Source organism: Henckelia pumila, chromosome 3 (genome assembly GCF_033568475.1).
Source record: "Henckelia pumila isolate YLH828 chromosome 3, ASM3356847v2, whole genome shotgun sequence".
In the NCBI taxonomy this organism is placed as follows: Eukaryota; Viridiplantae; Streptophyta; class Magnoliopsida; order Lamiales; family Gesneriaceae; genus Henckelia; species Henckelia pumila.
Genome location: NC_133122.1, coordinates 49253067 through 49325155, shown reverse-complemented (window position 1 = coordinate 49325155; position 72089 = coordinate 49253067). Strand labels below are relative to the sequence as shown.

The window sequence follows — 72089 nt, the reverse complement described above, 5'->3', positions numbered from 1 at the left end:
CTGCGCTTGGAATAGTTTCCATAAACGGAGAAGTTGACCTTGAACATCTCCACTAGAATGCGTCTCAAGAGTCAATGAGATATCATCTAATGACTCTTTACTCAGCCCATTCTTAATGAAATCAATTTTATCTTCTCTATTTGTGGAAACATATCCCAAAGATCTGCATTGTCTATTACAAGTCTATCTGGCACAATTATGACAAACATCTAACCTTTTAGCCCTTCTTTTCTTCGCATAGGTACTTTTACCTAGTCCAGACATATTTCGAACAAGTAAGAATTTTGGAACTTCACCACCTAATCGAACCTTGGCTTCAATTATAAGACGAATATCCTCCGGGATTCCTTTTTGCATAAGCATTCTCAATCTTTCACATCTGCCTTCATAAATCATTCTCAGAACTTTTTTAGAAACAGATGAAAAATATTTACCAAGTTTTTTGATAGCTTCATCCATAATATATATTTATATATATATATATATATATATATATTCAATTATTTTGGGAAATTGAAATAAAACCGACTGAAAGTAGTCACGGAGTACCGTTATCCGCCACTTAACCGGGAAGTGAACTCAATTCTGCAAAAATAAAATAAAAATATAAGTAACAATTAAGTTGGATCATATAAAGGCATAAACTCTTCATTAAGAACTTCATTTTCTATAAACGGTTTAAGTCTTTTCCCATTAACTTTAAATACATTATTATTTTTAAGATTTTCAACATCAACAGCACCATGAGGATAGACAAATTTAACAATAAATGGTCCAGACCATCGCGATCTAAGTTTTCCTGGAAACAAATGCAAGCGAGAATTATAAAGTAAAACTTTTTGTCCGATTTCAAAAGATTTTCTCATAATATTTTTATCATGAAATGCTTTTGTTTTATCTTTATAAATCTTTGCATTTTCATATGCATCATTTCTTAATTCTTCTAGTTCATTTAATTGCAATTTTCTTAATTTAGATGCATCATCTAAATTAGTATTAAACGCTTTAATTGCCCAATAAGCTTTATGTTCAATTTCAACAGGTAGATGACAATGCTTTCCAAAAACTAATCTATATGGTGACATCCCCAATGATGTTTTAAATGCAGTTCTATATGCCCATAATGCATCACTTAATCTTAAAGACCAATCTTTTCGATTTGGATTGACTGTTTTTTCCAAAATTTGTTTTATTTCTTTATTTGCAAGTTCAACCTGACCATTCGTTTGAGGGTGATATGGAGTAGAAACTTTATGCGTAATACCATATTTTCTTAACAACGAAGAAAATGATTTATTTATAAAATGACTTCCCTCATCACTTATTATAGCTCTAGGTATTCCAAATCGACTAAAAATATTTTCTTTCAAAAATTTTATCACAACTTTATGATCATTAGTTCTACATGCAGTTGCTTCAATATATTTTGAAACATAATCGACAGCCACTAAAATATAAGTGAATCCAAAATATAATGGAAATGGACCCATAAAATCTATTCTCCAACTGTCAAATATTTCAATAATCATGATTGGATTTAAAGGCATCATGTTTCGTTTTGAAATTGAACCCATTTTCTGACAATTTTCACAAGATTTGCAAAATGAATGTGTATCTTTGAATAAAGAAGGCCAATAAAATCCACATTGAAAGATTTTTGCAGCTATTTTCTTTGACAAAAAATGACCTCCACATGCCTCAGAATGACAAAATTTAATGACACTACTGTTGGAACACGGTCGTTCTCCGGATCGAAAAAGAAAGTGATACTCGGTACAGCGGAAGTTTTAAAATTTTATATGGAACGATTCCATATGGGTATCATATTCCTACGATTAAAATTGATAATATAAAATTTAAACAATATAAATTTTACCTTAAAATCTCGAAGCGAGATTTTGGACATCAACAGATTAAACGGCTCTTGTTGTATATCCCAGGAACTGATGAACGAACAATTCTTCAATCAGGTCCACGAACAGAAATTTAATCCCTCTGATAGACTGCACTAGAAAGTCTATCAGAAGTTTCTACGAAGAGAAATAACAGATTTGATATGTTAAACCAGACTGCAAATTCGAAATTCACAGGCTGGAATTTTCGAACAGAGAGAGGAGAGGGGGCGGCCACACCTAGAGAGAACAACTAGGGTTTTCGAAAATTTTGTGACCTCTGTTGTATAATTTCTGTACTGCAATAACTTATTTATAATGTGGGCTGCTAACAGCTTAGGGCCCATTAGTCATAAGTTCAAGCCTGACAAGCAAAGCCCGCATGTTCAGAAATTAATATAAAATTCATCGTGACTCAGATTGATAAACCAATTCCACCAATGTGCACAGAAACCATTTCTGCATCTTTTAAAGTCAAGATAAATTTTCTGAATCCGAATTCAGTGGTTTCCAAAAATGTCCATCACTATGTCATTTTAGGAAATCTTACTCCCTCTACTTTTAAATAAGAAGTCCCACTTCTTTATTCACTAAATTTAACTCTTTAAATTTAATTATCTCAACGGGGATTAGAAATCCATTACTTGTGTGACCCTCAATGGTTCAGGGATACAGCTAGCCGTGGGCTCACAACTCCTTGTGACTCGGAACAACAATTTCCGACTTGCCCATCGAATCATGGTAAGAGCGCCTAGCAACATCGCCCCATGATTCCCTAGGTATCACTGATAGTGCCTGCAAGAACCAATAGATTTTGGTTAGCGTACAGTACGGTCCCTTCATCCATATATCCCGATCGAATCAACAACCATTGGTAAATCGAGAGTCGTTCGAGATTCGATAACTATGCAATACATCTTGAAGATCAAATAGTGACATCGCATGTGCTACTAGGAAACCAAGTAACCTAAAACACATCATGTACTCTGGCCAGAGATTCGTCACACTAATATCTCCTCAGATTGCATAGGATATCCACACTCGCAAGTATGTGGTGAATCCTTGACAACAAAGCATCAACTCCTATATGTGTCGTAACTGTACCCAATCCCGACACCTGATGACCCCAATAGAGTCGGTAAACGAGTCAAAGTAAAGTACTAGCATATAGAGTCTCAATGATGTTTCAAGTAATAAGGACTAATGGTGTACAACCAAAACCGCGGACTTTATCCACTCGATAAGTGATAACCACTTGGAAAGTCTGGATAGGGTAGTTCAATCATTCATCATATGAATATCCATTTGCATGCTTTGAATATCTCTATGTTCCATACCAATGAAACGTGGTACTCGGCATCACAAACGCTAGTCTCAATCTCGAGCGATCCTTATCCTTATTAACGGACGGCTCAATTGACTAGGAACTGTTTAGAATATACAGTGACTTTAAGATGTGTTTCATGATAGCCATCCCCATGTGCTACCACATCTTACATACACTATAGTATATTCAAGGTCTTCATCTAAACATCTTATAGTATGTCACAACATAATAATATGATAAAAGATAAAGTAAATGCCATTATAAAAGTGTAAATTATATTAAACAAAAGATTGTTTATACATAGAGTCATAAAAGCCCTTGGCCACAAGTTGGCTCACCGGGCACCCACTCTTTCAATCTCCCACTTGCCCTAAAGCCAACTAGTCATACTACGTAGTCCCATTGCTTCACGATGTTTGTCAAATAATGGTCCTGGCAAGGGCTTAGTAAGTGGATCAGCGATATTGTCTGCAGAGGCCACTCTCTCGACAGTGATGTCTCCTCTTTCCACGATCTCCCGGATGATGTGGTATTTCCTCAGTACGTGTTTGAATCTTTGATGAGACCTTGGTTCCTTTGCCTGAGCAACGGCACCCGTGTTGTCACAGTACACCGGGACTGGACCAACAGCTTCAGGAATAACGCCCAACTCTTGGACAAAATTCCTCATCCAAATGGCCTCTTTAGCAGCAGCTGATGCCGCAATGTATTCTGCCTCAGTGGTGGAATCCGCTGTGGTGTCCTGCTTGGAACTCTTCCAAGAGACAGCACCCCCATTGAGCATGAACACAAATCCAGAGGTTGACTTCGAGTCATCCACGTCACTTTGAAAGCTAGAGTCGGTATAGCCTTCCAATTTCAGTTCTCTTCCTCCATAAACCATGAATACATTCTTAGTTCTTCTCAAGTACTTAAGAATATCCTTCACGGCTTTCCAATGCATTTGACCGGGATTGGCTTGATATCTGCTCGTGACACTTAGAGCAAATGTCACATCCGGTCTGGTAGATATCATCCCATACATGATACTCCCTATGGCTGACGCATATGGTATGTGTGTCATTTTCTCTATCTCTTCGTCAGTCTTGTGACACATAGACTTGGATAGAGAGACTCCATGACACATAGGTAGATGTCCTCTCTTGGACTCATCCATTGAAAACCTTTTCAATATAGTGTCGATGTAGGTAGCTTGAGTAAGTCCTATCATTCTCTTAGATCTATCTCTATAGATCTGTATCCCTAGAATATAGGACGCCTCACCCAAATCCTTCATCGAGAATCTACCTGATAACCATATCTTTGTTGACTGCAACATCCCTACATCATTCCCAATGAGTAAGATGTCATCAACATAAAGTACTAAGAATGTCACAGCATCCTTAACTACTTTCTTGTACATGCACGGTTCCTCCGGGTTCTTGATGAAACCAAAATCCTTTATTGTTTCATCAAATTTCTGGTTCCAACTTCTTGATGCTTGTTTGAGACCATAGATCGATCTCTGAAGCTTGCATACCTTATGCTCGCTTCCCATGGATGTGAATCCCTCGGGCTGCATCATATAGATTTCTTCCTTAATGTTTCCATTAAGAAATGCAGTCTTCACATCCATTTGCCATATCTCATAGTCATACCATGCTGCTATGGCAATAAGAATTCTTATGGACTTGAACATTGCGACTGGTGAAAAAGTTTCATCATAGTCAACTCCTTGTCTTTGAGTATAACCTTTTGCCACCAATCGTGCCTTGTAGGTCAGTACCTTTCCATCAGGCCCAAGTTTTCTCTTATAGATCCATTTACACCCTATTGGAACAATTCCATCGGGAGGATCTACTAAAGTCCAAACTTGGTTTGTATGCATCGAATCTATTTCCGACTGCATAGCTTCAAGCCATAAATTCGAATTTGCATCAGAAATTGCTTCCTTGAAGTTTCTTGGATCACATCCAATGTCGGGTTCACTTTGATCCCCTTCAAGAAGAAAACCATATCTAATAGGAGGCCTAGAAGTCCTCTCGGATCTTCTAGTAATAGGCGTGTCAACCAATGGTTCCTGAGGTGTAGGATCATTATTTTGTATCTCGGGTTCTTCTCGAATTTCTTCGAGTTCCATCATCTTGCCTTTCTTATCCAATAAGAACTCCTTCTCCAAGAAGGTGGCATTCCTTGAAACAAACACTTTTGTTTCAGTAGGATGATAGAAATAATATCCGATTGAATTCTTCGGATACCCTACAAAATAACATAAGGTGAATCGACTATCCAACTTATCTTCCACTGTCTGCTTCACGTAAGCAGGACATCCCCAAATCCTCAAGTACGAATACTTAGGAGCTTTGCCATTCCATAACTCGTATGATGTTTTGTTCACTGCTTTAGTGTGGACGTTGTTCAACAACAATACCGCCGTTTCAAGAGCATAGCCCCAAAACGAAGGTGGGAGCTCAGTGAAGCTCATCATGGATCGAACCATGTCCAACAAAGTTCGATTGCGACGCTCCGAAACACCATTAAGCTGAGGTGTCATAGGAGGAGTCCACTGAGAGAGAATCCCATTCTCTTTTAGATAGCTCAAAAACTCGGTACTCAAGTATTCTCCACCTCGATCCGATCGAAGTGCTATAATCCTCTTACCTAGTTTGTTTTCTACTTTGGCCTTGAATTCTTTGAACTTTTCAAATGATTCAGACTTATATTTCATCAAATATAAGTACCCATACCTAGAATAATCATCAGTAAAGGTAATGAAGTAGGTGTGACCAAATTTTGTACCAATACTAAATGGTCCGCAAACATCCGTATGGATCAAATCCAATAGATTTTGACTACGCTCAGGTTTTCCTTTGAAAGGAGATTTAGTCATTTTTTCTTTCAGGCAGGACTCACAAGTAGGTAGAGAGTTAATATCAGACATATCAAACATGCCCTCTCCCACTAGCTTGTTCATCCTCCTTGAGGAAATATGACCTAGCCTAGCATGCCAAAGGTTTGCCGGGTTTTGACTATCGATTTTCCTTTTGTTCGTTGTTACCGGTTTATCAACATAATTTATTGGAACATCTTTTAATTTTAAGTTATATAGATCGTTTTCAAGTTGTCCATTTCCAATCAAACATTCATTCTTGTAAATATTGCAAATCTCATTTACAAAATTGCAAAAAAAACCATCTCTATCAAGCATAGAAACAGAAATAATGTTTTTAATCAAGTTTGGAACAAATAAAACATCTACCAAAAGTAACTTAAAATCATTCTGCAAAATTAAATAAACGTCTCCCACAGCTTTGGCTTCAACTCTAGAACCATTTCCGAGCCTCAGCTGGGTCTCACCCATTCTAAGCTTGCGACTTCTTGTCATCACCTGCAAATCATTGCAAATGTGAGATCCACATCCGGTATCCAATACCCAAGAAGTAGTATTAAGTGAAACATTTATTTCAATATAAAACATACCCTTCGCAGTTCGCAACTGCTCTAGATATTCCTTGCAGTTACGTTTCCAATGACCGGGTTTCTTGCAGTGATGACAAACATCCTTGGACTTTTCCATGTTTGAAGCCTTTGTCTTGTTCTTCTTCTCGGGTCCGGTTTTCTTGGATGGGGCAGAACGTTTCTTACCCTTTGTACTTGGCCCCTTCTTAGCAGAAGAAGAGGAGCCCACCAAAAGAACCGGTTTATCCTTCTTTAAAGTGGCTTCATAAGTTACAAGCATATTGACCATCTCTTCAAGGGAGGCCTCTATCTTGTTCATATTGAAATTCACCACAAAACCGTCAAACGATGAAGGAAGATAGAGAAGTAATAAGTCCACATTGAGTTCATGCTCCAATACCAATTCAAGCATTACCAACTTCTGAATGAGCCAAATCACGCGTACCCCATGATCACGGACCGAAGTCCCTTCACGCATGCGACACGTCATTAACTCTTTTACAGTAGCAAACCTTTCAGCTCTCGATTGAGCCCCAAAAAGTTCCTTGAGTTGTACGTGAATGTCAGCAGCATTCACGGTATCCTCAAATCGCCTCTGGAGTTCATCAGACATCGAAGCTTGCATATAGCATTTGGCCTTGATATCATGGTCCCACCATTTATCAAGTTTGGCCAACTCTTCCGGACTTATATCAGCTGGTGCTTCCTTCGGAGGAGATTTTTCTAACACGTAGAACATCTTCTCCGAGGTCAAGACAATCTTCAACTTACGGAACCATTCCGTATAGTTTGCGCCAGTCAGTTTGTTTTGTTCGAGAATAGAGAATAGTGGATTGCGCGAATTCATCTTAATGAAATACTGAAAAGAAACAGACAATAATCAGTGATTGTTTAATTAATTTACTAAGACATAAAATAGGCGAAATTTATTTTATGAATCTCACTCCCACTATTTTAACGATTTTACTACCCTCTAGTGAAAACGAGAAACATTTTTTTTAGTGGGAACATGGAGTCCAATTGACAAACTATAGTCCCGAATAATATCAGCCAACCATAATTTTCAAAAGGTAGAGTCCAATTGCTTTCAAAGCAACCTCCATGTTTTTTTACCTCATGTCCAATAAGGGCCCAATAATATGACGCCGTTTATTGTGACATGTCAAGATGACCCATCAATATTAAGTTGTGATGGACGGTCGCCATGTGGATCCCCAATAATATGAGCCAATCCCATGGGAGTTCCATCCAACTTACAACATGTGTCGATCCAATGTACAGCTTTCCGACGAACGGGCCCCCCCAATAATATGAGCTGGACCGTATCCGCGGGTAGCATCTCATACATTGATCATTGATGGAAGGTAGGAACATTTAAACAATATTTAAATTTCCTTTATTTATCTTGATATCAATTTTAAATCATATTTAAAATGAGGGATTTTAATTTTGAAATTTTGTCTCATCATTTAAAATTTGTATGCTTCCGGGATTCATACAATTTAGTCTAAACATGCATACAACGATAATATCATATATTATATTTTAGGATGATCGATTCCATTACTAATCGACCCGTGGTTGCCAATCACGAGTCTAAGTCCAATCCTAGGTGATATGCAAGTATGCAATTCAATCCTATTACATTGTGCTTCCAATTTACATTTATTCAGTCTTTATCATTGCTTGCTGGTCCCACCTCCATCTTCAAAATCTCCCACTATTTCTAGTGAATTTACAATAAATTACTATGACAAATAAAAGGATACATTATAGGGGTGGGAACGGGCCATAAACCAGGCCCACTTTTATTACAAATGATAAAATCAAATTTGGGCCATAACCAGGCCCATTAATAAAATCCAACAGTCAATAATAAAACCAAATGTAAACAACCTAACATACACCTATAATATTGGTCATGGCAATCGATCATCCTTATCTAATAATATTTAATTCCAAATTAATTTAATTGGAAAACATGCAGTGGCAATAAATTTAAATAGATAAAATCATATTTCACATATAAAATCTTATTTTATATACAAAATCATATTTTATCTAGTTTATCCATAAAATCATATTTTAAATATAAAATCCAATTTTATACATAAAATCATATTTTATTATCAATTGTACCAAAATTATTAATTAAAGATTTAATTTATTGGATTAAATTTATAAATTTCCAAAATTCAAAATTTATCCAAAAATTAATTTTCTTAAAATTTTGGACTCAAACAATTTTGACCCATTGCCTCATGGACTAATCCAAACAATTTTCAATTGGTCTAAAATTTATAATTTCTAAAATTATAAAATAATTAAAAAATTTAAATTTAATTTTTGGGGCTGCCCGGGACAATCCCGGGCAGCCCGCCCTGCCCTGCTAGGCTGGGCCATAGCCCAGCCGAGCGCTGGGCTAGGGCAACAGTTGCCCTAGCCCAGCTGCTGGGCTACTGGGCCGCCACATGCGGCCCAGTTGCGCGCTGGGCTAGGGCAACATTTGCCCTAGCCCAGCTGCTGGGCCACTGGGCCGCCACCTGCGGCACAGTTGCGCGCTGGGCTAGGGCAACATTTGCCCTGGCCCAGCCTTACGCAGCCCAGCTGGATGATGGGCTAGGGCAACTGTTGCCCTAGCCCAGCGGCGCGCCGGCCGGCGGGCGGCGGTTGCCCGCTGCCCTTCCGGGTAGCTGGCAGCCACACCCCAAAAAAAAAATTTTTTTTTTTTATTTATTATTTGAAAATTGAGGCATGGTACAATTTTGATAAAATTTTAATCGTATGATCCGAGAGCAACCTGTCTCTGATACCACTGTTGGAACACGGTCGTTCTCCGAATCGAAAAAGAAAGTGATACCCGGTGCAGCGAAAGTTTTAAAATTTTATATGGAACGATTCCATATGGGTATCATATTCCTACGATTAAAATTGATAATATAAAATTTAAACAATATAAATTTTACTTTAAAATCTCGAAGCGAGATTATGGACACCAACAGATTAAACTGCTCTTGTTGTATATCCCAGGAACTGATGAACGAACAATTCTTCAATCAGGTCCACGAACAGAAATTTAATCCCTCTGATAGAATGCACTAGAAAGTCTATCAGAAGTTTCTACGAAGAGAAATAACAGATTTGATCTGTTAAACCAGACTGCAAATTCGAAATTCACAGGCTGGAATTTTCGAATAGAGAGAGGAGAGGGGGCGGCCACACCTAGAGAGAACAACTAGGGTTTTCAAAAATTTTGTGACCTCTTTTGTATAATTTCTGTACTGCAATAACTTATTTATAATTTGGGCTGCTAACAGTTTAGGGCCCATTAGTCATAAGTTCAAGCCTGACAAGCAAAGCTCGCATGTTCAGAAATTAATATAAAATTCATCGTGACTCAGATTGATAAACCAATTCCACCAATGTGCACAGAAACCATTTCTGCATCTTTTAAAGTCAAGATAAATTTTCTGAATCCGAATTCAGTGGTTTCCAAAAATGTCCATCACTATGTCATTTTAGGAAATCTTACTCCCTCTACTTTTAAATAAGAAGTCCCACTTTTTTATTCACTAAATTTAACTCTTTAAATTTAATTATCTCAACGGGGATTAGAAATCCATTACTTGTGTGACCCTCAATGGTTCAGGGATACAGCTAGTCGTGGGCTCACAACTCCTTGTGACTCGGAACAACAATTTCCGACTTGCCCATCGAATCATGGTAAGAGCGCCTATCAACATCGCCCCATGATTCCCTAGGTATCACTGATAGTGCCTGCAAGAACCAATAGATTTTGGTTAGCGTACAGTACGGTCCCTTCATCCATATATCCCGATCGAATCAACAACCATTGGTAAATCGAGAGTCGTTCGAGATTCGATAACTATGCAATACATCTTGAAGATCAAATAGTGACATCGCATGTGCTACTAGGAAACCAAGTAACCTAAAACACATCATGTACTCTGGCCAGAGATTCGTCACACTAATATCTCCTCAGATTGCATAGGATATCCACACTCGCAAGTATGTGGTGAATCCTTGACAACAAAGCATCGACTCCTATATGTGTCGTAACTGTACCCAATCCCAACACGTGATGACCCCAATAGAGTCGGTAAATGAGTCAAAGTAAAGTACTAGCATATAGAGTCTCAATGATATTTCAAGTAGTAAGGACTAATGGTGTACAACCAAAACCGCGGACTTTATCCACTCGATAAGTGATAACCACTTGGAAAGTCCGGATAGGGTAGTTCAATCATTCATCATATGAATATCCATTTGCATGCTTTGAACATCTCTATGTTTCATACCAATGAAACGTGGTACTCGGCATCGCAAACGCTAGTCTCAATCTCGAGCGATCCTTATCCTTATTAACGGACGACTCAATTGACTAGGAACTGTTTAGAATATACAGTGACTTTAAGATGTGTTTCATGATAGCCATCCCCATGTGCTACCACATCTTACATACACTATAGTATATTCAAGGTCTTCATCTAAACATCTTATAGTATGTCACAACATAATAATATGATAAAAGATAAAGTAAATGCCATTATAAAAGTGTAAATTATATTAAACAAAAGATTGTTTATACATAGAGTCATAAAAGCACTTAGCCACAAGTTGGCTCACAAGGCACCCACTCTTTCAACTACTTACCTCATTGTTGGGTATGCATCGTCGAAAAATTTGATCAGGACAATACTTAAACAAATAAGGATCATCCCAATAAAATTTTTTGACCTCTTTCAAGAATTTATTTTTATCTTGTGAACTCCAATGAGAAGGCATTTTATTTGTTACAAGAAAATTTACAATATTAGCAAACCAAGGCATAGTAGTAGCATAAAATAGTTGATCATCCGGAAAATTTTCATTTATTGGTATTTCATTTTGAGATGATTCAGAAATTATTCTTGATAAATGATCGGCTACTACATTTTCTTTTCCTTTTTTATCTTTTATTACAAGATCAAATTCTTGTAACAACAAAATCCATCTTATTAATCTCGGCTTAGCATCTTGTTTATTTGATAAATATTTTATGGCAGAATGATCAGTGTAAACAATAGTAGTAGAACCAATTAAATAGGATCGAAATTTATCTAATGCAAACACTACTGAAAGTAATTCTTTTTCAGTTGTTGAATAATTGATTTGAGCACTATTTAAGGTTCTACTTGCATAATAGATCACATAAGGTTTACCTTCTTTTCTTTGTCCTAACACGGCTCCTACAGCATAATCACTTGCATCACACATTAATTCAAATGGTAAAGACCAATCAGGAGGTTGTAAAATAGGTGATGTAGTTAAAAGATTAATTATCTTTTTAAAAGCAGTTTCACATTCTTGAGTCCATTCAAATTGTGCATATTTTGTTAAAAGATTTGAAGTTGGTTTCGATATTATGCTAAAATTTTTTATAAATCTTCTATAAAATCCCGCATGACCCAAAAATGATCGAATTTCTTTGATCGTGTTTGGTGATGGTAAATTAGCAATAACATCAACCTTAGCTTTATCAACTTCAATTTCTTTTTCAGATATGACATGCCCTAACACAATTTCGGATTTAACCATGTAGTGACATTTTTCCCAATTTAAAACAAGATTTTTTTCTTCACATCTTTTTAAAACTTCTTCCAAATTTTTAAGACAGTTTTCAAATGAGTTTCCAAAAACAGTTATATCATCCATAAAAACTTCCACAAATTCTTCAATCATGTCACTAAAAATACTTAGCATGCATCTTTGAAAAGTAGCCGGGGCATTACATAAACCAAATGGCATTTTTTTAAAAGCAAAAGTTCCGAACGGACAAGTGAAAGTAGTTTTTTCTTGATCTTCTAATGATATTGGTATTTGATAATACCCCGAATACCCATCAAGAAAACAATAATAAGGATTACCACTTTCTCTAAAATTTGATCTAAAAATGGTAACGGAAAGTGATCTTTTCTAGTTGCATCATTTAATTTTCTATAATCAATGCACATACGCCAACTAGATGGAATCCTAGCTTGTAATAATTCTCCCTTTTCATTTTTTATAACAGTGATGCCTGATTTTTTTGGTTCTACTTGTGTTGGACTTACCCATTTACTAACCGAGATTGGATAAATAATTCCGGCATCTAATAGTTTTAAAACTTCATTTTTAACAACTTCTTTCATGTGTGGATTTAATCTTCTTTGTGGTTGTTGATATGTTTTAGCATTTTCTTCCAAGTGAATTCTATGTGTGTAGATTAAAGGATTTATACCTTTTATATCTTGCAAAGTCCATCCAATTGCATTTTTGTGTTTTTTAAGTAGTGTTATTAAATCTTCTTCTTGTTTTGGTAAGAGGGTAGAAGATATTACAATAGGATATGTTTGATTTTTACCAAGGAAAGCATATTTTAGTTCTATTGGTAAGGGTTTTAATTCAAGTTTTGGATGATCATTTTCTTTTACTTCTTCAAGTTCATTAATTTTTTCAAATAAATTTGATTTAAAAACATTTTTTGAATCAAAAATTTCCACTAAACAAACTTCAGATTGTTGATTTAAGTTTTCTTGGTGTATATTTTCTTCCACGATTGTTTCTATTGCATTATCATCTTCATCTTCATTAATACTTGGTTGTTTACATAAATTGAACACATTAAGTTCTAAAGTCATATTTCCAAAAGACAATTTCATTATTTCATTTCGACAATTAATTAAAGCATTTGAAGTTGCTAGAAATGGACGTCCCAATATTACTGGAATTTCGTTATGTACTTCTATTGGTTGTGTATCCAAGACAATAAAATCCACGGGATATATGAATTTATCAACTTGAACTAATACATCTTCTACAATACCTCTAGGTATTTTGATTGACCTATCGGCTAGTAAAAGAGTAACAGATGTAGGTTTTAAATCTCCCAACTTAAGCTTTTCATAAACTGAATAAGGAATTAAATTCACACTTGCTCCCAAATCTAACAAGCTTTTTTAATTTTATTTTTTCCAATAATACATGAAATTGTTGGACAACCGGGATCTTTATATTTCAAGGTAGAATTATTTTGAATAATAGAGCTTACTTGCTCCGTTAAGAATGTTTTTTTCTTTACATGCAATTGTCTTTTCACAGTACATAAATTTTTTAAAAACTTTGCATAAGAAGGCACTTGTTTAATAGCATCTAATAATGGAATATTTATTTTTACTTGTTTAAAAACTTCATAAATATCAGAATCATTTTTTTGTTTTTTATTATTAACTAATGCATGAGGGAAAGGAACATGTTTATTTGACTCACATATTATTTCAGATAATTTATCATCAACTTTCTTAATCTTAGGACTCAAAGTATCATCTTTCTCGAAAGTATCAAGATTTTCATCCTTACTCTTTGAGTTTGACTGATCTTTGTTTTCATCACTATATGGATCATTAACTATTTTACCACTTCTAAGAGTAATAACAGATTTTACTTGATCAAATTTTTCTTGATTTTGATTTTTAGGATTAGGTTGTGGTTGAGATGGAAATTTTCTTTTTTCATGAATATTAAGTGCAGATGCAAATTTTGCAAGAGTTTCTTTCAAATCATTCATAGATTGAATGTTTTGAATATTGATAGACTCTTGCTTTTGAATGTATGCATGAATTTCATCTTCAAAATATTTTCTTGGAGGTGGGATATAAGGAGCATAACCTTGATGACTTTGGTTATTGTGAAAAGGTTGTTGTGAAGGTTGTGCATTATTATCGTTCCTTCAACTAAAATTAGGATGATTTCTTCAACCAGGATTATATGTTTGTGAAAAAGGATCTAATGTTGGTTTTTTAAAATTGTTAACATAATTGGCTTGTTCATAGAGACATTCTTTAAATGAAGGCAAAGTAGGACAATTTTTTGTAAGGTGATCATGTGTGTCACATATATGACAAACAATTTCTTGAACACTTTTTAATTGATCACTCTTTTTCATTTCTAATGACTCGATTTTTCTTGCTAAAGATGCAAGTTTAGCTTGAAAATCTACATCATCTTCAAGATGATAAATACCACCCCCATTTGTTGAATTATTGGTTTTACTTGGTGGTTCAATTGAGCCTATATTATCCCAATTTTGAGCATTTTCTGCTAATGACTCCAAATATTCTATAGCTTCATTTGGGTTTTTATATTCAAAAGTTCCATTACACATGAATTCTATCATTTGCCTATCTTTAGGTATTAAACCTTCATAAAAGTGAGAAACTATCCTCCATATTTCAAAACCATGATGTGGGCATGTATTAAGTAACTCTTTATATCTATCCCAACATTGATAAAATGTTTCCCCTTGTTTTTGAGAAAAAGTTGTAATTTGTCTTTTAAAAGAGTTTGTTCTATGGGAAGGAAAAAACTTTTTTAGAAATTGTTGTTGCATTTCTTCCCATGATCTTATTGAACTTGATCTCAAATTTTGCAACCATGTTTTAGCTTTATCTTTTAAGGAAAAAGGGAAAAGCTTTAATCGAACAGTATCCATGCTATAATTTTGATCATTATAAATGTTGCAAACCTCCTCAAATTCTCTTAAATGCAAATATGGATTTTCAGAATCTAAGCCATGAAAATTTGGTAAAAATTGAATGACTTGTGGCTTAAAATTGAAATTAGATGCATCAAGAGGAAAAACTAAACAAGATGGTGTACTAGTTCTTATTGGATTCATATGGTGCCTAAGTGTTCTTGGTTGTTCATGTTCTTGATGATGATTATTATTATTATTATTATTATTATTATTATTATTATTATTATTATCATCTTGATTATTAGAATTATCGTCCATGTTTAAAATATTTTCAGTTACTCGAACAAGTCTACCACTTTGTTTACGACTCCAAACAATCATACAATTAAAAACAACATGCTATTTACATAAATAACATAAAATTAAACTTAATTTATACCTCCCCGGCAACGGCGCAAAAAACTTGCTACAACTTAAATTGTAATTCACCCAAGTATAGGTTGTCTGCAAGTAATATACTCGTGAGTACGAGATCGATCCACGGAGAGGATGTTGTAAGTTTAATTTTAGAATGATATATTATAGATGGAAATATTATTATGAAACTTCAAATACACAAATTATAAAATTGTCAAGGTTTCAAAGGTTCATTGTTGGTTTATTTAAGATTGCTTAATAAAAATAAATAAAAGAAACTAAAATAAGAATAAACATAAAAGAACAATGAAATATTTAAACAAGTATATCATATAATATAGTTCCCACTATATTAATATCAGATTAACCGATATTTAATACATGGTACCCATAATATATATATAGATGAATAAATATAAACATAAAAAGAACAATTAAATATTTAAACAAGTATATCATATAATATAGTTCCCACTATATTAATATCAGTCGATATTTAATACATGGTACCCATAATATATATATAAATGCATAAATATAAATTGACATAAAGTAAATGTTAGATCAAATCACAATATTTCATTTAGAACAACCGGCAGAGCCACGCTATCGTCTAAATAAAATATATGACTTTATGTTAGATGCGATAAAGTAAATGTTAGTTGCGGAAAAATAAATGTTATATGCGAGAAAGTAAATGTTAGTTGCGGAAAAGTAAATGTTAGTTGCGATAAAGTAAAAGTTAGATGCGAGAAAGTAAATGTTAGTTCAAATCACAATATATTATTTAGAACAACCGACAGTGTCACGCTATCGTCTAAATAATATATATGACTTTATTATAAATAGATACTTATATTTATAGTATATAATTATTGTAGTATTTATTGTATCATATTTGAAAACAAATCAAGGTAACCACATTCAAGGTACCAAGCATTTGATGTAAATAGATAACAACAAATCTTCCAAAATTATACCTACAAATAAGGATCAATTAGAAAAACAAAATAGAAATAGAAAAAGAGATGTTGGGATCGGTTCAGAGGGTAGAGGGGGGTGAATACACTCTGAAACTTATTTTCTTTCTTTTCAAAATGATCAAGTGAAGTTTAGTTCACTTAATCTATTTTCTCAACTTCTAAAACGGTTTGAACAACTTAAATAGTGCGGAAATAGTTCAAAAGTTTTAGTGATGCAAAGGCAAGTTATAACACGATGTATGAGCAATATATAAGATAAATATGCAGTAAAGACTAAGGCACGATTTATGGAAGTTCGAAGGCTTAATCCTTCTATGTCTCCCCTTCTTCCACTTAGGAAGGAATTCACTAGAAGACTTTGGTTATTACAACGTCTTGCAATACACCCACTTCAGACTTAGGACTTATCCAATGCCTAATCCGAAACTCCTAGATTTACACAGATAAGATTCTCAGTTCTTATCAGACTGGTGGAAGCTTTCAGAGTAGCTTCAAGTCTCTTCAATAATGAATACAGTCCGGTTGAGCTTCTCAAACTGCAGAGCGGTCGAGAGGCTTGGAAACCCTAGGATGATCCTTGAAGATCAGATATGTAAACTGTAGGCGAGGGTTTATTTGAGCAGCAAGTGAATGATCTTGTAAGTGTGCTCAAGTATTGCTTCAGTATATCAGATGAGGACTTCTAATAGTATTCAAGTGATTGAGTTGATTGAGATTTTTCGTGTTGCTTGTCTTCTTCACTTCTTGAGAAATCTTCCCTTTATATAGGTCAATCATCAACGTCTTTATTTTGAATGTTCTGATGCTGCATTGAATGCACATTTAATGCTTCATAAATTCATTGATGATTCTGCATGAAGATCGTACACTTCTTTAAATGCAGACAACTTCCAGGGTCAAAAATTGGTATAAACGGTCGAATGCTTTATCTGTAGCCATTCTGCGTTTTTGCCATTTTAGTGCAACCTGTTGTCTCGATGCAAGATTCAACAGATCTTCTGATACGCCGGTTTATCTCTCGATGCAAGAGTCAACAGATCTTCTGAAACGTCGGTTCTGCTTTTGATAAAAGATCTTGCAATGAACGTCTTGTCTCAAGTATTTGTCTTGAGATATCTTGATAAGCAGTTGGCATTCTACCGGTAGATAGATTTATCCTCTGCTGGTTTGAATAACCAGTCGATAGGCTTGTGACTGCAACCGGTCGAGAGACAAAGGCGGTTGACAAGCTTCCGGTAGATAACTTGAAGGGTTTAGACGGTTGCGGTAGGAGTTGTAGTAGATTCCTGAAATACAAAAGATTGGCAGCACATTCCTATACAATGAGTTGTTGTTTGTTATCACCAAAATGTCGGATTCAACAATTTCCCCCTTTTTGGTGATGACAAAACTTAAGTGCTCCGAAAACAATATGAAAGCATTAAAATGAACTTCATTGAGAGAATGAATTTTATTAATTACAATAAGCATTCTTATTACACCTACTGAAGAAAAACAAAATGAGATACAGCTGCGATAAGTAAAGAAGAGACAAGTTGTTCATCTTTTGAACCAACTGGCTCCTCCTGACCTATCGCCTTCTCTTCTTCTTCTGTCGGCTTCTTCCTTTCTTCTGGATTCTTCTTCACGTCTTCTTGCCTCTGCTGCTCTTCGTTGCTCTTCTTCCCCCTTTTTGGCATCACCTTGGTTGAGTCGAAGAATGATCTCAGTGAGTTGAGTGCCAAGGCAGGCTTGCATAGTATCAATTTTTGCATCTAGTTGAGCAATTAGAGTAGCTTGCATAGTGTCCATCCGATCATTCAACTGCCTATGAAGGCGGTTTTTGGATCTGACAACTTGTTCGAAGACGGTAGAGAGCGTTTTGATTTGAGTGCGATGATGGGCAGTGATCTCTTTGGACAGATGAGCAAGGTCTCTAGACACGGTCTCAAAATGTCGAATCATCATCGTGCGTGAATTGTCAACCCATGAGGATGTGTTTGTGATGGCTTGTGAAAAGGATCGAACTGTTTGCAGGAGCTCATGAAGCCTATTCATCAATGTGTGATCCAGAGCTGCTGCCATGGCTTCAATATATGAGTCATCAGTCTGAAGCATTTGACTCTGTGTGGCATTCCTTGGTGAAGCCGGGCTAGACTCAAGATGATGTGATGCTGGTGATCTGGCTGGTGAGCTAGCTGATGGACCTTCCAATAGTGGTACAGTTGGAGATGTAGGGGTCTCGACTGCAGCCAAGATGGTTGGTGGAGTAGCAGGATCAGCACTCGGTTCATCCATTAGGAGATCTTCCACAAACTTTTCAGTAGATGGAGACGGTTGAAGTGCTGGGTCAGCATCAGTCACTGGCTGTTCTGGAGGTGCAAGTGATACAATAGTGTTTGGTATCTCTATTGGGGGCACTACTGCTTCACTGCTGCAAGGAGCCTCTGTCACAGAGGTGACAGGAATTTCTTGTTCAATCACTTCTAAAAAATCTTGTAGACGACTGGGAGAGGTGTGAGCGGTCGCCGCTGGAGAGGAGTGAGCAGTCACAGCTGCTTCCGGTTGAATTACTGCTGGGACTACGGTTGAGGCGGGGTCGATCGATGAAGATGCTGCCACAATCGATCCTAGAGCGGATGACTGAAACAGGTCAGCAGTGATGAGACCGGTCAGAATCCCATCTGAAAGAGTAATAGCAGAGACGTCTTCTTCACCCTGATCTTGGGTAAGAAAAGTCTTCATCATCACCTGTGCTTCCAGTCCATAAGCCTATATACAAGCTGCTGAAGCTGTCGTCTTTACGTTGTTAAGAGCTTGGAAGTGCTGAAGTAGTTGAGTGATTTGACGTAGACTATTCTGTAGTCCAGTCAAAATCACAAAGTCATCGGTGGCGGTAGGACTCTTGGATTTGAAGTTCTTGACACGCTCATTAATCAACAGAAATATCAGGCTTCCTCGAAGCTTCAAGTCGATGAGCTGTCTTCTTCCCAGAGCCTCCATGATGTCTTCAGTGTCAGCAAAAAAAAGCATCTTCTGCTCAATAACGTTCAGAGTTTTCCACTTAGGAAATATTTGAGCAAGCGTTAGGTGAGTACGGGAATGATGCCATCTGTCAAAGCGTTGTAGGTGACGCTTGACAGTGCGGAGAACGTGAGAGATGATCAAGTTAAGCTCTACAGTAGCTGCTAGTTGAGCCTTAGGTGAGTAGATCATCACACCTTTCCCTTTGTCCTTGGGATCAGCGAGAGTGACCTTTGGAGTTGATGAGGCACCTTCCATGATTATCACACCCTTGGTAGGACGTGGAGCAGTAGTAGCAGTAGTGGTAGTAGTCTCGACCGTTGGCAGAATTGGTGTTGGAACGGTAGGAGCAAGTCCAGAAAGGGACTTTAACTTCATGTGCTGCCTCTTCTTCTCGCCTGCAGGCGTGGATGGCACAGCTGCTTTGGAGACAGAAGGAGATGACTTGCTGAAGGCTTGAATCAGTGGAACGTTCTCACGTGATTCTTCTTCAGAGTCAGACTCTATGATAAGTTGACGCTTGGCAGATTTCTTGGTATGGGCTGGTTTGGCCGCTACCGGGACTGTTGAAAGCGGTTGAGTGACAGCAACAACACTTGCGGTTGAAGGCAGAGTGTCGACCGCAACCTCTTTCTTGTTCAGAAACTTGAAGATGGTAGACTTGTTGAGCCATTTGGTGGGATGCAGAGGCTCAGTCTTGGAGAAGTCTACTCCAAGGACGCTCAAGGTGTGGCAAATTTGCAGAGCAAATCCCTCGGATTGCCCTTTTCCCCTGATCATTTCACATAAAGTAGTGAACAATATGTCTGACCAGTTGATGTTGATTTTGGAGGCGATACAAGCCATGTATTGGAATTTCTCCATCGTCACCTTGTCGTACGATCCAGCCTTGGCAAGAAGATTCTTGGCCACGATGTTGGTCAATAGCCTGAATGGAGCTTTAAGAGATGTCTTCTGAGCCGGCAGTTTGATCGGAGCATCAGTGGTTGAGAATTCCTTCAACCAGTATGAGCAGTTACCATCGGGAAGATCCGCGCATTTTGTCAAACCCCTAGAGGGCAGATCAAATGTGCTGGCGAAGAACTTTTGATTGAAGGAGTAGGACTCTGTCCGAATCAAGCATTTGACAGTCCCATGCTCGATTTGAGCGGTTGCAAAGAACTCCTTCAAGACAGGCAGATGGCGCTGCTTCCCAAAAACTTCTTCAGTCCAGAGGCTTCAAGCATGGTGAAGACCTCAGTGATTCCTGCATTGTTTGCCTCAATAACGGAATCAAAGTTGATTGCAAGGCAAGTCTTCTGGATCGACATGATAGCTGTAGATAAGAACTCGAGCAGAGAGTAAGCAAAAGCTTGATAGTAATACGATAGAACTTTTAATGCAATATGAAAGCTTTAGCAACGGTGAAAGGTTGATATACGAGTGTAAAGAAGTATATATAGGAACCTATGGGCCATATGATGATGTCATGAAAATTATTTTTGAAATTCAAAAAGTTTTGAAGAGTATAATCACCGCGCCCAATCAATGTCATTTGGTTCAAAGCACAAAGCTGCTAGTACGGAGCCTGTCAGAGACTAGCTAAAGGCGGATGATATGCCAACATTTATGGCAATGTAACAGCTAAGCTATTAACGTCATACTAGCAATCATTCCCCCTAAAAGCATGCATACTAACTTAGATCTACTAAGCCAAGAATATTTCGAAAATATGAAAACTTAGCGTCCGGTAAAGGCTTGGTGAATATGTCTGCTGCTTGCTGATCGGTAGAGATGTATTCCAGCCTGATTTCCTTCTTTAAGACATGATCTCGGATAAAGTGATGCCTGACATCAATGTGCTTTGTCCTAGAGTGCATCACTGGATTGTGAGTGATGGCTATGGCACTTGTATTGTCACAGTAGATTGGAGCTTCACTCGACCGGATTCCATAATCATTAAGCTGCTGTTGAATCCAGAGTATTTGAGCACAACAGCTGCCAGCAGCAAGGTATTCTGCTTCGGCGGTCGAGGTAGCAATTGATGTCTGCTTCTTACTTGACCACGAAATTAGTCTATCTCCAAGGAATTGACATGTGCCACTTGTACTTTTGCTATCAATTCTACAACCTGCATAATCTGCATCTGAATATCCAATAAGATTAAGATTTGAATCTTTGGGATACCAAAGACCCACATTAGTAGTTCCTTTAATATATTTAATTATTTGTTTGGCGGCAATGAAATGAGATTGCTTAGGTGCTGCTTGAAATCTAGCACATAAACAAACTGAATACATGATATCCGGTCGACTGGCAGTCAAATAGATCAATGAGCCAATAAGGCCTCGATACATTGTTACCTCGACCGGGATTCCCCCTTCATCTTTATCAAGCTTGATTGATGTACTCATGGGGGTAGATACAGTTGAGCACTGTTTCATTCCAAAATTCTTTACCAATTCCTTGGCATACTTGGATTGATTGATAAATATTCCAGTTTCAAGTTGCTTCACTTGCAATCCAAGAAAGAAATTTAGCTCGCCCATCATGCTCATTTCAAATTTCTCCTGCATCATCTTAGAGAACTTTGAGCACAACTTGGGGTTAGTTGACCCAAATATAATGTCATCAACATAAATTTGTACTAGTAACACATGATCACCTTTTACAAATTTAAACAAGGTCTTATCGACCGTTCCAATTTGGAAATCATGTTTCAGTAAAAATTTAGTAATGTATCATACCATGCACGCGGTGCTTGTTTTAATCTATAGAGGGCTTTGTCAAGTTTATAGATATATTGAGGATGAGTAGGATTGACAAAACCTGGTGGTTGTTCAACGTACACCTCTTCTTGAAGTAGACCATTGAGGAATGCAGACTTGACATCCATTTGATAAACTTTAAAGTCCTTGAAAGCTGCATAGGCAAGAAAGATGCGGATTGCTTCTAGTCTTGCAACTGGCGCGAAGGATTCCTCAAAGTCTATGCCTTCTTCTTGTCTGAATCCTTGTGCAACAAGCCGAGCTTTGTTACGCACAACAGTGCCATGTTCATCGAGCTTGTTACGAAACACCCATCTAGTTCCAATCACATTTTGATTTTCCGGTCGAGGAACTAGATGCCAAACATTGTTGCGGGTGAATTGATTCAACTCTTCTTGCATAGCTTCAATCCAGCTGGCATCTGATAGAGCTTCATCTATCTTCTTGGGCTCTACCTGAGATATGAAAGCTGCATGCAAGAATTCATTAATCATTTGACCACGTGTTTTTCGAGGAGCAGAAGGGTCACCTATGACCAACCCAGGTGGATGATCTTTGTTCCACCTAAAATAATTCCCTAAAGGGTTGTCATCAATTGGTTGACGAACGTCCTCGTTTACTGGATCATCATTGGCAGGAGGATCGTTATCAACCGGTGGATCCTCTTCTGGCCTTGTTTGATCACACACGGGAGAGGGAACTGGATCATCCTTCTTTGGAGGATATGGATCACTGTCACTTTCTTCCTGTAGATTTGTGTTTTCCAGTCTATGACTCAGATCATTTATGCTCCCTTGAGTTTGTTATGTACAAAGAGTAGATTCATCAAAAACAACATGAATGGTTTCCTCGACCGTTAGTGATCTTTGATTGAACACTCGATAAGCTCTGCTAACGGCTGAGTAACCAATAAAAGTTCCTTCGTCTGCTTTGGCATCGAAGGCTGTCAAATGATTTTTGCCATTGTTGTGGATAAAGCATTTGCACCCAAAAATTTTGAAGTATGAAATATCAGGTTTTGTGCCATTCCAGATCTCATATGGAGTTTTGTTAAATCGTTTATTAATCATAGATCTGTTTTGAGTATAGCAAGCTGTGTTAACTGCTTCTGCCCAAAGCCTTTGAGAAACATTTGAATCAGCAATCATAGTTCTGGCTGCTTCTTTTAAAGTACGGTTCCTTCTTTCAGCCACCCCATTTTGCTGTGGGGATCTAGCAGCTGACAACTCATGCTTGATTCCCTGATCATCTAGATGAGTCATAAGAGTGGTGTTTAAAAATTCAGTCCCTCTATCACTCCTGATTCTATCTATCACAGTAGATTGTTCATTTTGCAAGAGTTTAAAAAGCTTAATCAGGTGAGGTGCATTTTGATCTTTTGAAGAGAGAAAGATGACCCAAGTAAATCGAGAAAAGTCATCTATAACAACAAGAGCATATCTCATTCCCCCTATGCTTCTTACTGGTATAGGACCAAATAGGTCCATGTGAAGTAAATCTAGGCATTTGGAAGAAGACATACACCCTTTATTTTTAAAGGTTTCTCTCACCTGCTTTCCTAGTTGACAAGCAGGACAAACTTTGTCTTTTATAAAATCTCCTTCAGGCAGACCAGAAACCAAATCATGCTTCCTCAAGTTAGAGATGGACTTAAAATTTAGATGATTTAACCGCTTATGCCACAACCAATGTTTATCATGATGAGCAGTAAGACAAGTAGGTGAAGAAATATGTGAGCAAGACCAGTTTACCTTGTAGGTGTTTAGGTCTCTTACACCGGTCATAAGAGTCTCACCTTTGTCATTTTTGATGATGCAAGTGTGTTTGTGAAACTCGACCGAATGATCATTGTCACATAGTTGACTAATACTTATCAAATTATAGCACAGAACAAGCAACACATCTTTAATAATGATGTTACCATGGATAATCTTACCCTTATCCACGGTTTTACCTTTGGAGTTGTCTCCAAAGCTGATCTTTGGTCCTTTGCACAGCACAACTTCTGTTAGAAGTTCTGGATTCCCTGTCATGTGCCGTGAGCAACCACTATCTAAGTACCAGGTAGTGTCCTTGATAGAAGTGGTCTTCTCGCCCGTTTGGACTTTTAGTACCTGCAAAAAGTGAAGAACTTTTGGTACCCATATCTAGTAGGGTCCAGGTCGGATTAGCCCTTTCGGGACCCACACCTGGAACACCCTTACAGGTTTGCCCGTGTGTGTGTCCAGAAATCTGTGCGGTCGATAAGCAGTAAATGTGTGTGCTTGTGAGGTTGCTGTGTGCTGCTTGCCTTTTTTATCTTTATCAGTTAGCCTGTACCTCTTTTGAACTGGCCTGCAATTAAAGTACTGGTAAGGCTTCTCCTTTGACCATCTTCTCTTAGAGTAGTTAGACTCATTCCATGGCCTTTTGAAATTAGATTGGTTTCCCTTTCTTCTTTCATTAGGTTTTGGTTTAATCCAAGTTCCTCTTTGATTAGAGATCTGGGGATCCACATATCCCAGCCCTCTATGCTTAGAGCTTCGTTCGTTAGATACTTTCTGATTTTTGTCAAAGCTGCACTCATCATGTTCATATATCGTGCTGGACCTGACAAATCTTATTTTGTTAAGATTGCCTTTGTCCAGGCTTGACTGAATACAAGATTTCATAGACTGTTCATTTGTTCCAAACCCTAGACCGGTTTTGTCATGTGCCGGTCTTTGGATTTCTTGAATCTTGTCAATGGTTACAGAATATTTATTCCAAGCCTTAATTGTTTCAAGTAGTTTTTTGTTCTCAGTCAAGGTTGCTTGGAACACTCTTTTCAAGGTGTCATTCTCAGTAGCCAGCAGACTTAGCTTGACCTTAAGACCATCAAGCTCTTTTCGCTGCATGCAGCTTGATTCGCTTGACTTATCTTTTAGGTCAGCTCTTTCTGCCTTTACCTCCTCGAATTCCTTGGATAATGCTTTGTATTCATTAGCCATTTCGTGTAAAGCAGTAACTAGATCACTGTTAGTAAATTCAGGTGAACCAAAGTCAAATACCTCCTCAGCTTCTTCTTCGATGTCAGCCATAAGGCATTCCACCTTTTCATCATCGCTGTCATCTGAAGAGCTTCCGGTATTGGGGTTGTCAGAGTCAGACTCAGCCCACTTGCTTTTGCTTTCGTCTGCTACTAGAACCCTTTGGTCTCTTCCTTTTCTAAACGTCCTCTTGTCCTCCTTGCCCCTTCTTCTTTCGAAGAGTTGCTTCTGATCATTGCTCTTAGGCTTGGTGCAATCTGCAATGAAGTGGCCTGGCTTGCCACAGTTAAAACAAGTAGGACCATCGTCTGTATGGTCCGATTTATGATAATTTTTAGAATTGTTTTTACGCATAAATCTACCAAAAGAGTGTCATGGCTTCGTTGCTGATTTGCTCAGCTGATCTCTTTGGAGCTTCCTCGACCGGTGGACGTATCACCGTTGAGGTTAAGGCCTTGGTTGGTTGAGAGGTAGATGGTTCATCTTCTGTCCTCATGTTGAGCTCGAACTCGTAGGCTTTGAGATATGCAAAGAGATCATGCAGTTCAACCTTGCTTAAGTCTTTTGACTCCCTCATGGCCACTGTCTTGATCTCCCATTCTTTGGGCAGAGCTCTCATAACCTTCACAGCAATTTCACGGTTAGTATAAGTTTTTCCTAAAGCAATAAGATCACAAATGATACTACTGAACCGTTCATCAAATTCAGCCATGGTTTCCCCTGGCTTCATTTTGGCATTGTCATATTTTTGAATGGCCATGGTGAGCTTGTTTTCCTTGGTCTGGTCATTTCCTTCACACAGCTGAGTGAGCTTCTCCCAAATCTCCTTTGCTGTGGAGCATGACTTGATTTTGCTGAACATGTTCTTGTCCAATGTTTTGTATAGGATGTCCCGGGCTACATTGTCAAGATTGGCCTTCTTTTTGTCCTCAGTAGTCCACTCAGCTCTTGGTTTCTCAATCATTTGTCCTGCACCATCGGTTAGAGCTGGGTTGACCTTCATGATTTTGATAGGACCGTCTGTTATGACATGTAGCATGTCATCGTCCTGTGCTGCAAGATGTGCCTGCATGCGAATTTTCCAGTCATCATAATCTTCTTTAGAAAACATAGGAATTTTGTTGAAAGAAGTCATGATTTTAAAAACTTTAGATCAGCAGTTGAGAAAGGAACCCTCTCTGATAACACTTGTTGGGATCGGTTCAGAGGGTAGAGGGGGGGTGAATACACTCTGAAACTTATTTTCTTTCTTTTCAAAATGATCAAGTGAAGTTTAGTTCACTTAATCTGTTTTCTCAACTTCTAAAACGGTTTGAACAACTTAAATAGTGCGAAAATAGTTCAGAGGTTTTAGTGATGCAAAGGCAAGTTATAACACGATGTATGAGCAATATATAAGATAAATATGCAGTAAAGACTAAGGCACGATTTATGGAAGTTCGAAGGCTTAATCCTTCTACGTCTCCCCTTCTTCCACTTAGAAAGGAATTCACTAGAAGACTTTGGTTATTACAACGTCTTGCAATACACCCACTTCAGACTTAGGACTTATCCAATGCCTAATCCGAAACTCCTAGATTTACACAGATAAGATTCTCAGTTCTTATCAAACTGGTGGAAGCTTTCAGAGTAGCTTCAAGTCTCTTCAATAATGAATACAGTCCGGTTGAGCTTCTCAAACTACAGAGCGGTCGAGAGGCTTGGAAACCCTAGGATGATCCTTGAAGATCAGATATGTAAACTGTAGGCGAGGGTTTATTTGAGCAGCAAGTGAATGATCTTGTAAGTGTGCTCAAGTATTGCTTCAGTATATCAGATGAGGACTTCTGATAGTATTCAAGTGATTGAGTTGATTGAGATTTTTCGTGTTGATTGTCTTCTTCACTTCTTGAGCAATCTTCCCTTTATATAGGTCAATCATCAACGTCTTTATTTTGAACGTTCTGATGCTGCATTGAATGCACATTTAATGTTTCATAAATGCATTGATGATTCTGCATGAAGATCGTACACTTCTTTAAATTCAGACAACTTCCAGGGTCCAAAATTGGTATAAACGGTCGAATGCTTTATCTGTAGCCATTCTGCGTTTTTGCCATTTTAGTGCAACCTGTTGTCTCGATGCAAGAGTCAACAGATCTTCTGATACGCCGGTTTATCTCTCGATGCAAGAGTCAACAGATCTTCTGAAACGTCGGTTCTGCTTTTGATAAAAGATCTTGCAATGAACGTCTTGTCTCAAGTATTTGTCTTGAGATATCTTGATAAGCAGTTGGCATTCTACCGGTAGATAGATTTATCCTCTGCTGGTTTGAATAACCAGTCGATAGGCTTGTGACTGCAACCGGTCGAGAGACAAAGGCGGTTGACAAGCTTCCGGTAGATAACTTGAAGGGTTTAGACGGTTGCGGTAGGAGTTGTAGTAGATTCCTGAAATACAAAAGATTGGCAGCACATTCCTATACAATGAGTTGTTGTTTGTTATCACCAAAATGTCGGATTCAACAAGAGAAGAATATACAAAATATAAACAATCTTACTTGACCAACAATGAAACCTTTTCACCTTGACATAAAAAGATTTAGCTTGCCATGAACATGAAACTCAAGAGTAAGGATAAAATAAATTTCATACTTGAACTTGAGAAATATGCACACTCAAACTTTTATTCTCACACACACAATATTTATTTTACAAATGAGTACTTCTCTACCTCTTGCACACTACAAAGCTTATACAACACATCTATTTATAGGCCAAATGAGAGCAAGGGTCCAAGACTCATTAAATATGGAATAGTAAAGTTGGTGGGTGTTTGTCTCCTTGAATGTCAATACATTGACCCAACTTTACTTGGCATGTTTGATGCCTTAGACTTCCGATTTTGCTTCTGCATAAAACATATAACACGTAGCCCTTTGTCTGTAGATGTGTTTTGACAACTCATTCACCCCTTTTGGATAAAATATGAAATACTTATGATATTTTTACTCCAAGCTGGTCATAGTAAAAGTAAATCTGTCTCCATTTTGATGTTTGATTATTTTGATCATCTTAATGAAGTTTTTGGAATTTCTTGTCTTCTACAAAGTTGAAGATGCCTCTTTTGTGATTCTACAGGTTTTGAGATTACTTCATTATGACCTCTGTAGCTTGAGTAATTTTATTTTTACCAAACCTGCGCAAACCGTAAAATACAACATTTTAGTAAAACATTTAAATATAAACACATAACACTAAAATAATACAACTTCATAATTTTAATTAAACTTAAATTTTAAAACACATTTTTTAACATATAAATAATTACAAATTTTAAGTTTCATCACTGCCGACAGTCGTCATGGATGACGTCATCATGCTGACGTAAGTAATGACGTAATATCGGGTTCGGACGACCCAAAGCCCAGTTCGGACGACCCGAACGTGTTCGAACGACCCGAAGTCCAGTTCGGATGATCCGAACTCCGTCTATAAATAGGGGGTGCCGAGCTCATTTTTGAAGTGCACCAATCACCTCTTCTCTCTCGATTTTTTAGCCTTCTAACTCAGATCTAGGGAATTCTAGGCGTCCCGTTGGGAATCCGGAAGTGGCATAGCAGTCCAGGCGTCGTAGCGGAGCTGTGGCCTAGTTTTGAGGCACTCGACAGCAAAGGGCTAACGACGGATGAAGGTATAGCTTTTGCTTCCTATAAATATTTAGGAGTATGCAATAGCTTAGTTAAGGCTTTTAGAGCACTATAATGATAGTAGTATCATTTGAAAGTGTAGAGCAGACTATAGGCGTGGACCTAGAGTTGGTAGAGCTTGCACTGATTTGAGGTACGAAAGTACTGTTCGAGATATCCTGACTGAGTATGCATGTATTATGTGACTGCATGATTTATATGTCATTGATTTATACTGCATTCATTTGCATATTGAGCTATCTCCTTCGAAATTTCTGTTAGTAGGGTTGTACCCTATCCTGTTGGTGGATGGACTTCCATCGATTTGGGTCCGGAGTATCCACTGGTATTTTGGTATGTGAGCCACCTCCTGAAGCGACGGCACAGCGTGCTACATACCAGGGTCCGGTCTGTCTCTGTTATCTGATCCTTGACCTCGAGTTATAGGGAGTTCACTTTGCATGCATGTATATTCATACTCTCGTACTGAGCGTTTTATGCTCACGTTTCGTACTCTGTATTTTCTGGACACCCTATTCCATGGGGCAGGTTTGCGATTGGATGAGGCGGGTGGATCCAAGAGGGGCTAGGGAGTGGTTGGCCAGCTGGAGCTTCGCCTAGGTTTTATTTCTGTTGTCATTGGATTGATACATCTATTCGATTTGGTTGTATTATATTTGGGTATTTATAGATTTCTTGCCTTGGGATTGTAATTTTAGTAATGTTTTCGCAGTTTATTCTGATATCGGTTTATTAAGTTAATTGCATGCCTAAGTTCTGTTTAATATCTGATACGGGTAAGGGTCACTACAAATCCCCTCCCCCAACTCAAAAGGGAAAAAAAATGTGAAAACATAAACAAAGTGCAAATATGCATAGATGTAATATTACTTAAAATTTTAAACACAAGCTCGTAATTTATAACAATACAATCCATTTTATTAACATTATTTTACCCATATTTAACAACACAAGTAATGATGGAACAAGGATGGGGAACAGTTCAACCATGTACGAAACATTAATATTCAATGACAATACTCTTTTGAACAACAACGGCCTATTAGCTCAGTTGGTTAGAGCGTCGTGCTAATAACGCGAAGGTCGCAGGTTCGAGACCTGCATGGGCCATCTTTTTGATTATTTTGTGTTTATTAAACTTTGTTTTGTAAATAAAATATTAATTGTCTTACATTAGCATCAAAGTCGTTGTAGTATAGTGGTGAGTGTGCCCGCCTGTCACGCGGGGGTGATCCGGGTTCGATCACCGGCAACGGCGCTTGTTTTGTTTTGTTTAATTTTAATTTAGTTCCAGGATAATGTTTTGAACTAATGCTACTTTTGAGTCGATCATAATTTTTATGAAAAGTGTTGCAGCCGATGAGGGATAATGATGAACTGTGGCAGTTGGCACGTAAAATAATGATGAACTGTTGTAGTGGTACGTAATTTTTTTACGGTCGTTTTTTTTTAATTTAACAATGTATTTATTTTTTTAAAAAAAGAGAAGCTATAACTCCAGCCCAATTGTTTAATAAATATTTTTTACCATTAATATTAATTTTAATAATAATTTAAAAATAACAATAATAAAATTCCGTCTTCCTCAATAAAATTTTCTGACTCTGTTACGAGATTGTCATCTACTAGATGACTGGCTAGAAACCACGTGATCAACCGATTTTCTATATATCAAAAAAAATATCGGTAGTAGTTAATTTTGTTTATAAATTTACGTAAGTTCACTATGAGGTGTCATCTGGATAGCTCAAGACTTTAGGAATTATTACTGCAGATCGAGACTAATGGGCCACAAATTAAAATAAAAAAGTGGGATTGAGAGTATGACCATTAATTTTAAAGCTGAATTTAAACACAAAAAAAGATCCATGTATAAACCCCAACAAAAAGCCAGATTATAAAAGGAAAAAAAAAAAGGAAAAAAAATCAAAATCTTAATATAAATGAATTGCCCTAGCTAGCTAATTAGTTGGCTTTGGGAGGATTGAGTTCATCCCAAGCTTGAATCCACGTTTCCATGGCATCGGCAAGCTTCACAAAATAAGGGTCAACTTTTCCAAGCTTCTCTTTGACTTGTTTGGAGAGTTCGATGTAACACTTCTGTACAGTGTCGGATGACTTTGAAAGAGTTGCGGCTTGGAAGAATGGTATGATCTCTTCTTGCCAGAAGATACCTTTGTACTCCTTCTTAAGGTTCACAAATGGGTTGCTTGCTTTGCTATGCCAAATATATGGGAGCCCAGTTTTCACTCCCAAGTTCAAATGGTCACAAATAACCTAAATACATTATCAGTTAAAACCATCAAAAGAGTACATATATAATCTTATTATTAATCTTTCTAGTCCCTCAAACAAAACAACCAAACTAGGAGAAGTTTGTGTATATATATATATATATATTATATGCACCTTGGTACACCAGCCAGCCCACATATCGTCGTATCGTCCGATAGGCTGGCCATCTCCCATAAGTCCGAAGTACATAGCAGGGCCAATAAGATCACGATCGAATGCCAAATTCATTCCACACATGGGAAATAATGTGCCTTTTGGGATTGTTAGCACTACATCAACATACCTGAAACATATATATAATGAGATTCTTGAAATTAAAGGAAGTGACGAAATGAGTGTGTGTATATATATATATGTTTAATTACCTGGTGTTTCTCTCGAGAGGCTTGACAAGCTGTGTGGGAGCGTCGTAGTCGGGGATGTTCAGCCACAAGCCATGAGAAACGGCGGTTTTCACGCCTTCCCGGAGGCTGAACGGGTATCCACGCACGAAATCTGTGCCTTCTCTAAAAGGATCATACAACGTATTGAAGAAATGTGGAGTTGATGGAGATAGCAGATTCTTGATGTGTTGTTCCAAGGCATTTATGTCTTTGCCTGTCGGGTCTTTTGCAACCTACAAAATAATCCATCAGTGCTTTTGTTTGTTTTTTAACGTGATGTCCAGCATATATAGAATGTGCCACACATATATATATATCAACCAAATTTTTGTCTTTCATTTGAAGTAGTCATTACTAGCTACTTTTTGAACAAAATTAGTTAATATTTAAAATTTATACGTGGATTACTATAATTTAGTAATCAAAACAGGTAATAATCAAATTATTAGATTTTAGTCTCCCTGACTTTGTTGAAATTTGGTTTTCGTCTCGTAACCATATTCAAAACATGACATCTATATCGAGATCAGGTGACACAAAATTATAAAACACGAGATTTATAATCGGTAACGAACCAGACACTGTTTGAAAAAAGTAGAAGATGAGAGTATATATAAATTAAGCTTACGAAACAGTCATCATCAATGGTGTAGATATACTTCTTCTTCGAAACCATGTATCCGAAGCAGCGGCAAGCCGAATCCTTGAACGAAATACACGACGCTTTCGGTCCCAAGATCTTGTTAATGTCGTTCCGATTGTAGAGTTCGTAATCGAATCCTTCGGGGACCTTAATCGTCTTCGAAGGATCACCGTCCTGCACTATGATAAGATGATAGTGCTGGAAGAACGGCCTCCACATCTCTAAGAAATCGAGGTTTCGTATGGTCGGAATCACGATGTCGAGCTCGTCTTTAAGCGGCGGAGGAGCTGCGGCGGCGGCCATGGGAGCGGGTGGAGGAGTTGGAGATTGTTCAGTGTTGTTGGGTTCGGATTTGTTTGAAGTTTGAGAAAGGGTTACGTGGTTTGGTTTATATAGACAATATGAGGTACGTACTGATGGGATTTTTGCATGGTTGGGGACTCGTTCAAATCAGATAATCTATCCTATTTTATTGGGAGGCCATCTGTTATATTTTTAAAAAATTTATTTATTTCAATTAAATAAATGTTGGAGCAAATATTTTTCTCCCTTTATTATTGGGCCGGCCCGAATTTGACAGCCCTAATGTGCTGGGGAGCGGCCGGGGCGGATCAAATATTTGGGCCAGACATGAAATTGGTTGGGGACGGTAATTTTGTTTTTGTTTTTTTTTTTAAATAAAAATAAATACTAACATGACTTCACATCATGTATCGCCCGGTTATCAAAGACTAACAACCTTTGTGTGTATGTAATTAATGTCTAGTTAAAATTATAATAAACGTGAAATTTTAATAATTTGTAAATAATATGTTGATATTAAAGAAAAATACAGTCAAATTAATTGAAATGGATCCTTAATTTTAGCATAATATAGATGGTGGGTAGTTTTTTTTTTTTATTTAATTATAATGGGATGAGAAATGCAACTTGAGTTTTTTTTACCGTTTTTTTCCAATAATCTATGATACAGTTTGATAGCCTTTATAATTAATCTATGTATAACTTATCTTATCTAATCTCGTGTTCTTCTCGTCATATTATTTATTCATCTATTAATTATTTATTCTATATCAAACAAATCATTAATTATTTATGTTACATCAATCAAATCATTGAATTTAAATTACTATATTACCCTTTATAAATAATATTATTTATTGTTAAAAGGACAAAATGATAATTTATCATGTTTACCATAAAATTTAATCAATCAAATCAAATAAACTATAATCTATCAATCAAATCAAATACTATATTAACTATCATTATTTATTTATTTTTTATTACATTATATCACTTATCTATATATTATTTATCATATCATACCTACCAAACGGTATCTATATGAACTATAATGCATGTTTGAGAGTTTAAATTATAAATTTACATTGATGTCATCAAACAGGCCAAAATAGTTTCTAAATAAATCTCAACCTTTATATAATAGTAGAGATAATATAGATAAAACGTGGTGCTTACAATATCTTTTATATATATTTACTGTATATTTTTTTGACACACTATATATATATATATATATAATATAAATTTAAATATTTTAGTTCATATTTTCTACAATAAAATTTAAATTAAATTAAAGAAAGTTATAACTATATATATTTAAAATAAAATTATAAATAATGGGTTATTTAAAAAAATTATTAATTATTAATTACTATTGCGTCTCGGCCTAGTACTTTTTGGGAAGAAGTTGGAAGGGCTTGCAGAGGTTTGTTTCATGGCGCCGATTAGTTTCGACGGAGGCCGAAAAAGATATCCAAATTGATGAGCATTTTTCAGCTGAAAAGGTCCAGGATTGAATCAATCTGGCGTCCAAGCTCAACAATTATTGGCAAATAATTCCACAGCTCACGATTTTTTTTTTTGGCATTCTTAATTTAATCGCTTGCTAATATTATCTAGAAACGTTTGTGTTAAACTATGTGTTGCATTTTTCGCTATTCGAGCTTTGGTAATATGTAACGATCACTGGCAGAGGGCACATCATAACTCAACAGCTGGGGAGATTCATTTGAGAAAATACTATGAATCGAAATTAGCTTATTTGCAGTTGGGGGCTTGAGTTGCTAGAGTTCCAATGTATCGACATTGCAAAAATCATCATGCCTAATGAAGTTCAATTCATTTTCTGATGCTCGTGTTAGCTGGAAAATACTTACATCCACAAACGCTAACCTGATCTGCTTTTTTATATTTTTTGTACTTTGTACATATCTATAATAGTGGTGGTTAGTGGGTAGAAACCCGTATATGGAAACCATTAGGCGCTTCAACCCTTGGAAATTTCATTATCTTGTTTTTACCCTCTTCTTCCCATTTGTATTGTGTCACGAAATAGTGAAGGAAAGTAGAGATTTCGGCCAGGCCGAGTTCTTTTCCGGGACACTGCCTAGTTCCACCTCCAAAGATCAAGAAATGGTGTTGGTTCTCTAGGCCCTTTTCCTGCAATTTGGAACACTATTTGTCTTAGTTCGAAACGAATCCAAGGAGTATCATGTGGATGAAATTAATGGGGGACTTGTTACTACGAACCAGCCATCTCCATGGATTGAAGGATAATGGATCGGGATAAAGGCAAGGATCGTAGTTGACTTCTCTTGTGTAAACATATATCCTCCACCCTCGTGGAATCATGTATCCTGAAAATATAAAAAAGAGACTAGTTATTATACAGTGCACCAGCTTGACTCGAGCGAAAACTTAATATTAGTGAACCACTTGTTCTTTGATTGCGTGAATGACAGTAGGAGAAATGAACCTTCCACATCCAAAATGATGGACATAATAACTTATTTGGACATGCAGGGTCATCAATGCGATGTCATGTTTGGGAACGATTAAGTTGCCATTTGGATCTTGAGTGGAGTAGGGTCCATACATAAAACTGTATCTCTTTTATATCATTGCTAAGTATGCAACTGCTATTTTTTTTATGTAAATTATATATGTTTTATAACGTCACTAAGCCAAAGAATTTAAGGACTACTCGTTGAGCCAGGGAAGCCTTACCGTTTGTGAACTGTAAAACATAGAAGAAACCAAAAAGAATGCATCGAAGTGGGGAAAACATTATACACACCGTTTATCTCCATATCTCTTGTTGTTTTTCTCAACACTCCATTCACTATTGTAGCTAATCTTGATGTCTCATATATGACCTGCAATGAAAATATAATGTTGCGTCAGCTTGTTGAGATCTTGTCTAGTACCAATCTCAGTTGATAGTTTTTGATACTTACGGCACGTGTGAAGCGCATCGATTTGTAGTCGTTATAATCGATAGGGTCCTCAGGCCTTTTTCTTTCTCTAATTTCCATATGTTCTTTCTACAAAAGTTGAAATCAAATTAGGATATGGAGTATATATGTAGCCTAGATAAGCATACTTAGGATTGAGTGTTTCCACTCACCCTTAATTCTTCAAGCACTTTTGGATGATCACGAAGATATTTTATGGCCATCATTGATGTAGTCGAGACCGTCTCATATCCAGAATACAAGATTGTGATGACCAAGTCAATTATGTCCTCATCACTTAGCTTGATATTATTCTGTTCATAGTTAATTAGGAGATAAAGCATGTCATTTTGGGTTTCTTCAGACTCTCTTCTCTTCTCTACCAGCCCCCTCAACAAGTTTGTGATGGTTTTCCTAGCCTGTGTCAAGTTTAATATGTAAGTAGTCTTGGTAATTTCTTGACTGGAATTCAGTGACTTGGTAACAAGTTACCTGAAATCCACGGTTGTAGTTTGTATTTGGAAGGTTGATAGGCAGAGAGAGAGTTCCTAGCACTAACTTGAAGAATTCTGGCATGAATATTTTAGATATGGAGCTGCATTCGTTGGTCGCTATTTGCATCAGGGATGATAAAAAAGCCATCTGAAAAATATAATGGTGGTGTTGTGTTAGAACAAAAGGCACAATGAGTATCATTGAGTATAACTGAGTGAAATGATTCTTGAATTTGATCAAAGGGTTTCCAATGCAAACCTCCTTGGTTTTCTCTTGAATGTCAATGGATTTGTTATCCCAATTGCTGAGATGGGATCTCATGAAATCATCGATTTTCGGTAGAAGTTGACCTTTGATCATGGTGGGGCTTATGAGGGAGAGCAATGCCCCTCTCATGTACTTGTGAGCAGAGCCGTGAATTGCTGAAATGTTGCACTCGCCTAAGATGTCTAGCATCGACTGGGGATATCCAGGTACAAGTCCTTTTGCTTCATTCACTAGAATATATCTATTTAGCTCGGGATCCATTGAAACAATGGTAGGACAGCCCAGTAAGTGGGATTTGAAAAAACTCCCATACCTGTGTTGCCACAAAGAGGGAACCATTAATCAAATTACATGAAAAACACTCAATAGTCGGTCATTGATCAAGAAAATATTATAGCATTACTATAATCTGGGCAAAATTGTCGGATTTGGTTAACGTGAGTACACATAGAAAACAACACATTTGATTGTTGCCCGTCAAACTAGTGCATGAATTACTTTCTAACGTCTTTTTCTGTTTTAGCTGTCTTACATGCACATAAACATTTCAAGCATCCATTATGGTGGTTGTTTAATGCTTCCAAGTTTGTCATTCATCTATATTTGTGTTAACAAACAAGTGGTTGTCTGATGAAATATGATATAATTTATTGAATCTGTTATTTGGAGAAAGAATGATACGAAACCTCGATCTCTTGCTTCTCATGAAGTCTGGACCTTGCTTAAGAAATTCAGTTGTCTCTCCAAAAACAGGCCATCCCATGATACCAGGAGGCAACTCTTTCTTCCTGTACCTGACCTCATTCCATCTCAGTAAAGCAGTACTCAAGATGCAGAGCCCCCATATTACCACAAGAAATACCTCTAAGGCAGCCATTAATTCTCCTTTGAAGCTTTAACCACTTCAGGAAGGGAGAGAAGATATCTGTAAAAGGTATGGGTGTTGCTCTATTTCTTGTTATCATTTCGTGACTTCATGTATGCTTATATAGACTGCGGAATGCCAGTTGAATATGGTGAGAGAAGAGGCCTAATCCGCCAAAACCATGCTCGCTGTGAGGTAGGACCTAGCTTTAACATTTGAAAAACAATTGTAAAAACAAAGTGATATTAACACGAATATCATTAAAATCAAGAATCTTGAAAATGCGGTTAAGCATGAGATTTAGTTGATTTGTCGATTTAAATGTGGTCTGCACAATTCCAATGAAGGTGACCAAAGGTGGTCAACCACCATCCAATTCCCACTTGTTTTTTACAAAAGGTAAAATAATGCTGATTTTGTTTCAAAATGTATTAAGTGCTCGAAACTCAATTTTTTTCCCCCGATTTGTCCTGAAATGTGATTATTACATGGTTGAAGTACCTTTTAGGTAAGCTTTTCTTCTGATTTTTTTATACTTAAATAATTTGGTTATATATTGATGTTTGTTATAAAAGCATATTGGTTAGAGAAATGACCTTTGACTGATGTTAGAATTGTATAAGCACATGCACAAGACCTCTTCTGAAGCAAAGCACTGGGGACTCCATGCTTCACATCCCTGTCAACTACATCCATCCATCAAAAAAAAAAAAAACCTCACTTCCCTTGTCATTTTCACCGATATCACACATTGAAAATTATTTTACTTCTGAGTTAAAAGGTGATGATTCCGGTCCCTGTTCATATCTTATTTTGATTTCTTAATAAATGCATATGTTCAAAGCATAGTGTTTTTTAAGTGTAACAAGAAGTCTGCGCCTGCTGGTCAAACTATCCGAGACTTGCAAGCTAGTTGCTCTTCTCGATCGAAGACAAAAAAAGCCCCACACCCCCTTCCCAGTTTTACTTAAAACAGTATGCATTACAGGTTTCTATGCTCTTTTGGGATTTTAATTATGGTGAGAATGGTGCTGTTCACCTTCTACACAAGTTGCAATAGTGAAGTGGTAGGCTCCATGTCTTTGAACTTTCAATCTCAAGTAATCAAATTCAATTCAAATGTACATAATATTTATCCTATTTTAGTAGATTGAAGCCTTGGACGGTTGAACCAATAGCTCCTAGATTTCCATACCTAGGCAACTTTTCTCGTGAAATTTGACTTTAGAGTAAGTTTCCATATAAACTTCCAATCTTCACCATACTGCAGAATCCAACAACTTCTTGGGGGAAAGAATTTATAAAAAAGTATGGATGTACCTATTTTTTGTTCCAAGTGGGACCGTGGGAGCGACTCAATGGGATTCAAGGGTAAAAAAATGAAAGTCTGGAATTTCACATTGATATGTTTGTAGGTATATATAATTATAAATCACATCGTATTCATTGGATTGAGCCAAGATTTGGGCGATTATACATATGCTTAGACCAGTTCTACACGTGACACCTTGTTCATGCCCGATTATTAACTTCTGAAATCCTGAATTTGCGGGCAATTCCCTGATTGATGCATGCTACTCTTGTCAGATTCGCTTTGACCATGTTGGACTAAACTTTAAAAAAATTTGACGGATAATATGAACTGGTACTGATTTGTATGTTTAAAATATCTTGTCAGTAATGAATATTTATGTTTCCAAAATGATAGATGTAAAAGATTCATTGGTGAAAAATACCACCCAATTAACATTTTCTGTTTGCAAAATAATGTTTCTTTCTTCTTTTGCATTTTCTTTTTATAAATAAGAAAACATATCAATGTGAAGAAGATATTTAACTTGCCATAGAGCTTGATTTAAAATTTGCTCCTGTTTCTGTATGATGAAGCCTCGATATGTGAGATGTTTAATTAGTTGTATTAGATTTGGGAAAATCTCTCAAGGTCATTATATTAATGTGGAAAAGGAAGAAAAAAAAACAATATATACAAGGTGTGTGTGAGCAATTGATGAGGACTGAGAGAGAGGGAAATCGTAGGCAGAGAGACACATGCACAATCTGGAACATCAGTAAATGAGAACTCCAGATGTGCACGAGGGCCTCCAGTTTGTTCGTTTGTGCTTTTTTAATACTTCCTCATCTTTCATTACAAACTAGCATCCAAGCATATGTGATATAATATATAAATTTTATATATTTATTTTATTTTAAATATTTGATTTGAAAAGATGGTGGGAGAGATAGTGAGTTAAATCGTTTGATTTGAAAAAACAAAGATAGTGGGAGAAGATGGTGGGAGATGAAGATAATGAGGTTGAATTGTTTTTGTCTATTTTATCCAACAATGAAAAGACAATGTATTTTTGAGGGTATAAATGCAATATTATAATGGTGTCATCATTTGCTTATCAAAATAGGTAGAGAAGTATTATAATATAGTAAAGATAAAGATAATAAAGATATGGAGAATTATTATTTTTTAAAAAAAAAGAGAAAGGAAAATGGGGTTTGGTATTTTTATCTTCGTCCAGCTATATTCGGAGAACGTGCAAGTTACATACCCCTTCATGACTTGATCTCATCTTGGGAGGTTTCGAGATAAGAGTGTGCGGATGTGAGTCGCTCGGCCAACCGCGATTCTTGTATTTTCTCTAGTCGGGGGAATAAAGTCGTGCCCTTCGAACAGTATCTATCGAATGATAGATCTAACGTTGATTCGGGCACATGGGCAATTCTCATATGTCAACATCGACAAAAATCATGTACGCGAACATCTTACATGAACTGGGCGTTAATTCTGGCACATGGACCCTTCTCATTTGCCAACATCGACAAAATCATGTACAACACGTCATGAATTTGGAAAAAAAAAAAAAAAAAACTTAAAAACGAAGAAGAGAAAACAGGCTGCAAATTAAATAAACGTATAAAGCAATGTGTAACTGCTCTTTATCGTAACATCAATATGTGTGAGTTTGTTTTTAAAATATAACAATGTGATTTACTTTGAGAGGGACATAAGAGGAAACACGGGCCTTAGTTAGGCCTGAATATATTGTGCACGTGTGAAAGATGCTTCCACGTGCACTCGTTTCTTTCATCGAAATTGATTTGTTTTTTGTCTCTCTCCACGGCCCATATCAACTTTTTATCTCCATATTTATTTTTATCACGGTAGATAAATTATATATATAGCCACACTACACTCTGGAATACTTATCAATCGTCATTTTACTCGAAATAATCATAAATAAGACACGAGGACACGTCAAGAGATTATAGTTTTATTAAAGCAGTGTTTGAAAATGTATTAAAAATTGTGATTATGAGCTTCTCTTTAAAAAAATTTTGACCTAAATTTCTTGAATGTGGACATAAAAACTATTCAGAATTGGAACTTTTTGCTTAGGTACCAAATAGAGATCGAATAATCATATTTTTGTCGATGAATGGTGGCATTGATATTTTGATGTGATTTGTCAGCATAAACTATGGAGAGCTGGTAGAAACTATTGTCATATTTCTATTTTTCGTGAGGTATTTATTATGCTTTTTTGGAGGGATTGTGATGTATTTAGTATGCATGGTCATTTTATCTTCTTTGGTTAATAAATTTCTTGTGGATAGAAATGTCATGCTAGTGGGTTGGGTCGATTTGTAGTTTGATGGGTCAACAAATTATTAACTCAATTCATTTATTTTATACGAGAGATCTAGTCAGTTTTGATAGTTCTCTGGTCTTATTGGACGGAACAGAATGAGTTGAAAAATTGTCATTGCAGTCCATATATTGTATGTGACAGATAGAGCTATATTGTGTTAACATATTTTCTTGTGGGGATATTGAAAGGAATATTTTATTCCTTAAAATCATCCTATTTTGAAAAAAAATTTATTTATTATCTTTTGCCTTTCTTGGACATGAAGTTATTTATTTCTTTGATTAACTTGATTTGAAATATGATTAAGTTTATCAGATTATGGTATTATCGTATATCTATTGATTTAATTACTTATTGTGTAGATTTATCTTGATCAAGATCTAGAGTCCTACGCCTACAAGGAAACATTCTAAAGAAGAATTCTTGGTCTTTTTATTGAAGATATGCGTGCACAAGGAAAAGAGAGATACACAGAGAGAAACCGTGAGATTTACCAAAAGAACTTGAAGTACACGAGAGAATTATGAAGATCTTTGGAATAGCTTGTATCGGTCGTGTGTTGCCTTGAAGCATTGAAGAACACTTGAAGATCAATAATCGAAAAGTGTGATGAACACGAGTTTTGGCAACAAAGATTTTCTTCTCCTTATTTCGTTTTCTTTATACTATTCCACATAGAATTTTTAGGAGAACTTTTACTCTTTATTTCTCAATTGTTTTGAGAAATTGAATTTTTACAATAATCACTAGTTTTAGGGTTGTAAAACTCTTTGAAAAATTTTCTAGTGAAGTTTTGCCCTGAAGCGCTGCAAGAGTATTTTATACTCTTGCTTAATTTATTTGAGTCTATTTATTTGGTTGCTTATTTTTTATACACGCTTAAAATTATTTTCCGCTGCAAATTACTCAAGGTGTTATAGTAGGTGTTGTCAACACCTTGTGACAACACCTCAAACTGTTTATGTGCAACCGTTATTTCCTTACAAGTGGCATCAGAGTCATCTTCTTGATACACTAAGAACTGATCTTGGTTTGCTTATTTTATTACAGGGAAAAGATGGACTCATCGTCTGTTGCGAACTCGTTCTTGAAACCTCCAGTTCTTGATGGCACGAATTATGCACTATGGAAGAATAGGATGCGATATACTATTAAGGCTATGGATGTTCGTGCTTGGCAAAGTATTCTGACTGGTTGGACTCCTCCAACGATGCAAGATGAAGATGGAGACTATATCATCAAGAAAGAAGAAACTTGGACTACCGAGGAAACACAAAGTTCAAGCTACAATGCTAAAGCACTCAATGCAATTTTTGCAACTGTAGATATGAAGATGTATGAGATCATATCTGACTGCACTATTGCTAAGGATGCATGGGATGCTCTTCAAGAACACTGTGAAGGAACTGATAGCGTGAGAAGAACAAGATTGAGACTGTTAAACACAAGATTTGAAAATATCAGGATGGATGAGAATGAGACTATTGCTGATTATGATAAAAAAAACTTAGGGAGATAGCTACAGAGGCACATGCTCTTGGAGGACCTATTGCTAGTGAAGCCATTGTGAACAAGGTTCTTCGTTCCTTGCCTAAAAGATTCAATGGGAAGATTTGGGCGCTTGAAGAAGTAAAAGACACTTCAAAGATGAAGATGACTGAACTGATAAGCATTCTTCAAGTTTTTGAGATGAACAATAAAGAGCAAGAGAAGGATAAAGGAAAGTCAATAGCTCTTCAAGCTTCAAAGCCTTCATATGAGGAATATATTCAATTCCATCAAGAAGTTCATCAATCTGATTTAGAAGATGTTTCGATCTCTCTCATGACTAGGAAATTCAATGATTATTTGAAGAGGATGAAAAGTCAAGAAAGACGGATCAAAAACTCAAGGCTCCAATGTTCTCAAACAAGCCCCTAATAATTACTGGACCAGAACAGTCACCAAGGAAGCCTACTGATACTCCTAAGCCTCGAATTACGTCGGAAGGGAAAAAGAAGGTTGTTCCAAAGAAGTTGGACACTGTTCAATGTCATGCATGTCAAGGATTTGGACACTATGCAAACGAGTGTGCCAACACGCTTAGAAAAGGGATGAACACGTCTTTAAGTGATGAGGATTCAAAATAAGAAGAACATGAAGATGAAGAGAGTCACACTGCCTTATCTGTCTTATTGGATAGCAAAAAGAAATTTCAAGTAAATCCTTTAGGTGTTGCCACACCTGGCCGCAACATCTCCCAAAAAGGTCAGTTTGTTTGAATTCCTCCATTACTGATAATATGTGTGATAATGATACAGGTGAAGAGACAATGTCCATAGAAGAAGCTCGGATGATGTTTGAAGAATTACATACTGATTGGATCGAAAGGAATAAAGTGAATACTATCCTTTCAAAGGAAAATTCTGATTTAAAGGCTAATGTGTCAAGGCTGGAAGTCATGCTGAGTAAGAAAGATATCGAGTTAAGCCAAATGAAGGAAGAACTCGGAAAGGCAAAAGCTACATTGGCTAAGTTCAACTCAAGCACCTCCAAGCTTGATTCTCTACTCATGATGGGAAGAGATGGTAAGGCTGGTTTAGGTTTTGAAAACAACATATTTGAGATTGGAGAAAGTTCGAAAAGGTCTGTGTTTGTCAAGGAAAATAGCAGTACAGAAAGCTCAAGCAAAAAGGCCTTACCAGTTGATCCTCCAAAATCAAAGCCACAGCCTGCTGCCCCTTCAAAGTCTAGAAGGAAACGTAATTACATTTGTCACTACTGTCATAGACCTGGTCACATTAAACCATACTATTTTAAGTTGCAGGAAGACTACAGGTATAGATCTGCATCTAAGGTGTTGCCAACACCTCCCCACAACATCCCTAGAAACAGATCTTATGTAAGAAAGATTTGGGTACCAAAAGCTGATATTCAATGTCATATGATTTATACTGCTTTGAGAACTAATGTTTCAGGTACATGGTACTGTGATAGCGGTAGCTCTCGTCACATGACAGGTTCCAAGAAGTTTCTCTCTGATTATGTTGAACAAAAAAGTGGAAAATTAACCTATGGAGGAGGTTCAAAGGGAAACATTGTCGGAAAAGGGACTCTGAATGTTGCTGGTCTACCCAAGCTTCTCAATGTGCTTCATGTTGAAGGATTAACTGCGAATCTAATAAGCATAAGCCAACTTTGTGATGATAATTTTCATGTGCAATTTGATAAAAAAATTATGCAAAGTTTTTGATGAATCAAATCTCTGTGTCATGACAGGTACTAGGTCATCCGACAACTGCTATCAACTCGGAGAAGAGATGACTTGTAGACACACCAAAGTTAATGAGTTTGATTTATGGCATCAAAAATTGGGTCATGCAAATTTCAAGACATTAAAGAACTTGAGTAAGTTAGATGCTGTGAGAGGTATGCCTAACTTAAAATCTGGTATTCCATTTGTGTGTGAAGCATGTCAGAAAGGGAAGCAGACTAGGGTGTCACACGAGGTGTTGCCAACATCTGTGACAACACGCTGCCTTGAACTTTTACATATGGACTTGATGGGTCCAATGGATGTTGAAAGTTTCGGTGGTAAGAAATACTCTTTTATTTGTGTGGATGATTTTTCACGATATACTTGGGTAAACTTTCTGAGAGAAAAATCAGACACATATGATGCATTCAAGAAGCTGCTCACTAAGATTTCGAACTTATACAATCTGAAGGTAATCAGAATTCGTACTGATCATGGTAAGGAGTTTGAAAACTCTTTTTTTGCTAGCTTGTGTGATAAGAAAGGTATTTCTCATGAATTTTCTGCCCCTAAAACTCCACAACAAAATGGGATTGCCGAAAGAAAAAATAGGACTTTGCAAGAAATGGCAAGAGTGATGCTAAGTCCTAAAAATATTTCAAAACGTTTTTGGGCTGAAGCCTTGAATACTGCATGTTATATTTCAAATAGAGTCTATTTGAGGAATGGTACTACTATGACCTCCTATGAAATTCTCATGGGAAAGAGGCCAAACCTTAAATATTTTCATGTTTTTGGATGTGTATGTCACGTTTTGAATGATAGAGATCATCTTGCTAAATTTGATGCAAAGAGTGATAAGTTCATGTTCTTAGGACATTCATCAAATAGCCGAGCTTATAGGATGTATAACTTGAGAACAAGGACTATTTTTGAGTCAATTAATGTTGTTTTTGATGATTCTGCAGATCTAAAAAATTAAAACAGCTGAGGATGATGTTGATGATCTGCTGGATAATTCTGGAAATATAGATGTTGTCAAAGGAGTGTTGCCAACACCTCCGACAACACCTCCAACAAAAAATCCAGAATCAATAGTTGAAAAGACTACTGATAAGAATATTGATGAAAACAGTGAGGTAAATGAAACTGGAAAGAATGTTCCAAGCAGAATTCAGAAGAATCACCCAACCTCACAGGTTATTGGAGATGTGCATGGAGACTTGCAAACTCGAAGGAAAGAGAAAGTGGATTATCGAAAGATGGCAGGTTTGTTATGCATGAGTTCTACGTATTTTCAGGTACATTTTTCCTGTTTCGTGTCAAACATTGAACCCAAAAAGGTTGAAGAAGCATTAAAAGATGAATTTTGGGTCAATGCTATGCACGAAGAGTTAGAACAATTTGTGAGGAATGATGTTTGGTACCTGGTACCGTGTCTTGCTCATGGAAATGTCATAGGAACTAAATGGATTTTCAAAAATAAAACTAATGAGTCGGGAAACATCATTAGAAATAAAGCTAGGTTGGTAGCTCAAGGGTATACACAGGTTGAAGGGGTGGATTTTGATGAAACATTTGCTCCTGTAGCCCGCATTGAGTCTGTCCTACTTTTGCTTGCTGTTTCATGTTACATGGGAATGAAACTTTTTCAAATGGATGTAAAAAGTGCCTTTTTAAATGGGATCCTAAATGAAGAAGTCTATGTGAAACAACCTAAGGGTTTTGAGGATCCAAATCATCTTGACTATGTATATAAGTTGAAAAAGGCATTGTATGGATTGAAGCAAGCACCACGTGCATGGTATGGGAGACTTACTGAGTGCTTGCTCAATATTGGTTTCAAAAGAGGTGAAGTTGATAAGACCTTGTTTGTGCAAAAGTCTCAAGGTAATATTTTAATTTTCCAAATTTATGTGGATGATATAATATTTTGTGCTTCAAATGACAAACTAGTTGATGATTTTGTGAAGTTCATATCTTCTACATTTGAGATGAGCATGGTTGGAGATTTAACTTACTTCTTGGGCTTGCAAGTAAAACAAATGCATGATGGTATATTTCTGTGTCAAAGCAAGTATGCTAAAAATCTGTGAAGAAGTTTCTGAATGATAACACTAAGCACATGCGCACACCTATGGGGTGTAATAAAAAGCTGTCTAGGGAGGATGTTGCCGAAGGTGTTGACAACACCCTCTATAGAAGCATGATTGGTAGTCTTTTGTATTTGAGTGCTACTAGACCAGATATCATGTATAGTGTTTGTTTGTGTGCTAGATACCAGTCTAACCCAAAAATCACTCACCTAAAGGCCGTAAAACGTATATTGAAGTATGTGGCTGGAACTTTGAATTCGGGTTTGTGGTACACTAAAGAAACCAATTCGAATTTGGTAGGGTTTAGTGATGCTGATTGGGCTGGGAATTTAGATGAGAGGAAGACTACTTCGGGAGAATGTTTCTATTTGGGGAATAACTTAGTGTCATGGTACAGTAAGAAACAAAACTGTGTTTCACTCTCTACTGCCGAGTCTGAGTATGTTGCTGTTGGTAGTTGTTGCTCTCAACTCCTATGGATGAATCAAATGTTGAATGATTATGGAATTAAGAGTGATACTCCTATTGTGTACTGTGATAATTCTAGTGCCATTGATATATCAGAAAATCCAGTACAACACTCTCGAATCAAACACATTGATATTAGACATCACTTCATTCGAGATTTGGTCGAGAAAAACATAATCTTAATTGAGTTTGTTGGAACTAATAACCAATTAGCTGATATATTCACAAAAGCTTTGGATTTTGAGAGATTTTCCAGTCTAAGGAAGTCTCTCAGTATGTGTGCATTATAGACAGAACTTAGATGTTGTCAAGAGTGTTGCCAACACCCTGTGACAACACCTTTTCATGCATGTGCATCTTTAGGATCATTAGGCATGTTGCATTCATGCATACACTTTGTTTTGTGAAGTGTTTGATACTTTGTAATCATTGACCAGTTTTCACTTAGGATTATTTGCAAATTGTTTTACAGTTTAATGAGATTTAATTGAAGAAGAGTTCTGACTAAATCACGAAGTATTAGAGGGATGTTCGTGTATTTCATGATCCCGTCCAAAGTGAAAAGTGATTTCGCAAATTCAGAAACTCAAAATAACAAAATGGTTAAATAAGATCATCTCAATCATCAAATTTGATTGAAAAACAGAAGCAAATGAAAAAAGCTACCTAAAGGGGTCCGTTGAAGATCGTTCCTTTAGTGTGCAGGCTATCACTTCTGTAATAATGAATTTAATGGCTATCTGGAAATAAAGTTTGTTGAATCCTGAAGTGTTGCTGGAAGATGTTGCCAACATCGTGGATAACACCTCGCTTGTCAACATATTATTTGTGCACATAATTGCATTTTAAGTTTATGTCGCATTCTGTTTTAGACATAATTAGTACATGCATATTTTGATTTATGAATATCTTTGGCCAAAAGGTTATGAATTTCGATCGAACAAAATTTGTGATTTTTGCCCTATCCTCTGAATTTTTGAATTTGAATGTGATTGGATTTTGTTTCAGTGGTGTTAAATTCTGATGAAGAGTTAAATTTGAAAATATTTGGTGAAATATTTGGGCCAAGATTATCGAAGGAAACCAAAGGGATTTATTGCCTAATTAAATCGGATTTGTTACCATTCTTTTTTTGTTACCGTTAGGAACTTTGTTACCGTTGGGACCTACTCAGATTCCGAGTAAGAATAGGAAAGATTTGGTGCCTTTTATATTTTTGTTCATATCTGTTTTTAGAAATAAGTTATCTCCTTGTTTCGTCTTGCACCTCAATATTCTGACTCTCTGATTCTTGTTCCCTAGTTGTCATTCTTTGCCTTTCGTTCTCACGTATTCAAATGGCAGGAAAAAGTTTTGATTCACACGATATCCGTTCTGAGATGGGCTACACTAAAGATGCTGCGGAAGGTGTCACAACACCTACATCACCACACCCCGTGGTTGAACAAGCAATTGTCCCTGTTGCCGAAGAACCAGTGCCTTTTGACTCCATCGCTCCAGGAGAGCCAAGCAATGAAATCGATATAGAAAATGAACCAGTGCCTTTGGACTCCATCGCTCCAGGAGAGCCAGGCAATGAAATCGATATAGAAAATTTGCCTGATATGTCTGTAACAACCCACTGTATCAAGACGGGTCTTTTCAGCGTGCTTATTTCCTCACTCACATGCACCCTGAGAAACTTCTCAGGGGGTCACCCATCCTATAATTGCCCCAAGTCAAGCACGCTTAACTTTGGAGTTCTTATGTGATGAGCTTCCGAAAAGAAGATGCACCTTCTTGATATGAGTAGCACATATGAAATCTTTTAAGCTCTCCTCAACCATGTAGTCCCATACCTACACAGTCTCAGAATCCCTCTCATTTCGGCACGGGATCAGTTCATTCATGTCTCCCTCCGCCTAGAAGCCTACCAAGAGCCGCTCATTGTCCGTGCAACCTCTTGGCACCGGCGATCACTCCCTGCCTCATCAGCCCTGGGCGTCACATGCCCACCAGCTTCCGCTTGGTTCGTCCCTGAACCATACCATACTAAGAGAACCTGGCTCTAATACCATTTGTAACAACCCACTGTATCAAGACGGGTCTTTTCAGCGTGCTTATGTCCTCACTCACACGCACCCTGAGAAACTTCCCAGGGGGTCACCCATCCTATAATTGCCCCAAGTCAAGCACGCTTAACTTTGGAGTTCTTATGTGATGAGCTTCCGAAAAAAAGATGCACCTTCTTGATATGAGTAGCACATATAAAATCTTTTAAGTTCTCCTCAACCATGTAGTCTCATACCTACACAGTCTCAGAATCCCTCTCATTCTGGCACGGGATCGGTTCATTCATGTCTCCCTCCGCCTAGAAGCCTACCAGGAGCCGCTCATTGTCCGTGTAACCTCTTGGCACCGGCGATCACTCTCTGCCTCATCAGCCCCGGGCGTCACAATGTATGTGCTGAATAAGGTGTTTCCTACGAAACCCTTAACCCGTAGATCAAAGAGACAAGCAGGCTACAATCCTGATTACACGGCATCGAAGCGTTTTCATGGGAAGGGTCAACCATCAAGACCTTCTTTGGTTGACACCGAATTTTCATCTGGTGATGCGAGCTCCGATGAAGATTTTAAGTTGGTACATCGAAAGAGGGAAAAATCAAGTGCAATGGAACCCTCTGTTCCAACCATTCCCGTTCCATTTGAATCTGAAGAAAAGTCAAAGGGGAGTTCATGTAGTGACCCTTACCCGGATCACCTACTAAACAGAACTTATGCATGCAATTTACTTAATTAAATAGATATCAGAATAAAACTGCGGAAACCATAAACAATATACAATCCCAAGTAAAGGAATCTGTAATTTATCCAATAATATACAACCAAATCGAATAGCTGTATAAACCCAAACAACAGTAATAAAACCTAGACAAAGCTCCAGCTGTCCAACCACTGACTAGCCCCTCCTGGATCCACCCTCCTCGTCCAAACGCAAACCTGCCCCATGGAATAGGGTGTCCAGAAAATACAGAGTACGAGACGTGAGCATAAAACGCTCAGTACGAGAGTATTAGTATACATGCATGCAAAGTGAACTCCCTATAGACTCGAGGTCAAGGATCAGATAACAGAGACAGACCGGGCCCTGGTATGTAGCACGCTGTGCCGTCGCTTCAGGAGGTGGCTCCCATACCGAGATAACCGTGGATACGCCGGACCCAAATCGATGGAAGTTCATCCACTAACAGGATAGGGTACAACCCTACTAACAGACATCTCGAAATAGAAACAGCAAGATGCAAATGAATGCAGCATAATATCATGGCATATAAATCATGCAGTCACATAATACATGCATACTTAGTCAGGATATCTCGAACAGTACTTTCGTACCTCAAAATAGTGCAAGATCTACTAACTCTAGGTCCACGCCTATTGTCTGCCCTACACTGCCAAATGATACTACTATCATTAAAGCGTTCTAAAAGCGTTAACTAAGCTATTGCATACTCCCAAATATTTATAGGAAGCAAATGCTATACCTTCGTCCGTCGTTAGCCCTTTGATGTCGATGCCTCCAGAACTTGGGCACAACTCCGCTACGACTACCGAACGCCTCGCCGACCTCCGGACCAAGCCTAAGAAGACTAGAACAGCTCCAAAAGGACTAGAAAGGAAAGGAGAACTCGGAATTGGCAAATGAAAGTGAAGCCTCGGCCTTTTATTTATAGACAATGATCGGAACTTCCGATCCTTGATCGGAACGTCCGATCCTGCCATCGGAGCTTCCGAAGATCCTGATCTGCCACGTGTCAAAATATCACTTGTTGTCTCCGGATAGGGGTGATCGGAGCTTCCGGTCCTGATCGGAGCTTCCGATCTAGCCAATCGTCATGGATGACGTAATATGATCGGAGCTTCCGAACTCTATTTGAGTAATTATGATTAATCCCTTAATTACTGATTTCGGGTACGGGGTACTACATTCTCCCCCACTTAAGATATTTCGTCCTCGAAAATAGATCTTAAGTACTGAATGCAATACAAGGTTACAGAAACATTCTTTATTCCAATCAAACCTTTACAGAGTTTGCAACTGAATACAATTTAAAGAATGAAATCAAAACAACTCAGGATGGTCTTTACGCATCCTGTCCTCAAGCTCCCAAGTAGCTTCCTCAGTGCCTCGGCGCTGCCACTGAACTAAAAGCAAAGGAATGACTTTGTTCCGTAAAACCTTATCCTTATAATCCAGGATACGAAGAGGTTTTTCAACATAAGTCAAATCCTTGTCTACCTGAACCTCAGACCGCTGTAGAATATGAGATTCATCCGCCACATACCGTCGCAACAGCGATACGTGGAACACGTCGTGAATACTGGATAGATGCGGTGGAAAAGCTAGTCGATAAGCCAAATCGCCAATGTTCTCCAAGATCTCAAACGGACAGATAAATCTGGGAGACAACTTTCCCTTAAGGCCAAATCTGAGAATCTTGCGGAAAGGTGACACTCTCAGAAACACTTTCTCCCCGACCTCGAACTGCAAGGGCCTACGCTTGATATTAGCATAGCTGGCCTGACGATCCTGTGCAGTCTTAATCCGTTTCTTGATTTGATCAACAATATCTATCGCCTGCTGGATAAACTCCGGTTCCTCAGCCTGTCTCTCCCACACTTCTTCCCAGAATAGTGGAGTACGACAACGTCGCCCATACAACGCCTCAAAAGGTGTCATCCCAATACTAGTATGATATCTGTTCTTGTAAGCGAACTCGATCAACGGCAAATGATCCTGCCAGGCTGAACCAAAATCCATGACGCATGCTCTAAGCATATCCTCTAGGGTACGGATAGTGCGCTCTGACTGACCATCAGTCTCCGGGTGATAGGCTGTACTCAAACTGAGAGTAGTACCCATCGCACGCTGAACACTCCCCCAGAATCTAGAAGTAAACCTGGGGTTTCGATCGCTGACAATGCTCACAGGCACTCCATGAAGTCGGACGATCTCCTGAATGTACATCCGTGCCATGCGATCCACAGAGTACTCTCGGCTATAGGCAATGAAATGCGCTGACTTGGTGAGTCGGTCCACCACAACCCATATAGCATCACAGTTCTTCGGAGATACCGGCAAATGGGTCACAAAGTCCATAGTGATAAACTCTCATTTCCATTCAGGAATAGGCAGACTGTGAAGCAATCCTCCCGGTCGTCGGTGCTCTGCCTTGACCTGTTGACACACCAAACATCTCGAAACAAACTGATAAACACTGTGTTTCATTCCCTTCCACCAGAAACGAGTACGTAGGTCCTTGTACATCTTGTTGCTTCTAGGATGAATACTCAACTTAGTGCGATGTGCCTGAGACAAAATCTCCTCTCGCAACTCTTCATCCTGCGGAATCACAAGCCTACCAGACAAACACAGAAAGCCATCTGACTGATAATGAAATCCAGACGAGCTACCCTCGTTAGCTAGACGAGCTAAACGCTGGGTCTTCGAATCAGACATCTGAGCATCTCGGATCCGCGAATACAAGGCTGGCTCAGATAATATCGCAAACATCTGGATACTCTGCATACCTTTCTTATGCTTGAAGGTATAACCTGAAAAACAATAGTCACTGATCGCACTAGACATCGAACAAGTCTGAAGTGCGGATAGTCGCACCTTGCGACTCAAAGCATCAGCGGTGAGATTAGCAGCTCCCGGATGGTACTTAATCTCGCAATCATAGTCCTTAAGCAAGTCCATCCAATGTCTCTGCCTCATGTTCAACTCCGCCTGAGTGAACAAATACTTGAGACTCTTATGGTCGGTGAAGATCTCAAATTTCTCGCCATACAGATAATGGCGCCAGATCTTCAAAGCGAACACAATGGCTGCTAACTCCAAATCATGGACTGGGTAGTTGTCCTCGTGAAGCTTCAGCTGTCTAGAAGCGTATGCGATCACATGCCCATTCTGAGTCAGGACACAACCTAACCCCTGAAGAAAAGCATACGTGTATACCACATACCCTCCAGATCCGGACGGTAATGCCAACACCGGCGCAGAAGTCAACCGCCGTCGAAGCTCACAGAAATTTTCCTCACACTCGGAGGACCACTCGAAATCCACACCCTTGCGGGTAAGCTGCGTCAACGGTCGAGCTAACTGAGAGAAGTCAGAATGAAGCGACGATAATACCCTGCTAGACCCAGAAAACTACGGATCTCAGCAACTGTCGTCGGACGCGACCAATTAAGTACCGCTTCAATCTTGATTGGATCAACAGAAATCCCTTCCCTAGATATGATATGGCCAAGAAAGACCACTCTATCCATCCAGAACTCACACTTGCATAGCTTGGCGTACAACTGCTCATCTCGAAGAGTCTGTAGTACCAACCGCAAGTGAGAAACAGGCTCTTCCGTATTACGTGAATACACCAAGATGTCGTCAATGAAGACCACGACAAACTTGTCCAAGTACTCCCTGAAGACACGGTTCATCAAATCCATGAATATAGCCGGCGCATTAGTCAAACCAAATGGCATCACTAGGAACTCGTAATGCCCATAGCGAGTACGGAATGCAGTCTTGGCTACGTCCTGATCACGGACTCTCAACTGATGATACCCAGATCTCAAGTCAATCTTGGAGTAAACTGATGTGCCCTGCAGCTGGTCAAACAAGTCATCAATACGAGGCAACGGATACTTGTTCTTCACAGTGACTCGATTCAGCTGCCGATAGTCAATGCACAGCCGCATCGACCCATCCTTCTTCTTCACGAAGAGAACAGGAGCTCCCCAAGGAGATACACTAGGACGAATGTACCCCTTGTCCAAAAGATCCTGTAGCTGATTCTTCAACTCACGCATCTCTGACGGAGCCAGACGATACGGTGCTCTAAAAATAGGCGAAGTACCCGGCATCAACTCTATGCCAAACTCGACTTCCCTAGCAGGAGGAAAACCCGAAATCTCATCAGGAAATACATCTGAAAATTCATCCACAACAGGAATGCTCTCTATCCCAATACTCTCAGCGGACAAATCAACTGCAAAGATAAGGTAGCCTTCCCCGCCAAACTCTAGAGCTCGACAGGCTCTCAAAGCTGATACCAAAGGCATCGGGGGTCGCGCTCTCTCACCATAGAAAAACCAACTCTCACTCCCCTCTGGATGAAAGCATACTAATCACTTATAGCAGTCCACTGAAGCTCGATAGGTAGTCAACATATCTATTCCCAGAATGCAATCAAAGTCGTCCATCGCCAGGACCATGAGATTTGCTAACAAAATGTTCCCTTCGAACAATAAAGGGCAACCCATCACTAGACGCTTAGCCAAAGCAGATTGGCCCGTCGGAGTAAAAACAGACATCACTACGTCTAGTGCAATGCATGACAACTTATGCCTCTTAACAAAACGTGCAGAAATGAAGGAATGAGATGCACCAGTGTCAATAAGTACAAGAGCAGGTATACCATAAAGCAAAAATGTACCTGCGATGACTTTCTCATTCTCCTCCACAGCCTGATCATGTCTCAGGGCAAACACCTGGCCAGAAGCTCGTGGCCTCAAATGAGAACTCCCAGCAGACTGTCCTTGCGACCTCTGCTGTACGGTGGCCTGAGAACCCGATCCTGAACCAGAACTAGAACCGCCTCCCCCAGACAGTGGACAATCCCTCCGGATATGACCAGTCTCTCCACAACGGAAACAAGCTCCAGAAGCTCTACGGCACTTGTCGGATGGATGGTTCTTTCCACAGTGATCACACTTGTCCTTCTTACCGTAACGGACAACACCTCCAGAACCAGAGGAAGAAGAAGATCCAGACTTCTTGAAAGTTTGGGCACGGGGACCCAAAGAACTAGCAGGCCTCGACTGAGGGAAAGACCTGTTCCGCCGAATGCTGTCCTCCGCCTGGTGACAACAGCTCACCAAACCCTTGTAGGACATGTCGTCGCCAACCGCCACACGGTCATGGATCTCAGGGTTAAGGCCCTGAAGGAACAGATTATACTTCATCTCTGAGCTATCAGCAATCTCGGGGCAATAGGATAGCAGATCAAAGAACCTCTGCTGATACTCATCGATAGACATGGCTCCCTGTCGCAGACTCAGTAGCTCGCCTGCCTTCGACTGACGGAGTGCAGGAGGAAAATACCGCTTTTGAAAAGCTGTGCGGAACTTGGCCCAGGTGGCCACTCCTCTCGCCGCAACAAAAGGTACAGAAGTAAACCTCCACCACCTGCGCGCACGCCCATCTAGAAGATAACCAAGGGTCTCCACCTTCTGCTCCTCGGTGCATTGGAAAGTCTGAAAAGTCGTCTCCATGCGGTCTAACCAGTTCTCCGCATCCTCCGGAGACTCACCCCCAACTAAGGGCTTAGGACCCATAGCTAAGAATCGACGCACAGTGAAACGCTCATCGTCATGGTGACGATGACGCCGTTCTCGACGAGGCTCCCGGTCGGCATCACCCCAACGCCCACCAACACTGCCATGAGAACTCCGGTCGTCACGATTTGACATCTACAAAAATACCTCAAGATGAGACTAAATCCCAAGAATTCTTTTGCATGCTCTGATACCATAAATGTAGTGACCCTTACCCGGATCACCTACTAAACAGAACTTATGCATGCAATTTACTTAATTAAACAGATATCAGAATAAAACTGCGGAAACCATAAACAATATACAATCCCAAGTAAAAGAATCTGTAATTTATCCAATAATATACAACCAAATCGAATAGTTGTATAAACCCAAACAACAGTAATAAAACCTAGACGAAGCTCCAGCTGTCCAACCACTGACTAGTCCCTCCTGGATCCACCCTCGTCCAAACGCAAACCTGCCCCATGGAATAGTGTGTCCAGAAAATACAGAGTACGAGACGTGAGCATAAAATGCTCAGTACGAGAGTATTAGTATACATGCATGCAAAGTGAACTCCCTATAGACTCGAGGTCAAGGATCAGATAACAGAGACAGACCGGGCCCTGGTATGTAGCACGCTGTGCCGTCGCTTCAGGAGGTGGCTTCAGGAGGTGGCTCCCATACCGAGATAACCGTGGATACGCCGGACCCAAATCGATGGAAGTCCATCCACTAACAGGATAGGGTACAACCCTACTAACAGACATCTCGAAAGAGAAACAGCAAGATGCAAATGAATGCAGCATAATATCATGGCATATAAATCATGCAGTCACATAATACATGCATACTTAGTCAGGATATCTCGAACAGTACTTTCGTACCTCAAAATAGTGCAAGCTCTACTAACTCTAGGTCCACGCCTATTGTCTGCCCTACACTGCCAAATGATACTACTATCATTAAAGCGTTCTAAAAGCCTTAACTAAGCTATTGCATACTCCCAAATATTTATAGGAAGCAAATGCTATACCTTCGTCCGTCGTTAGCCCTTTGATGTCGATGCCTCCAGAACTTGGGCACAACTCCGCTACGACTACCGAACGCCTCGCCGACCTCCGGACCAAACCTAAGAAGACTAGAACAGCTCCAAAAGGACTATAAAGGAAAGGAGAACTCGGAATTGGCAAATGAAAGTGAAGCCTCGGCCTTCTATTTATAGACAACGATCGGAACTTCCGATCCTTGATCGGAACGTCCGAACCTCGATCGGAACGTCCGATCCTGCCATCGGAGCTTCCGAAGATCCTGATCTGCCACGTGTCAAAATATCACTTGTTGTCTCCGGATAGGGGTGATCGGAGCTTCCGGTCCTGATCGGAGCTTCCGATCTAGCCAATCGTCATGGATGACGTAATATGATCGGAGCTTCCGATCCTGCATCGGAGCTTCCGATCCTGTTCGGAACTTCCGAACCTACCTTCGGAGCTTCCGAACTCTATTTGAGTAATTATGATTAATCCCTTAATTACTGATTTCGGGTACGGGGTACTACAGTTCATCATCTGATAGTGACTCTTCAGAGTCAGAATCCCCTGCTGCTGCTGTTTTTGTACCCCCTTCTGCTGCTCAAGCTGTTGATTCGACGTTCATTCAAGCTCAATTGGTGCATGCTGAGCAGAAGATTGCACAAGCAAAGGCTGACCTTGCCTACTACGAAGGGTTAAAGGCTCACTATGAGTCTTTTTTAAGTGGAGCTGACCCTTCTGAACAAAAAGGGGGAGAAGAAAGTGAAGAAATTGACTCAGAGAGCAATCAATTTTAATCGTAGTTTTTGGTTTTACTAAGTTTATTTGTTTTTATTGTAGGTAAAAAGTTTTGTTGCTTTTGCTCTGATTTGCTCTGACCCTAATCAAAACTGTTTGGTGTTTGCTCTATTGTTTCGTATGATTATTTCTTCTTGCACTTATGTTTTCTGATTTGAGGTGTCATAGCTAGATGTTGCCAACATCTTATGACAACACCTCTGCTTATACTTAGGGGGAGAATCTTTTCAGGGGGAGTTTTGATTAAGGGGGAGTTTCATTGTGTTTTGTCCAGAAAGGCAAAAAGGGGGAGATTGAAAGGAATATTTTATTCCTTAAAATCATCCTATTTTAAAAAAGATTTTATTTATTATCTTTTGCCTTTCTTGGACATGAATTTATTTATTTTTTTGATTAACTTGATTTGAAATATGATTAAGTTTATCAGATTATGGTATTATCGTATATCTATTGATTTAATTCCTTATTGTGTAGATTTATCTTGATCAAGATCTAGAGTCCTACGCAGGAAACATTTTAAAGAAGGATTCTTGGTCTTTTTATTGAAGATATGTGTGCACAAGGAAAAGAGAGATACATAGATAGAGACCGTGAGATTTACCAAAAGAACTTGAAGTACACGAGAGAATTCTGAAGATCTTTGGAAAAGCTTGTATAGGTCGTGTGTTACCTTGAAGAACACTTGAAGATCAATAATCGAAAAGTGTGATGAACACGAGTTTTGGCAACAAAAATTTTCTTCTCCTTATTTCGTTTTCTTTATTCTATTTCACATAGAATTTTTAGGAGAACTTTTACACTTTATTTCTCAATTGTTTTGAGAAATTGAATTTTTACAATAATCACTAGTTTTAGGGTTGTAAAACTCTTTGAAAAATTTTTTAGTGAAGTTTTGCCCTGAGGCGCTGCAAGAGTATTTTATACTCTTGCTTAATTTATTTGAGTCTATTTATTTGGTTGCTTATTTTTTATACACGCTTAAAATTATTTTCCGCTGCAAATTACTTAAGGTGTTATAGTAGGTGTTGTCAACACCTTGGGACAACATCTCAAACTGTTTATGTGCAACCATTATTTCCTTACAGATATATTATCTTTCCTTTTGGAAGAACAAAATTAATCATGCATATCATTTAAAATTTTATAAGGTTTAATTTCCAAAATGCATAATTTTGTGCACTTGCTAAATTTCTCGTTTCCTCCATATAAGTTTGTTGGTTTAGCTACGATACTACTTTCAGAGAATACAGAGCTGGCGTAATGTAGGCAACTGTAGTTGAGATGTTTTAAATTTTATTTACATTTTGAATATACACAATTTTTGAAATGATAGTTTTCTAAGAACGAATAGGAACTCATTTTATGTCCCTTTTGCCTTTCGTGTAAGGCGTCTCGTTAAGCTAGCTTACTCGAGTCACCGAATGTCTTCTCATCGACCTCAAGTTAAAAATTGTAAAATTATATATACGATTTTCTAATTATAATATATATATATATATATATATATATAATTTTTTGATTATTTTTAAAAATATCATTAAATTGATGCACATGAATTATTGATTGCCTCCGGGGTGATTCGGTGAACTTATTCCGATTCCAAGAGCACTGATCAAAATTGAAATTCTAAATAATATCAAACAAATTAATTGATTTATATATAGATCAAATCAAATCGATAATCTCTTAATCAACCTTAATAATATATATATGTAGTTTAAAGAGGATCGGAGAAGCACCTTTAGCTGGAAAGATAATATAAGAACTAGCTAGAGTATTTGGTCGACTTTCTTTCAAAGAAAAAAATTGAAATGTTTCCAATGTGACGTAAAGTTGCAAGTTTACTTCCACAAATTTCTCCTCGCCAAATCATACTATTTAAAATATTTTATTAATCTCAAATTTTAAATGGTTTTTACATTAGTAAATATGAGCTTTTTTCCCCCAAGGAGAAATAAAAGTTTAAAAACTAGAAACTATATTTTCCCTTTCCCGACTTTTGGGAAAAAAAATTAAATAACTTCTTCTAAATATTTTTTTGAAAAAATATTCATTAGAACAACGCTTTGAATAAATTAGTTTTTCTACTCAAAGCCAAAGTGCCAAACTCCCCCTAATCCGGCTGCTGACTATATTTGTCCACATGCAAAATGGATGCACTTAGGTGAGATCCAATGGAAGCAAGATACACCAATCGTGAAATCAAATATACATTTTCAACAGATTTGCACCATAATTTTTACACCGTATAAAATTCAATACAAAATTATTTTTCAAATTTAACGATATATTGAATGCAAAATCTTGCGATATAATATCAAAATTTCACGAGATTATAACAAAATTTCACGATATAATTATTGTAAATATCATTATATTGTATGATATATTTGTTATAATTTTAGCATTATTCATAATATAATATTTATTGCATCCTCCAATTGTACATAACTTATTGCTAATTTAAAATTGAGACCTCAAATTTATGAAGAGATTTGGTTTGATTTATTTCTTTTCAATTTTCTAGACCTACTCCACGTACATATATATAAATTCTTCAAACAAAAAAAAAACATTATTTTTAGAAAACTTGCATATTTGGTCCTATAATTTTGTATCTTTGTGTAGTGATCCTGCAAGGAATCACCTACTAACTGGCAATTAATAGTATGCATTTAAACTTAATACCGCAAAATACTTAACAGAGTAAAACGTGCGAGAAAACATAATTCATAAATTACATATCAGCTTAGTAAAATATATCCAGGCTTAATACTGTAGTGATACAACCATATCGAAAAACTTAAAAGTAAACATTATACAACTATATCAAATCCTGCTGTATAATAAAATCCTCAAGGCTCTTGCTCCCTAGTCCTGCCTTGAACTACCAGCTCCGTTCATCCTGCGACCTACCCCGTGAAATAGGGTGTCCAAGATAACAATAGGACGTGAGCGCTAACGCCCAGTACATAAACATGAGTAAACATATGTATATAATGCATGCAACATGATGACTAGTAAAAGGTCATCTGAAAAGTCATGCTCAGTACCGGCGCCACATGAGTGCTACCATTGCACGGATCAACCTCTGGGTGCAACCACACTTGTCTAGTACACCAGAGTAGTCAGACATACATGTCCCCGCCGTCGCGGTACTCTCAGTGACAGACTATCAAGTATAGAGCTGAGCTGCTCTATAATCAGGTATAACAAGGTATAGGCTCAACGTGTATATGCGCATGACATATGAATATGGAAAATGGTAAATCATATATCATGTCATATAATAATGCCAAATAAATGCAACATATAAACATGTATACTCGCTGGCAATCTCAGTCAATGTGTACGTACTTCTAGGCTAGTTCAAGTATAGTAGATCCTAGGTTCCAAGCCTATATTCAAAAGTTCACCGTATCACTACACAAGTTCTATAAGCCTTAACTAAGCTAATAAGTACTCCCAAAACTTAAATAGATTTCCGGACCATACCTTCGTCCGTAGATAGCCCTTTGGAGTCGCTGACTCTGGATGATTATAACAACTTCTTTGTTATTCCAGAATCTCACTAATACCGATAGGGCTCTCAAGTGTATAACTCACATTATATAACTGGAGAAGGAAACTCGAAAATTCGTAATCAGAAATGAATCTGAAGGTCCCTATTTATAGGAAAATTTCTGGTCGAGTTCGGGCCCTCCGAACTGGGGTTCGGATCGTTCGATCCAACTCAATGCATACATGCAAGCCACGTCGGGTTCGGAACCTCCGAACTCAGGTTCGGATCGTCCGAACTTCTCTACGTCCGACACTTGTCAAAATCCATGGCTGAGTAATCCTGCTTGCATGGCATGAGGCAGTTTGGGCCGTCCGATCCTAGTTCGGATCGTCCGAACATGTCTTAACTCCGAAGTCAACAAGCTCACCTTCGGAGCCCCCGGTGTGCTGAGTTCAGGCCGTCCGAAGTCCTCTTCGGACCGTCCGAACTGGCTCAGAAAACGAAAATCCAATTCTTGATTCTGAAGTCCGATTAAACCCCGGAATTGGTTAATTATCAATCCTAAATCATGTTTAACATATTATTATCTTAAAATAGAATCTGAGTTACTACATTCTCCCCACCTTTAGATATTTCGTCCGCGAAATAAAATCTAAAGACAAATCAAGATAACAATATGAAACAGCAAATCATGTTTTATTACAACAACTGTAATTACATCTTTACATGGTAATCAAAAGTACAAAGCAAATAACTCAGGATATTCAGCCCGCATATAGCTCTCGGTTTCCCAAGTTGCTTCTTCAACGCCTCGGCGCTGCCACTGTACCATCACAAGTGGTATAGTCTTGTTCCGAAAAATTTTCTCCCTCCTATCTAGGATACGGAGTGGTCGTTCAACAAAAGACAGATTTGGTTCTAGCTGAATATCAGTATGCTGGATAATATGAGATTCATCAGCTATGTACTGTCGAAGTAACGACACGTGAAAAACATTATGTATATTGGAAAGAGATGGCGGTAACGCCAAACGATATGCAACATCTCCAATTTTCTCCAGTATCTGGAAAGGGCGAATGAAACGAAGTGACAACTTGCCTTTCACACCGAACCTCATCACCTTCCTAAAAGGTGACACTCGTAGAAACACATATTCACCAGGCTCAAACTGAAGTGGCATGCGGTGAATATTAGCGTAACTGGCTTGCCGATCTTGAGCAGCTTTGATCCTCCGCTTGATCAAATCTACTTGTCTACAATCTGCTGCACCAATTCAGGACCCTCGACTTGTCGTTCCCCGACTTCATCCCAGAATAACGGAGTACGACACCGTCGACCATACAATGCATCTAAAGGTGTCATATCAATACTACGATGATAACTGTTATTGTAGGCAAATTCGATCAAAGGTAACTGATCCTGGCAAGATAAGCTAAAATCCATGACAGAAGAACGTAGCATATCCTCCAGTGTACGAATAGTTTGCTCTGACTGCCCATCAGTCTCCGGATGATATGCAGTGCTTAAACTCAGAGTGGTACCCAACGCCTGCTGAAAACTACCCCAGAAATGTGAGGTAAATCGCGGATCTCTATCACTAACTATGCTCACTGTAATCCCATGTAATCGCATTATCTCCTGGATATATAAGCGTGACATGCGATCATAAGAATACTTCCGGTTGTAAGGAATAAAGTGTGCTGATTTCGTCAAACGGTCAACAACGACTCAGATAGCATCACACTGACGTGAAGTTATAGGAAAGTGGGTGACAAAATCCATAGTCACATGCTCCCACTTCCATTCAGGAATCTCAAGATTCTGCAGTAATCCACCTTGTCGTCGGTGTTCAGCCTTGACCTATTGAAAAACCAAACATCTTGAAACAAACTGATATACACTCCGCTTCATCCCTTTCCACCAGAATCTGGTTCGCAAGTCCTTATACATTTTCATGCGTCAGGATGAACAGACAATCGAATCCTGTGAGCTTGAGATAGAATATCATTCCTGAGTTCCGTAACATTAGGTACAACCACTCGATTTGATAAGCACAATAAACCATCTGCCTGAAAATGGAATCCAGATATATTACCCTCATTGGCTAAACATGCCAAACGCTGAGTCTTAACATCAGATATCTGAGCATCTCTGATCCGGGAATACAATGTTGACTCAGATAATATAGTATATAAACGAATTCTATTTCTTCCTTTCTTGTGCTTGAGTGTAAAACTCAATGAACAACACTCTTGAACCAAATGAGATATTTCACTAGTCTGAAGTGCAGAAAGTCTCACCTGCCGACTCAAGGCATCAGCAGTAAGATTAGCAGAACCTGGATGATATTTGATTTCACAATCATAATCCTTCAAAAGATCCATCCAGCGTCTCTGTCGCATATTCAAATTCGGCTGAGTGAATAAATACTTCAAACTCTTGTGATCCGTGAATATCTCAAATTTCTCGTCATAAAGATAATGCCTCCAAATCTTGAGTGCAAATACAATGGCGGCTAACTCGAGATCATGTACTGGATAATTATTCTCATGCGTCTTCAACTGTCGAGAAGCATATGCAATAACATGTCCATGCTGTGTAAGAACACATCCTAACTCCTGACCAGAGGCATCAGTATAGACAACATAACCTCCTGATCCAGAAGGTAAAGCTAACACAGGTGCAGTAGTAAGACGTCTACGCAGCTCGTGAAATGACTCCTCACAATCCGAGGACCATATGAAGGCAACATCTTTCCGTGTAAGCTGTATCAAAGGCCTGGCCAACTGTGCAAAATTCTCGATGAACCGACGGTAATAACCCGCTAGACCCAAGAAACTTCGAATCTCAGCAACCGTCGTCGGACGAGACCAGTTCAGCACTGCCTCTATCTTACTTGGATCAATAGATATTCCTTCACTAGAAATCACATGACCGAGAAATACTACCCGATCAAGCCAAAATTCACACTTGCTCAATTTCGCATACATCTGCTTATCTCGTAACGTCTGTAAAAACAATTTTCAGATGCTATGTATGCTCATTCTTGTCATAAGAGTAGACAAGAATATCATCAATAAAGACGATGACAAATCTATCCAGATATTCTCGAAATACCTGATTCATCAGATTCATAAAGACTGCCGGTGCATTCGTTAAAAACCTAATGGCATCACCAGAAATTCATAATGGCCGTATCTGGTCCTGAAAGCAGTCGTAGAAATATCTGAGTCTCGTACCCGCATCTGGTGGTATCCAGATCTCATATCTATCTTCGAGTAAACAGAAGTACCTTGTAATTGATCGAACAGATCATCAATCCGCGGCAAAGGATACTTATTCTTGATGGTGACACGATTCAACTGCCTATAATCAATACATAATCGCATCGATCCATCCATCTTCTTGACAAATAACACAGGTGCTCCCCACGGAGAAACACTCGGACGAATATATCCCTTATCAAGCAGATCCTGCAACTGCTGTTTCAATTCCCTCATCTCTGTCGGTGCCAGCCGATAAGGTTCTCGGGATATAGGCGTCGTTCCTAGTACTAGATCAATACCAAATTCAACCTCTCGAACCGGAGAAAAACTAGGAATCTCATCAGGGAATACGTCAGGAAACTCGCTGACAATCGGTAGCTGATCAATACTCGAACTACTCGTGGACGTATCAACTGCATAAATGAGATAGCCCTCCCCACCTGACTCCAAAACATGACATGCCTTCAGAGCTGATACAAGTGGCATTGGAGGTCGCGCACTGTAACACCCGGTATTTTAAATACGTGAATTCGCATGCATAATTAGCAAATTTATTTATTTAAAATTTTAGATTATGGGTTAAATTATTATTTGAATTATTTGTGCATGATTTAAATTATTTTCAAGCATTTAACCCATAATTAGTGATTTTTATGAATTATTGGTATTTGAATTATTTTATCGCGTAGACGGGACCGTGGACGGACGAGATGACAACTTTCTATCCAAATTATTTCATGAGCCTTTTAAGAGCCCAAAAATATTATTTTGAGTTTTATTTCCTCAAAATTATCAATATTTAATTTTATATATTTTTAGGGGTCCGTTTTTATTCAAATTAAGCCAAAATAATGACTTTTTATTATCTTTAAAAATCCCCTAATTTAATGTTTCGGGATTTGTGTTATATTATTTAAGTTATCTATATTTTAAAAACTTAGGAAACCTTTTTAATTATACTATTATCTCCTAGATTATATTTTTCCAAAATTAATATCCTAGACTACCCAATCCATCGGCCAAAACCCCCCCTACTCACGCTCAATCTCTCTCCCTTCAACCTAGACGCCACACCCCCATCTCCATCATCTTCTTCATCGAGCCAACAGCCAAGGAGGAATCCATAGCCAACTTTTGAAGGTTTTGTCTAGTTTTCGTCCGATCGTCGTCCCGGATTCGTCCCGTCGATCCCTTCTATTATTTTATCGGTGAAAGGCATGTCTTCTTTCACTTTTCTTCACGATATCAGTATTATAGGTGTGTGTGCATGTGCATAGAAGATTTTTTTTAAGAATTTCAGAAAAGAGGATCGTTTTTTTTGTGGTTGAAGCTTGTTTACATGCTTATTCATTCATCTCACGATTTTTCTAGACATGGTTGGTTCTAGCTGCTGGTTACGGTTGGTAAGGAGTCTAAGATGGGTCTAGGCTCGAGTGGCTTGAGTGGCTCGAGCCAAACGAGCCCAGACTTGGAGCCAAGAGGCGATCGGCCAAGGGAGGATGCAGGTTAGGGCTTCGTGGAAGGGGGCTCGGGTTCGGTGGCTCAGGGTGCATGGGGTCTGGGCATGGGCTAGGTTCGAACCGCCCAGACGTGGGCTACGTCTGGGCGGCGGGGCTCCGGCCAGGGGCGGCCGGAGCAGGGCGGCAGCAGCCCTAGAAGGGCTGCTGCTCGCGGCCGCGGGCTGCAGGGAAGGGGGGGGATCGGGTTAAGGGTTAGGGCTGGTTTCGGGTCGGGTCTGGATGGTAGCGGGTCAAGTCGGGTTGGTTCGGGTCCGGGTTAAGTTAGTCGGGCTCGGATATTTTTATTTTTAGGTTTTAAGTTTAATTAAGTGTTTAATGGACCTAATTAAATCTAAAAATTTATTTGGGCTCCATTAATTATTTTGGGTTGAGTTTAAATATTTTTGGACTTAATTAGATTAATTAAGTGAGTCCACTAATTTTTATGGGCCTTGGGGCCCATGGAAGTTATTGGGCCAGTCTTTGGGCTTTTTGGGCCCATTGGGCCAAAATAAGTTGTTATTGGGCCAGGAATGTCTTAATGGGTTTTAACTAATTATTGGGCTTAGAATAAGCATTATTGGGCTTAAGTATGTTAATGGGCCAGTCAGAATGTTAATGGGCCAAAATTTAAGAAAATTGGCTTGAGTGTTAGGGCCAGCAGTTCAGTACAACCCATGAGAAATTGCATGTGTCCTGAATATATATTTAATTATTTTTATGCATGGAAGTTATTTTTATATTTATATGATAGTATGAAATTAAATTAAATATATATGAAGGACACAAATTTTATTTAAGTATATGCATTCATGAAATAATTTTTATGCATGATTTAATGTTTAAGGTTGAGCAAAAGAAAATATTTTATGTTGGAAGTTGAAGTAGTGTGACAATTTAAGGGGGATTCGTCCCCATATGTGAACTATTGAAGGGCAGTTTACTGCCAATTTAAGAGGTGATTCGTCACCGCCACGTACGTTGGTTTCCACGCTGATCAGTATTTGATGTATGATTTAAGGTTACACTATGGATACAACCATGCGATGTTAGAAAATACTTTGCTCAACAATATTTATGTATTATGTATGATTATGATATTTAAGTTAATTTAAGTTATGTTATGTCATGATATTATTTTAAGCATGCGCATTCATGTATATGTTATGTATTAGTATTAAAGTGATTTAAATTATTTTAAACCCTTGTTATGTTAGCATGTTGGGCCTCTAGGCTCACTACCCTGGTATGGTGCAGGTGAGTACGTAGAGGACGTAGTACCCACCGGAGGCGAGGACCTATGAGCGGACATGCAGTGATCCCCCGCGGCCGTCGTCTGAGTTTTTTTTTTATGATTATGTCTTTATGAAATATTAAACATGTTGTTCTTTTTATTCATTTTCAGTGCATGCAAACTTTTATTTAATTGTTTAACAATATTTTTATTTAATGCATGACTCAGACATTTAATTTATTAAATGTTGCTTTTTTTTATTTAAGATATTTATTTTTAAATCTATTTTTTTCTGTGCATATATGTATGGGCATGTGTGTACATATATTTTAATTAATATAAAAAAAAATTCCGCATTTATTATTAGTAGTAGTTGTTTCACGCACCCTCACCATAAAAGTACCAGCTATCACCCTCATTCGGATGAAACTGTACCAGACGTTGATAACAATCCACAATAGCGTGTACAAAGTCAGCATATCTATTCCCAAAATACAATCAAAATCTGCCATCGCTAATATCATCAAATTAGCCCGTAACACATGACTCTCAAACTCTAGAAGGCAACCCATCACTAGACGCTTAGTTACTACCTCATGCTCCAGCGGAGTAGATACAACTAAATCCACATATAATGATACATAAGGAAATATATGTCTCTTAACAAAGCGACTAGAAATAAAGGAATGCGATGCTCCAGTATCAATTAAAACAAGTTTAGGAATACTAAATAACAAAAAGGTACCTGCCAACATGCGATCGCTTTCCTCAGTAGCCTGCTCCTGAGACAGAGCAAATACCTGCCCTTGAGTCTGTGGACGGTAACCAGAAGAACTCTGTGGTGATGTCTGCTGATATGGAAAAGTAGAAGCCTGAGATCCAACCTGTGATCCCGATCCACTAGTAGAACCCATGCGCTGAGGACGATCTCTCCGCAGATGTCCCTGCTCACCACAAATATAACAAGCACCAGTAGCTTTCCGACACGAAGCTGCAGGATGCTTCCCACCACAGTGACTGAAAAACTCCTCCTTCTTCTTCTTTTTCTTCTTCCCAAAACGGAAAGTACCTCGTGAACCACGAGAACCAAACGAAGTAGTAGGAGTAGAAGAAGACATAGGTCTAGATTGCACAACAGATTGAGCCCTAGGCCCAAGAGATCCACTAGGCTGTCCTGGCATTATCAACATTGCCCGCCTATTGCTGTTCTCCACTTGATGGCAACGGTTCACCAAAGTATCATAAGATATCGGATTATCACATACGACAACTTGTGAGTAGATATCTTGATTCAGGCCTTGCAGAAAGATATCATACTTGTACGCATCACTGTCATTGATATGAGGACTAAAAGGTAGCAGATCAAGAAATCGTTGCTGATATTGATCAATAGTCATTGATCCTTGCCTCAGAGTCAGCAACTCCATAGATCGTGTCTGTCGAACTGCTGAAGGAAAATACAATTTCTAAAACTGCTGACAGAAATCCCCCCAAGTCACCTGTCCTCTCTCAGTACGTGCTTGAGTAGCTTTGGCATCCCACCATAAGCGTGCTCGATCCTCTTGAACGAATTCTAGAACTTTCAGTTTCTGCTCCTCAGTGCAATCAAAAGCTCGAAATGCACTCTTGAGTTTAGACATCCAGCCTCTTGCCTGTTCAGGTTTCTCGCCTCCCACCAAGGGTTTCGGTCCTATTTGCATAAACTTATTGATAGAGTAACGACGTCTACCCTCATGAGGACGATATCGATCATCATGATAGCGATGATGACGATGATGACCACCTCCCTGGCCAACACTACCGTGACACTCGTCAGTCATATCCTGAAAAAAATTGCACATTAAAATCCCAAATGCGCAAGAATTACTCAAGACTAAACTAAATCTCAAGTACTAATTCCCAAAATCTATGCATGCTCTGATACAAAAAATGTAGTGACCCTGCAAGGAATCACCTACTAACTGGCAACTAATAGCATGCATTTAAACTTAATACAACAAAATACTTAACATAGTAAAACGTACGGAAACATAATCCATAAATTACATATCAGCTTAGTAAAATATATCCAGGCTTAATACTGTAGTGATACAACCATATCGAAAAACTTAAAAGTAAACATTATACAGCTATATTGAATCCTTCTGTATAATAAACTCCTCAAGGCTCCTGCTCCCTAGTCCTGCCTTGAACTACCAGCTCCGTCCATCCTGCGACCTACCCCGTGAAATAGGGTGTCCAAGATAACAATAGGACGTGAGCGCTAACGCCCAGTACATAAATATGAGTAAACATATGTATATAATGCATACAACATGATGACTAGTAAAAGATCATCTGAAAAGTCATGCTCAGTACCGGCGCCACATGAGTGCTTCCACCGCACGGATCAACCTCTGACCACACTCGTCTAGTACACCAGAGTAGTCAGACATACATGTCCCCGCCTTCGCAGTACTCTCAGTGACAAACTATCGAGTATAGAGCTGAGCGGCTCTATAATCAGGTATAACAAGGTATAGGCTCAACGTGTATATGCACATGACATATGAATATGGAAAACGGTAAATCATATATCATGCCATATAATAATGCCAATTAAATGCAACATATAAACATGTATACTCGTTGGCAATCTCAGTCAATGTGTACGTACCTCTAGGCTAGTTCAAGTATAGTAGATCCTAGGTTCCAAGCCTATATTAAAAAATTCACCGTATCACTACACAAGTTCTATAAGTCTTAACTAAGCTACTAAGTACTCCCAAAACTTAAATAGATTCCCGGACCATACCTTCGTCCGTAGATAGTCCTTTGGAGTCGCTGACTCTGGATGATTATAACAACTTCTTTGTTATTCCAGAATCTCACTATTACCGATAGAGCCCTCAAGTGTATAACTCACACTATATAACTGAAGAAGGAAACTCGGAAATTCGTAATCAGAAATGAATCTGAAGGTCCTTATTTATAGGAAAATTTCTGGTCGAGTTCGGGCCCTCCGAACTGGGGTTCGGATCGTCCGATCCAACTCAATGCATGCATGCAAGCCACGTCAGGTTCGGAGCCTCCGAACTCAAGTTCGGAACGTCCGAACTTCTCTACGTCTGACACTTGTCAAAATCCATGGCTGAGTAATCCTGCTTGCATGGCATGAGGCAGTTCGGGCCGTCCGATCCTAGTTCGGATCGTCCGAACATACCTTAACTCCGAAGTCAACAAACTCACCTTCGGAGCCCCCAGTGTGCTGAGTTCGGGCCGTCCGAAGTCCTCTTCGGACCTTCCGAACTGGCTCAGAAAATGAAAATCCAATTCTTGATTCTGAAGTCCGATTAAACCCCGAAATTGGTTAATTACCAATCCTAAATCATGTTTAACATATTATTATCTTAAAATAGAATCTGGGTTACTACACTTTGTATGTGTCAATGTTCAATTATTATTTTATTTTATTTTTTTTGTATATTTGCGATTTTGATCATCTATATTATTAAATTTCAACTCTTGCCTCTTGGTCCTGTAATTTTTTATTTTGGAAATTTTAGTATCTTTGTTTTTACATATAGAATGTTGATATGATATACACTATAAATATCAACACAGACAACACCACATCAGCATTACATTCCATGTCAACGTCAAGTCTGAAAAAAGCTAAAATTTCCAAAAATAATATACTACTAAAACTGAAATTTAATAACATATAAACTTAAGATTAATTACAAAAAGACAAGACTAAAAAATCAATTTTATTTCTTTTATATTTTTCGAAAAATTGCTATGATTCTCAATTAGGCTGTCCACCATTCAAGTCCGAAAGTTGTGTGCAGCCAGCCAATAAGAGGAGCTGCACATCATGAATAGTAATATGCTGCAAAGTTATATGATCAAAAAATTATTGATTTTCAAATTATATAATATATATTTATATATATGTTTTTTTAGCAAAATTATATAACATATATATTTATATATATATATCTATCATATATGTTGATATATGAGCAAATGGGAGTTACAACTTACAAGCACATTAATATAATAATTCCCCAAAGGTGTACGCTTCCAACCAACATATTGCGAAAGAATCTAAGCTTATGGTTGGGCCCGCACCACGAATCAAATAATCCATACCCCCACCCCATGTGTAACCAAGGCCCCCCCATTTCAGTCTTGTATTTTGTTTTATAATTTGATGCTTAAACTTTTACGCTTGAATATATATGTTGTTGTAAAATTATATTCATGTGCAATGATTTACAAAATTGAAAAAATTGTGGATCAAGGGACCACAACTAGCTAGCCAAATCGTGTAAAATTCGAGGATTCCTTGTTTGGGGTCGGAAAATAAAAAAAGGTTGAAAAAGTTGGGTGGGCACGAAACTTGAAAATTGCGAGGAATTACACATGAAAATATGGAAAAACAAACGTGTTCATTTATGAAGACTTTCGTGCTTGGTCCGTAAGTTTTGACTTAAATTTATGATACAACAATCTTCATGTGATGCGATAAAAAAAACGAGGGATAAAAGATCGAGGATTTACCACTAACTTTGAGGCTTATTTGACTCGCTTTTCTGATCATAATATCATATGCATGAACTTTTGCGTGATCGATCGAGTTAATGCAAACTTCTCATTAGATATACCTATACTACATCTATCTATACTATATATATAATATTTGAGTCGTAAGAGAGAAAATAGTATTTTGGTGTAATTTTTAAAATTCTTAAAATATATATTCTCTTTTTAGGTTCTTATTTTTCAAGAAAAATTAAATTTATAAAATAAAATATAAAAAAAATTGTTAAAAATCAGAAAGATTTAAATTTTATGTTACATTTTCATTTTTTTTAAACAAGATTACTTGTATATATATAGACTAGACATGCACGCATTCGACACTAATGCATAAAGTTTGAGTCACATCATTATATTATATATTTAAAATATTAAAGATATAGCGAATTATTAAAAAAAAAAAATTTGTTCGAGTTCGATTCGAAAAAAATTTCAACATGTTCAGATTTGCCTCGAGTTCGATAAGTTCGAATACGAATCAAATATTTATCGAGTTGGTTCAAAAAGATAGTGAACCTGCTCGATTCGTTTACAATTTAGGGGTGAGTTTTTGGTATACCGTATCCAAAATATTGATATGAAAAAAATTCATATTGTTACCGATATCGAAATTTTGAAATTTTGATATGAAAAAAATCTATAGTTATACCGTATAGATACCCAAAAAAAATTCGATATGTCAAAAAAATGTCTATATATCGAAAAAATTTGGGTACGATATCCCGAAAAATCGGTATTTTGGTTCGGTATCACAACCCTAGTTTACATCCCTAATCGAGTTATGCAAACTTCTCATTAGATATATCTATACTATTTATATCTATTTATTTGTATCATATATAATATTTGAGTAGTAAGACAGACAAAATCATATTTTGGTGTAATTTTTAAATTCTTAAAATATTATCTTTTATTTTAGCTTCTTATTTTTTCAAGAAAAATTAAATTTATGTAAAGAAAATATAATTATTTTTAAAAAAAATTAGTAAGATTAAAATTTTAAGTTTACATTCTAATTTTTTTAGAAAAACAAGATCATTTGTATATATATATCGACTAGACATGCACGCAACCGAGACTAAAGTATCTAAAATTTGAGTCACATCACGAGCTAGCTAGA

The 72089-nt window shown here is 37.9% G+C and overlaps 2 protein-coding genes, 1 long non-coding RNA gene and 2 other non-coding genes across 6 annotated transcripts; 3 read left to right on the top strand and 2 right to left on the bottom strand.

Annotated features, from left to right (window-relative positions):
• Nucleotides 1-14930: 14930 nt before the first annotated feature.
• On the top strand, nt 14931-15041 carry LOC140894047 (small nucleolar RNA R71). Its single transcript, XR_012153600.1, has one exon. It is a non-coding gene; the product is annotated as a small nucleolar RNA R71 (small nucleolar RNA).
• Nucleotides 15042-30055: 15014 nt separating this feature from the next.
• Nucleotides 30056-30129, top strand: TRNAI-AAU (transfer RNA isoleucine (anticodon AAU)). The gene has a single exon. It is a non-coding gene; the product is annotated as a tRNA-Ile (tRNA).
• An 855-nt stretch (nt 30130-30984) lies between these two features.
• Nucleotides 30985-32643, bottom strand: LOC140891482 (UDP-arabinopyranose mutase 1-like). The gene is made up of 4 exons (XM_073299991.1): nt 32326-32643; nt 31680-31930; nt 31429-31597; nt 30985-31296 (listed from the first exon to the last, which is right to left on the bottom strand). The coding sequence occupies exons 1-4, from the start codon at nt 32641-32643 to the stop codon at nt 30985-30987; spliced, it is 1050 nt and encodes a 349-aa protein (XP_073156092.1).
• Nucleotides 32644-34045: 1402 nt separating this feature from the next.
• Nucleotides 34046-37389, bottom strand: LOC140887368 (cytochrome P450 85A1-like). Of its 2 annotated transcripts, XM_073294584.1 has the most exons (8): nt 37049-37389; nt 36354-36675; nt 36093-36242; nt 35774-36019; nt 35604-35690; nt 35444-35522; nt 34897-35003; nt 34046-34806 (listed from the first exon to the last, which is right to left on the bottom strand). In XM_073294584.1, exons 1-8 carry the CDS (start codon nt 37237-37239, stop codon nt 34594-34596), a joined length of 1395 nt encoding a protein of 464 aa, XP_073150685.1. In that variant the 5' UTR covers nt 37240-37389; the 3' UTR covers nt 34046-34593. The 2 variants fall into 2 exon arrangements, with proteins under 2 accessions (XP_073150685.1, XP_073150684.1); XM_073294583.1 differs by having other exon boundaries at nt 36093-36675.
• Nucleotides 36430-37847, top strand: LOC140887369 (uncharacterized). The gene is made up of 3 exons (XR_012151806.1): nt 36430-36568; nt 37116-37296; nt 37370-37847. It is a non-coding gene; the product is annotated as an uncharacterized lncRNA (long non-coding RNA).
• Nucleotides 37848-72089: the final 34242 nt, after the last annotated feature.

Bases quoted from the DNA above. Each gene is read 5' to 3' on its own strand.
- LOC140891482 (XM_073299991.1), bottom strand. From the start codon at position 32,643: ATGGCCGCCGCCGCAGCTCCTCCGCCGCTTAAAGACGAGCTCGACATC. The intron at 31,931-32,325 runs GTAAGCTTAATT...ATTATTTTGTAG, and splicing joins CCATTGATGATGACTGTTTC to GTTGCAAAAGACCCGACAGG. The intron at 31,598-31,679 runs GTAATTAAACAT...TATATGTTTCAG, and splicing joins CCTCTCGAGAGAAACACCAG to GTATGTTGATGTAGTGCTAA.
- LOC140887368 (XM_073294583.1), bottom strand. From the start codon at position 37,239: ATGGCTGCCTTAGAGGTATTTCTTGTGGTAATATGGGGGCTCTGCATC. The intron at 35,691-35,773 runs GTGAGTGGAAAC...CAACTTTTGTAG, and splicing joins AAGTGCTTGAAGAATTAAGG to AAAGAACATATGGAAATTAG. The intron at 34,807-34,896 runs GTTCGTAGTAAC...TCCAAATTGCAG, and splicing joins TCAATCCATGGAGATGGCTG to GAAAAGGGCCTAGAGAACCA.